The 72,089-nt window shown below is 35.9% G+C and overlaps 6 protein-coding genes across 6 annotated transcripts; all 6 read left to right on the forward strand.

The window, feature by feature from the left end:
• The first annotated feature begins 1,186 nt into the window (after positions 1–1,186).
• Positions 1,187–2,404, forward strand: LOC145219344 (uncharacterized). Its single transcript, XM_080086718.1, has 2 exons — positions 1,187–1,654; positions 2,129–2,404. The coding sequence occupies exons 1-2, from the start codon at positions 1,187–1,189 to the stop codon at positions 2,402–2,404; spliced, it is 744 nt and encodes a 247-aa protein (XP_079942844.1).
• Positions 2,405–17,244: 14,840 nt separating this feature from the next.
• LOC145219345 (uncharacterized) lies at positions 17,245–18,993 on the forward strand. Its single transcript, XM_080086719.1, has 6 exons — positions 17,245–17,395; positions 17,568–17,725; positions 17,784–17,872; positions 17,943–18,048; positions 18,114–18,266; positions 18,871–18,993. Exons 1-6 carry the CDS (start codon positions 17,245–17,247, stop codon positions 18,991–18,993), a joined length of 780 nt encoding a protein of 259 aa, XP_079942845.1.
• A 70-nt stretch (positions 18,994–19,063) lies between these two features.
• LOC145219346 (intelectin-1-like) lies at positions 19,064–20,274 on the forward strand. Its single transcript, XM_080086720.1, has 4 exons — positions 19,064–19,163; positions 19,285–19,462; positions 19,925–20,013; positions 20,090–20,274. The coding sequence occupies exons 1-4, from the start codon at positions 19,064–19,066 to the stop codon at positions 20,191–20,193; spliced, it is 471 nt and encodes a 156-aa protein (XP_079942846.1). The 3' UTR covers positions 20,194–20,274.
• Positions 20,275–25,413: 5,139 nt separating this feature from the next.
• Positions 25,414–26,449, forward strand: LOC145219348 (uncharacterized). Its single transcript, XM_080086722.1, has one exon. The coding sequence runs from the start codon at positions 25,418–25,420 to the stop codon at positions 26,447–26,449; it is 1,032 nt and encodes a 343-aa protein (XP_079942848.1). The 5' UTR covers positions 25,414–25,417.
• Positions 26,450–31,593: 5,144 nt separating this feature from the next.
• LOC145219349 (uncharacterized) lies at positions 31,594–46,273 on the forward strand. Its single transcript, XM_080086723.1, has 3 exons — positions 31,594–32,740; positions 36,345–36,862; positions 44,448–46,273. Exons 1-3 carry the CDS (start codon positions 31,968–31,970, stop codon positions 45,305–45,307), a joined length of 2,151 nt encoding a protein of 716 aa, XP_079942849.1. The 5' UTR covers positions 31,594–31,967; the 3' UTR covers positions 45,308–46,273.
• On the forward strand, positions 38,716–40,629 carry LOC145217359 (uncharacterized). Its single transcript, XM_080084617.1, has 2 exons — positions 38,716–39,154; positions 39,490–40,629. Exons 1-2 carry the CDS (start codon positions 39,036–39,038, stop codon positions 40,250–40,252), a joined length of 882 nt encoding a protein of 293 aa, XP_079940743.1. The 5' UTR covers positions 38,716–39,035; the 3' UTR covers positions 40,253–40,629.
• Positions 46,274–72,089: the final 25,816 nt, after the last annotated feature.

Consider the following 72,089-nt stretch of genomic DNA (forward strand, 5'->3'; position numbering starts at 1 on the left):
ATTTTTACCTTCAATTTTAAACTATAATTAGCACTTAAAAAGTCTTAAGTAAACTAACGGAGTAGTTATCATAATCGCAATGACGTAATTTACTTTTACGTAAGATTATGATTGAAATTAAGTGACGTTATGTATGATAGCTTTGGCAGTTAGTTTGAACTTAAAAGGATAACTAGAAACAATAAAGTGAATAGGGATGCAACACAACTTATTTCATGTTAACTTTTCCAATATTGCAAACACTTAGGCTTAATATGTTATGAATAGGCTCACGTCTTGTGTTAAAATGAAAACACTTAAGCGAAAATTGAAATGAATTTGACACTCGCTTATTTGCCAAGATTTTGCCTTTATAACCAGCATTAGCATTTGAGCGTTACCGACTTTTTTGCACCATTACCGAAACTTTGGTCTACACTTGGAATAAGTGGATTTTATTTTCACATTTGAATTTCGTTCATGAAATGGTGTTTGTAAAAGTGTGTGGCCACCATCTCAACAACATTACAAGCTTTCTTTAGTTTGGCTGTTTAGGATATTACGTGCTATACTATATTGTCGACTAAGTCTGACATTTTTTGCATAAACCATTTTAATTTTGCCTTAGTTGCTTTGATCTAGTTTCAGGGTGTTGTAATCGGACACGCTGGAAAAGGAAATTATTTGTTGTACAGATGCCAGAAATTGTTGCACAGCCGCCCGCCACATAGCAAGGCTGATTGATGCCGGCTAGCTAACTCCAGTTGCTAAATATGGTTTGTAGACAGTTATTCGCAAAATTGTGGGTCATGTTTGTAAGGCCAATGCTTGGTTTCAAAAACGTTATGACGCGCCGATCGCCATTTTGTTCAAAACTTAACTTAAGTATTGGAATTCAGCTGCTTTTACTTGTTGTTACATAGTGCTTCGGTCATTACTTCGTGGTAAGTAATATGCAGTATAATTAATCACATTTTATTTATGAAATTGTAGTATAATGTGAACATATCTTGCTTCAAAGTTTCGGTGGTAACAGGTTTGTTTGATTAGATTTATGTCAAACATTTTTAATCCAACGGTTTGTTTGTTCTTTGAAACGTCTAAACATTTGTGTAAATTCTAAAACCTTGTTTCAGCTGCAAACATAGTACTCTCAAGTCAGATAAACATATTTTTTTATGAAACCTTAGCAAGGAATCGGAAAGATATGACATCTCTGGATTTGGGCTTGGAGAAAAGTGATATTTGTGGTCAAAGATTTATAGAAGGTGGAAATGTAAAACGACGTATGCTAAAACACAAAATTGGGAAACTTAATCGGTGTAATGTTTGTGAAAAAACCTATGCCCGAAGTGGAACTTTGAAGACACACATGTTGACCCATACTAAAGAGAAACCTCATCTCTGTATTGTTTGTGATAAAGGGTTTGCTCATATGGGACATTTAAAAACACACATGTTGACACATACTCAAGAAAAACCTTATCGATGTGATGTTTGCGAAAAATGTTTCAGTACCATTTCAAATTTGAAAAAACACATGTTGACCCACACTAAAGAGAAACCTCATCGATGCGATGTTTGTGAAAAAAAGTTTGCTCGTAAGCAATATTTAATAGCACACAAATTGACGCACACCCGACAGAAACCTCATCGATGTGATGTTTGTGAAAAAGTGTTTGCGCGTATAAAAGATTTAAAAACACACATGTTAATTCATACCAAAGAGAAACCTCATCGATGTGTTTTTTGTGACAAATGTTTTAGTACTATTTCCAATTTGAAAAAACACTTCCTGACCCACACTAAAGAGAAACCTCATCAATGTGATACTTGTAATAAAAGATTTACCCGAAGCGAAAGTTTGAAAACCCACATGTTGACCCACATTAAGGAGAAACCTCATCGATGTGACATTTGTGATAAAAGATTTACCCAAAGTGGAAATTTGAAAACCCACATGTTGATTCATACTAAAAAGAAACCCCATCCATGTGATGTTTGTGAAAAAACGTTTGCTCAGGGTGGATATTTAAAAACACACATGATGACTCACACTAAAGAGAAACCTCATCGATGTCATGTTTGTGAAAAGAGCTTCAGTGTCACTTCAAATTTGAAAACCCACATGTTGATTCACACTAAAAAGAAACCACATCGATGTAATACTTGCGATAAAAGATTTACCGCAAGTACCACTTTGAAAAGACACATGTTGACTCACACGAAAGAGAAACCTCATCGATGTGATGTTTGTGAAAAGAGTTTCAGTGTCATTTCAAGTTTGAAAAGACACATGCTGATTCACACTAAACAGAAACCTTATCGCTGTGATGTTTGCGAAAAGAATTTCAGGTTCATTTCAAATTTTAAAAGACACATGTTGACCCACACTAAGCAGAATCTTCATCGATGTGATGTTTGAAAGGTTTGCTTGGGCTTAAAAAATGTTAAAAACAAATTTAATTTTTTTGTATGGATTTGGTTTTCTAAAAGTGTGAAACATGTATTGCGTAGAGTAAAAATAAAAACCGTGACTCTATGCATAGTTATCAATGTTCACCAAACCATTTAAATGTACAGTACTCGAAGTTAGAAATTAGGCGCCAGTAAATGGATTATTTTGATATACATCCTATTGTTTCACGATAGGATTTTTTTACTACATTACAAAAAAAACATTTGGGGTCGGTCCCGCTATGTTTAGCTACATCAACTCGTATAAAATGTTTCATTAAAATCAATATTCACCAAGCATGAGATAATTAAATTTAACCAAAACAAATAAAATATGTGGAAAACAATCAACAATGATTTATTTGCTGTATGACCTAAAATAAGCATAATATCGCTTTCACGGGGAAACGGCCGGGTCAAATTTTGCAGCTCCTGTTCCAGGATTAACTGGATATTCGAACCGGGCTTTAGTTTTTCTTTGTCCCACCTAGCGATATATTTAAATAGTTGGATAGTACAAAGGACATATTCAGCCTAGTTATGTCCATTAAACCTGAGTTATGTTTGGTTTCGATGCAACCCATTCAAGAATAGTATCTGACCAATGACAATATAGTTAATTAAGGAACAGTTCATTGTTTGTTCGTTTTCGTTTTTTTGCCCTTTTTGTACTTGCAAACTTTTTTAACACAGTATACACCAATTCCTTGTAAACTAGTTTAATGGTAATCGCATAATCGTTTTTGTTATCGTTATAACTAAAATTTTGTTTACAAAGGTTCATTAGCGGCCAAAAGTGATACGCAACGCGAGTGTTTTATGTCAGAACAAGCGATTGGCGTCCAAAAATGCGCAATAGATAAAATACCGAAAGTTGTTCGCCAGGAATTCCGTCGCGTACCACCGGTTGAGAACTAGTGCAACAGATGATAAGCTGCGCAGACATACTGTTCTGTAAACTCTCATTAGTGCCGCTGATTAAACATGACGACTCCAATTGGTTATGCTCATTCTTAGAGAGATTTGGAATCTCTTAGAGAGATTTGAACAATAATAATATTTTTTCGTCAAATACGATTTAAATGACAATTTGGATGAAAGATTTTGTAAATTATTAACATACTCCATTGCACGAAAGGACTGTGTTTAATAATATAAAATTATGCAGTGTTTATTTTTGAACGTGATATTTAGGCCAATTTATTTGCAATATAACAAAAAAAATCTTTAATCACTGGAAGGTAAAACCGTTTTTTTCATATGTCTTCTAATTACGTTTTGATTTGCGTTAAACTCAAAACACTAATACTAAAATATGATAATATGTACGTTGATTTTCTTAAGTAGTCGTATCGCCACTTCCAGCAACGAAACTCGTGCAGCGAACTAATAAGATTGTTTGATTTGTCTTTCTGTAAAAGTTGCCGAAAGACAAGTTTTATCGAGCGCAAAAATATAGGTCTGTACAGAATTATGTAATTGTAATTTTGTAGGAAAGAAAACAGCCTTTATTTAGTTTGTCAGACCAAATCAGTGTTCAATGACACATATCTTTCAGAACATTAGTCTGTTTTTTTACCACTGCCATCGAGGTCTAAAAGTATGGAAAAAATACCATAACATTAAGTCTTTGCCACGCTCACTGTCATTCAAAAGAAAGTTTTGCTATTGAAACTCTACGACCCCTCAATAAGTACAACAGGTTCTTGCCCTTGCTCATTTCATGATACATACAATATAGGTTGTTCCCCCATATCAAATTACCCTTGTTTTTACTTTTTCTCAGAGTTTTTTAATATTGTTTTTTTTTTACATTTCTATATCAAACCTATTAAAATTTACATTACCATGAGCTTTAATTTACGTGATTAGATGTATTTAGGCTGATTGGTAAATAAATGTGTTTCGTATTATGAATATACGTTAATTGGATGAATTATCTGCAAATCTGAAATGCTTGTAAATTATTTTCTGTCTTCGCAGGCTTTTTTCGACTGAACAAATCAATAAAGTTGGCTTTGTATGGCGAGATGCCAATCTCGGTATTAATCAACAAGCACTAGACTGCGACGTCGACCGCTTAAGATTGGCAAAAAGCGATTTTATAATCGAAGAACAGTTATCTACATCAGCTTCAGCGAGATATATGGCTTGAATCACGAAAGAATCGCGCAAAATTTGATATCAGTGTACTGAAGCGCTGGACAAGCCATATTGATTTTAGCGGCGCCAGTGTAACATGTCACAACAGTTGGTTTGCTCCAGTGTCAGACCAACATAAATGACGCTTGTAATCGGACAGTCTGGGAAAGGAAATTGTTGCGCAGCTGACTGTCGCATTGTGAACACAGTAAATGCCGTTTAGCCAACTTCAATCGAGATTTAGGCTTTGCAGATAGTTAAGCGTAACAGGGAAACGCCTCGGACTAATTTTGCAGCCCCTACTTCAGGAATAGCTAGATTATTATTAAGGATTTGGCCTATCTTTGTCCTACTTAGCGGTAAATTTAAGTAGTTGCGTAGGGCAAAGATTATGGCCAGTAAAGCTTCGTTATGTTGGGTTTCGATGCAACCCATTCAAGAATACAATCTGACCAATTGGCAATAAAGGTAAATAAGGAACAGTGTGTTGTTGTTGTTTTTTCTCACTTGCATTTTGCACAGTAGACCGTAATTCCCTGCAACTAGTTTAATGGTGATCGCATAATCGTTTTTGTTATCTTTATGACGAAACGATTTACATAATTTTGTTTACACAAGAAGTCATCAGCGCCCGGATTTTTCGCCAGGATAGCAAGGGATACAATTTATGTCAAAATAAGCGATTGGTGTCAAAAATACGCAAAAGATGAAATGCCAAACCAAAAGGTTTTTGCCAGGAATTATGTGGCGTACTACCGGTCGGGAACATTGCAATAGATGATAAGCTGTGCAGACAGTACACATTTTTTCGTGCCACAAGGTTTCATCTGGGCCGCTGGTGACGAGAAACAGACCGTATCGTAGCCATCCAACGGCACTCTTATTTAGCTGGGCTAGCTAAAAAAAACCTCACTTATTCTTTACGATTCCACAATCAGGCATTAACCACATAGTAAACAGGCTCACAATAGCCAAGCAACTGATCGGAAACCAAACATTGCACACTTTTTCCACCTATAAGGTCTCATGTTGAAGAACCGTGATGCTTTTAGGGACTAATTATATAGTATGTACAAATGAAATCCATGTATGACAGGCCCTCAACTACGATGATGAGACGCAGCGGGTTCCTCTCAAACAGATAGACGGCATTTCATTAATGAGTTGGTTTTTAGTAATCTCGGAAATTTTAAGGAATTTTGTTTTTTTGGGTCGAATATATTGTCTGCATCAATATTGTTTGATTTGTGCTTTGTTATATAGACCATCACATTATGAGATTGACCATCACATTTGGAATTGAGATTGACCATCACATTTGGCTATATAGACCATCACATTTTGGGATTGTCTATCAAGCGTTTATTTATATCTGCCATTACATTTAAATCGCAATTTACAACAAAGTTATTATTGTTATGTCTCTTATATTGACAACAAATGTAGCAACAAAGTTCGTGCCAGTAAAAATCGCTGAGGTAGTTCTGCCATATAAGACAAGAACTAAATTGATCTTTTGTGGACCATGTCGGCTCTATGCTGCAAGCGTTAAGAATCGTAATAATGAACTTACTCGCTACTGCAGGCGACCGATACGAGCCAAGAGAAGCAGAAGAATTAACGAGCTTTCAAGTAAACAATAATGCAACACACGCGCACACCAGCCCCCGCACATGTCAGAGCATTCTTCGTATCCAGTTTTCTTAACTTTTTATTCAGTTTTTATTATAAAGGTTAATCGTGATTTTTCAAAGTTTTAGATGACCTTTTTTTCTTTTTGAAGGTGTGGTAGATACACTTTCTAATTCAATGATAACTGCAGAAACGGAAGTACAGTCGTCTTAAAAATTCACGACTAACCTTTAAACAAATAAATAAAAAGATGGCAAATTAATTTTTTAACTGTACTCACTGTCGAACTTGGGAATATAGCAAATGGGTTTAGTTTTGGAGCACAAAATAGACCCGAAACAGACAACACAACACTACAGGCCGGTTCAAATGCTGCGTGTTTGGTGGAGCTGCGAGAGCCGCAGCATCCAGTCGCCTATTTCGTCCGGATTGTAGCTTTTCTAAGTGCGCACAAGTGCAAAACGTCACGGTTCGGCATGAAACTGGAGCTGCAGTTCCACCATAAATAACATATTAATGCCACATTTTTTTACAAAAATGAAAAAAATGTCGACCAAGGCGGAAATTATACTTAAGAAAAAAAAAATAAGTATGATGAAAGTTATCTGTAATGTTCGCAGCACACTAGCACGAGCCGCCCCTGCTTCTATTATATGCATACTTTATAATTTATATGTTCAGCAGAACAGACCGGCGGACAAACGACCGAGGACGTACACCGGTCACATGCTTTTCAATCATAATTTTTGCACATTGGTTTGGCGAAGCTTAAAGTACTGGAAAAATTTACTTTGTCAGCATGACTTTTCGTTCCTAAGCAACTCATTTGTTTCATTCGACATTACCCCAGGTCGGTATTGCATTACGTTTCATGTGTAGTCTATATTCAGTGTCACCGTTTCCACACTATTTCATGCTCCCGGTTTTCTTTTGTTTTGAAACAGTCTGACAATAAGATGGGCTGGTGCGTGAAACGGTTATTTCAAAATAGTTGTGCGATCCATAGCAGCATATATTTTGTGCAAGCTTTTAACCTAAAACAAACTAATAATTGTCGCAACGATCACAAGATAACGGAGCGTCAGTTTATAACTCGTTGATTTTGTTTTCTCTTCTATTGCCTTGAGATAACGAGACTTGATGTGTGTTGCGTAACCAGAATAAAAGTCATGCAACATATAATTCGCTTCTGGATCATGTCGGTTCTATGCAGCAAGTTTTAGGAATCACGACAAAGAAATTACTCGATAGTACAGGCGACCGACACAAACTACGAGAGCAAGAAAGGTACAGGAAGAGAATAACATAGCCCAAGAAGCTTAGCTGCAAAAACATTTCCATTCCAAGATTCAGTGGGCCTTGATGTTGGGGGAACCACGCGCTTCTGCAGACACAAGCGAATCAGTAACAACACAACCAAATCTTGTGATGTCTGTTTTCCGTTCAGTTCACTCCTATTGTTAGACTTCATATGTTTGGCAAGCTGGGACAAACGGACCAACGAATTTGAACGCAACTACTGTTTATAATGCATTTTTGTAGGAATTTGATTCCGCATGCAACTAACAATAAATATCACATATGACAATAAAAAAGTGTGAAAGTTTATCGATGTTTGATGCACAATATGGACCTGGAAACTGATTTTAATCCATCATATCGAACGCAAACGGTTGGCGTTAGCGAAAAGTGTTGGTAGTTAATGCATGATGTACTCATTTTAAACGTATGACTCGGTTAAAATAAAAGCGTCAACACAATATGAACAGCTGTTACCACAATGCACCCGCTACGTATTAAAATTTTCCAAATTGAGTAAGTTTCTATTTCAAGAGTCATTGTGTCTTTTTTTTTTTTCATGTCTATTTCAAAGAGTCATGTGTCTTTTTTTCATGCCAAACCAAATATCGTGACATTTATGCGTAAGCATTACAATGATGGCTTACGTAATGTTTTATTAAAAAACAAATTTTAAAAACGATTAAAATGGCTATGCACTAAGAAAGTACTGCCTTTAGCTGAAAATAATATAACTTGCCGGGCCAAAACGTGGCACGATTATAACAGAAACACGCAGTTACTCATTGATAAAGTGATATGGTATTATTATACGTGTTCCTGCTACGCATTTCCGATGTAAATAAAATCCATTGTTTCAAAATCAAGGGATTTCCAACATACTTCATCAACAGCATATATTATTCTATATAAGAGGAACGTATGTAGAGTGCCGCCTTTAATAAAAATTGTAGGTAAAAAAAGTTGCCGTGTTTGAACGTATTTATTATGTTTGAACGATTGATTAGGGCGTGAATTAGCAGCATGCTGTAGGTTAGAACCTTTTCAACTGAGTGAATGAAGCTTCGTGTTTCAAAAGCCATTGTTGCAAAAAGAAACTACATCAGCGTTCAATGAGTGGGTTAAAGTGTTTTCAGAATAGTTTCGGAAAAACTCTAAAAGGACAATCGTATTCGTAATTTTTTGATCCTTAATGTAACATTAGTAGAAATCACGCAAAACTAAAAAAGTTTTTGTCTACAATCTTTTGTTAAATTATTATGTTATCATAGGTTGTATAGAAAAAAATAGGAAAAACGAGAAAAAGTATTTTAACTACGAGAAATTCAATCTCCATATTTCAGATCGATGCTGCTGTCCAAGAGTAGCCTTTTATAACCACCCTGACAGTATGAAAGAAACTGACACTATTTTGCACCAAAAGTAAATTAACAATAAAATTTGTTTTTTACTATGTTTTTGCAAAACGTACTCCGCTGACCTGTTGACTTTTGTTTACCTAAGCAAAACGTTTCCCATAAACGTTAGACCCGTATTGAGTATGACCGGGTGAGTACATTTTCGCAAATCGTTGGACCTCGGGTTTAATGTGTTCGTACACTCAATATCTTATATCTACTTCAAAAAACAACTTAAAATTATATTGACAACCTTTATACTACTTTGCCTTGCTTTTTAGCTTACGTAGCCAGAAGGGGTTGTTTCTATTTCTGTGTTTTTTATTTGGGCAATATTTGATCGTTCCGATAAAGATGTCGTCTACTTTCATGTCTGTTACCAACCAGTTTTTTTTTCGCCAGAATCATCTCGCACCGAACGCTCAGAGTCCAAAACAGTAAAAACATATTTTTTCTTTTTGTCACAGAAATGCTTGCAAAACTTTTATACAATTGGTATTTTTTTTAAATATTAGTCCTGTGGATTTTTTTAATAATAAGATAATCCTCGTTGCATATTTAACATCGTTTAATCTCGGGCTTGGTGGCCTCCCCTTTTTAACAATGTTTTATGCAGCATACATTTATATTACCAGCCACGATTGTTTTGTGTCGCAGATTAAACAACAAACAAAATGGTTCGTAAATTACTCTTGGTTTTACTGATGTGCGCGGATATTCGATCTATTTCTGTAGCGAGGACCACAAACACAGTGACTAGTATAGACCACCACAACCACACCGATACACAGACCACCACATCCACACCGACTACACAGACCACCACATCCACACCGACACACAGACCACCACAACCACACCAACTACACAGTCCATCACATCCACACCGACTACACAGTCCACCATATCCACACCGACCCACAGACCACACCGACTACTTACATGACTGCACATACGACTACATAGATTACTGCGACCACAACTTACTGACTGCACAGACGATCACAACCACATCGACTCCTACAGCAATCACCTCCACACCAACCGGAACCGATCAACTATTCTCACCAAGCAGCACATCACAAGGTACGCAAATGCTTACCTTAAACCTTGTATTTTTCCAAGAAATTCACTTTAACGTAACCCTTGGCATTGTTTAATGAAATTTAGCGAGTTTTGTTTCGCGAAACATATTTTCGTGAGTAAAAGTATCATCTGTCAGGATTGTTTTTAACATATTATAGTGTTGCGGCTTATGTAGAATATTGTAGATCACACTTGCTTGATACCAAATTGTATAAATTTCTACAGGTAATATGGTCAAGGTGATCATAGCCTCAGCAGCTTGTGGGAGCGTCGTAGTCATAATCGGCATCGTGGTTGCCATTCTGACGTTGGGGAAACGTAAAAGGAGGTAAGCGGCATCTTTTGTTCCAGAACAAAATGCTCGAATTAGTTACAATAAAAACAAATGTGCGATGTAGGACATAACTTGTTTTCCTAATGTATTCGAAAAGACTTAGTATGTCTACATGTGTATATTGTCGACGTGATTAAAACTTAACACATTTTATTCACAGAAACGAATTGTCACTGAAGTTTGAACAAGAAAGTACAGTTGTCAACATAAGTAAGTACATTTGTTTAGAACAAAGTTGCAGTAAAGAAAAAAAGAACAAACAAAGACAGATACGACATTTTTTACAAGCAGCTAAAATATGAGTCCATCCTATTAACAAATCAGGTTGATTTCATTTTACCCAAATTAATCTTTTCGCACATTTCAACTAAACCAATTTTTAAGTAAATTCATTTTAATTTCAAACAGCTGAAGATCGCAAGGACATAAAATCACACAACAATCCACCAATCGTCTTTTACAACTCCGAACAACAACGTCATTAAAACAAACTGGTGACGTCATTTTTGTAACGTCACCCATGAACGAAATGCTTGAAAAGTAATTATTACTTCTGCTCTTAGAATATGCCAAAATACGCATGTTGCATCGCGATATTTCGCATTTCAACGTTCTTTTTTTTTCGCATTTTTACCGTTCAAATACCCACCAACTTACACAACAACCCCGTATAATCAAACACACAACATCAACGTCAAGATAATTACACCAACCCATATTGCTTGAGCAAGAGAGACGTCTTTATTACATAACAATTGATCCCTGATTACTGTTTTACTTTATTCGTTTAAAATTGTTTCAGAAAAAGCTCACTTCGACCAAGTGTTTACTGTGATTAAAAAAAACATGTACAAAGGTGATCATGAAGATTGCAAAAAAAACACCTATGTTTTAATTCTTGAAATTATGAGTTGGGATTTAAACAAGCAAGATATTTTTGCATGGAACAAATTTATCAGCCTTTTTATAAGAAATCAACAAGGTTGCGGTCGTTAGTTTCCCGCTGTGGAAATTAGCAGTCCCAAATCCCAAAGATGTAACTTTGGGTCAAAGGCCTGTTTGTTACATCATCGCCTTTTTTGTGTATTAATAAACGTGTCACAAACATGGAAATGAAACAACATTAAAGCGAAATCACATATGTGCTTATAGAACGTGGTAAAAATTGCATCATGTCATTGAAGCACAATTTCGTGTTTGACTGGAGTGCTAAAAAACGAGGTTAGAGAAACCACTAACTTTTTAACTTAGACGTTAAAGATAAGGTACGGAAAGCTTGTGTAACTTACTCTAATGAATCCGGGAAAACGTGCAGGAGGAGATGAGTACTCACGGTCATTGGTTTGTGTTGGAACTTCTATATATATTCTGCATTTGTTGTTAATTTGATTTCACGCAATGTCGTTGTTAATTTGCGAACACTTAATATCCGATAAGAAAGTTTATCTCTCCAGACACAGTTTCCAGTAGGCTCGCCTGATTCCACCAAGTGGGAAAGTAAATCCCTAAAAAAGTTTAGTAAGGTTTTTCCTACATATAAAAAAAAAAAACGACAAATGATTTTATCAAACTTAAATAAGTTAGTTAAACCGATACCGATTGAAAAATTTCTCGCTTCAAATGGATTAAACAGTTTGTTATTCCTACCTTTATGATTGTTTTTAATTTTGAAATTCCAATTATAACGTAGTTTAAATTAAATGCATAACGCTTGTAAAGTTACTGCCAGGTTGTACGCGAAACCAAATGCATTTAAAGTCATAGGGCATTTTCGAAAAAAATAAACCCTACATGCATGCTAAACAAGTCAAAAAAATTGTGGCCAACTTTCACACCTATTTGTTTAGTAAGTGAAAATTTGTTAATTTTGTTTTGTTTTCACGTTAAACGCTTCACACAAGGTCGAAATTGGCAAACTAAGTCGAAATTTGCGCAATTCTTGAAATTTTAACTACGTGAATGTCATTCCTTGTTTTAGCACAAAATACGAAAACAATAGCATCAGTGGGTAAATTATTTCATCATGTTCCTTCCTGTTTTTCAAGTAAATGCAGATAATATTTCACATGCGTTTAGGCCTGGACGTTTGTAATAATATTTAGAGCTGCGTTTTTGCCACGAGTCCTGTATCACATATTGTATTTGATTCATGTGCAACAGGAAACATCGAAGCATTACTGAAAAATTACTCGAACTTTGAGTTTTCTCAAACCGTTTGCTTCCGCTACTTTTTTGGCACTGTATTATGATGAAAACTACCCGCAGCTACAATATAACCGAGTTAAACACATGTCTACCAACCAAAGATACTTTGCTGGTTCAATTAGTTTATGTTAACGATAGCTTGAACCAAAAATGCAAAACCTAAAAAAAAGCAAATCAATAAAAACTTTCGCAAAGTGTAGGCGGGCGTCTGCGGTGGGATTCGAACCCATAACAGAAATTGGGGACCCGCGATTTACAAATTGAGTTGCGTAGGCTCAGTGGTGAACTCGTCGAAAGTTGAATCACAAGCACCGTTATCTGCCTGGTATGCAGCACGTGTCAGCTTCGTACTGGGGTATCGCCAGAATGACCAGTATCAGTTCAAGATGAATATAAGTCCTTTGAAATACAACGTTTCTAGCAGAATTTGGGAAAGTACGGTCACCGAAAGAGATTTCTCGTCCACGCACAGCATGGTCAGCTATTTGACCTGGCCTGAGGGCCAATTACATAATGTCTTTGTACAGACAGGTAGGAAACCGATGAAGGTTTGTTGTAATCAACCATGTAGGTTTGACGCAACACCGTCCTATTATCGGTTGCGGGCAGGAAAATGTAAAGCACCAATGACGTTTTATTACATTTTCATTACATAGTAATTCCACAGCCTAAATTTTTACATATATATTGTAACGATTATGATTTATGTGTTAAAGTTTTGGAATCGAGATTACGGGAGGTTGTCGCCCGTTTGTCTCGTGGTGTGGTTAGATTGTTGTGTGTGTTTTGTATTCGTAATTATCGTTTTTAATCGTTGGATTCTATTTAAATAAGACTGATTTGGTAACCTACAAAAACGGTGGAACGTTGCAGTGGTGGCAGCGGAACGTTGCAGTGGTGGCAGCGGAACGTTGCAGTGGTGGTACCTTGATGCATAAAAGTAAAGAAAAATCGATTTAGTTCGAGGAAAATCACTTGCATCTACTTCAATTTCGGATAGAACTCCCCTTGACACCCCAGAACGTCGTGACGAGATGGTAAATGAAGCAAAAACTTGAAACGAGAACCTGAACCAGCTGAGCCATGTTCAGCGAAAATATCTTCGGAATGTATAAACACACCGGTACAATTTGATGGGAAACATGATTTTGCAGCGTGGTTAATGAGTTTTGAGAATTTTGCTGACCTTCTTAAAATCCCCATGCAACAGCGTTCGCTGTCTTTAACATCTTTTGGTGTGCCCGAGATTGGTTTGGTCATAAAGAAAATGAACCTTACTACAGAACAAAAACAAGATTTTGAGGACTTTTGAAATCGCCCGAATACAAGACTTGCACCCGAAATCGAGAGCAGCACTACCATGTGCAGGTATATGGAGAGAAAACAAAAAGTGGGAAAATCGATTGAAATTTACTTGGGTGAATTGGGAGAGATTGCTCGTCTTGCCTATGATGAGAGTACTGCGGGAAGTGTCATGCAAATACGTGACCGTGCTGCATACATTGCTTTCTTAAGTGGTCTACAGTACAGAAATCTTGCTTTTTACATTTTCAATGTGTGCCAAAATCTGACGCCAGAGGAAATGGTAGGGGCTGCCAACAAATATCGTCGTGGTTCTGAACTTTGCTTCAAAGTGGAATGGGTAGAGGGTCCATGCAGTACACGGAGTAAATCAGGAAAACAAACCTTCCATAGGCGATTGGTTGTAAAAACTTGAAGCGGTGCACACCCAGGAGACAATGAAGGAGATTGTGTAAAAGCTACAATGTCTCTCTGAAGTTCCACCTCCCCGAAGAGTTCCGTACAACCGCAATATTACGTGTTATGGGTGTGGCAAACCTGGCCACATACGGCGCAATTGTCCTTTAAACAGAAATGGGTTGGAAGATCGCGAGAGGAGAAGTTAATGATATAATATTCTATACAGGTAACAAGTAAACACGAAATGATCACTCATTTTTTTACAAAATTTAGTATGAAACTGTTGGATGGTATAAACTGACCACAAGCAGTAAAATATTTTAAATTAAATTTAAATACAACGCGCATGAACTTTTTTTACTAGGCGTGCCATGAATAATCAGCACACGTTTCTTAAGTGAGACGCGTGCCAAGGTTGTCGACCTCTGTGGAATTTCTACAGGAAATAAGCTTGCAAGGATACAAACGATTGCAGAGAAAAAGTGTGAAGTGTAATTTTGACTTAAAGTGACGTTTTTATTTGCTAAACCATATAATTGTTTTCAGTTGTTTTAACAAGTGAGCAAAGTAAATGTATATCTTTATGCAAACATTGGCAGCAAATTGTAGTGGTAAAAATGAGCTTCAACTTGAACTATTTAAACTTTAAAAGAAGCTTGCAGTGATTGTATTTGTCAGATAACTAAGCTTATTCGATTCACTCTTTCAGCACTTGGTAATTTTCAAAGTTTACATGGTATAGATTTTGTCGTAAAACTACGGTAGCGTGATATGAGTCACAAATTGAACTTTCTTTTGAAGTCACCTTTGTTCAAACGGGCCGAGATTATTTTCACTAAAACTAATTCCTGCAATATTAACCTTTGTGTAGATTGGTCTTAGTGATAAAAAGTTTGAGCGAAGAAATGAACCGGCGCGCAATAGTATTTATCAAAATGGTATCTTTCCTGCTTTTGTCTTTTTTCAAATATTTGTTGGACTGCAAAAACCCGTTAAGGGCTTCTTTATGCTTGCCGTGTTGAACAGCAACTAAGAAGGTTTTTGTGTGATTGACTTTTGCGTGTACTTTCAACACCATTGGGGTTTAGATATTAAGTTTAATGCCAGTTGAGTTCATATTTATACACAGGAACAAAAAAGATAAGGAACTTATTCCTGAAAAAACAATTCGAACCAGCGTCATGTTTGCAGTTGTTCAAACAATTTCGCATAACATGCGTCACTTTCTGTTTCGACATGCGGAAGTTGGCAGATGTTGTTGGCTGGTCCGGTGCTTGTGCGATGAGTCAATGCATCTTTGCACGGTTGCATAGCAAAACGTGATGTAACTGATTGTGTGGACAAATCATATCTTTTGAAGTTTGCTTCGTATTATTTAGTTCTTGGATTTTACATTAAATTTGGAAGTGCTTTGAACCTGAGTTGTAGTGGTTTTAATACTGGCGTTTGTGGTCAAGTGTGACAGCTTACTTGGCTGTATATTGCAAGTGCTTTAAAAAACAATCATAAGGACAAACAATATTTTCCCATCGAGTGTAAAAATGTAACTAAACCAACCATTTTGGTCGTCAAATGAAAAACGTTTGAAATTTTGTAAACATGATTTCTTGTAACAGTTTTGAGATTTGGCTCAAAGATGAATAGTATTAATGTGAGGGATGATGCTAGCACTTATGAAACAATTGAGTTTAAAAGAAGGCATCCTCGACAAGCTACAACTAGTACAAATAAACGAGGTAAAATTCTTTTTTAACTTGTAATATATATTTTATTTTCATATTGTGTGAATCGTTACTACAAACCTTTAACATTGAGGTTTAACTCGTAGCATGGATGGATTGTATTTCGTGTCATAACAAATTTAATATTTTGCAACATAACATGTGTTTTAAAAATTTTGCCTTTGAGCAACAACAACAAAACACAATAGGTTTTTGTACGTAATCTTACGTTGAAGCAAAAATATCCCATCGAATATTAAGAGTGTCACGTTACATGCTTTTCAGAAAACGCGTATGAAGGCAACCCTGCAATGAGACCAGTTGAAATCGTACAAGATTATGGTAAGTTGTATTAACTATCATGCAACCAAACTAACTGAGTTTATTCGTGTCCACACAAGTGATTTAAACAAATAAAGATTTCAGGCCTGCGACAAGGCTGCATGTACGTTTAAGCTCTGTGTATATCATGTAGAAAATGTTACGCTACCATCGAGTGACAAATGTCCAGAAAAATTGTCAAAAATGCAGAGATTGATCCATGTTATTATTCTCTTGGTGTGTGCGGTTGTAATTCTGGCTGCTTTGGGTTTACTTTTGGGGATATTCAACTTTACAATACATCAGGTGTGTAATGTTTGTTATGTTGTTATGTCAAGACTTTTCCATAAAGTCTAATTGTGTTTTGCGTCATTTACTTTAGAAATTAACAACATCATCGCTTGGTACTTTCCCCAATCCTGCCCGCTCATGTGTTCAACTGAGAGACGCTGGGTTTAAAGATGGAATCTACTTCATACAATCGTCAAAGGCTTCATTTGAGGTATTTTGCGAATTGGTGTGCGGACATATGAATTACTCATTTTTATTAATAAATTGCTTTTTTTACAAAAACTGACTTGAACAGCAATGTTTGTGAACTCAAATTTGTTTTCTTCTTAGGCTTACTGTGACATGAAATCTGCTGGTGGTGGATGGATTCTTGCAGCAACTATTAACGACAATTTCAATATAACAGAAACTTACAATGATTTGTGGTTTCTCACGACCTCAAACAAAGACAAAACTGATTTGAGTAAGCTACGTTTCTGCTCAAATTTCGAAAAAAGGCATGTGTCATTTCATTGCAGATTACCAAAATTGGATGAACACAAACACATTCGGGACATTTGATACTTGCACAAAAATGGATTTTAAAAGTCGAGTTTATTATGAGTATGAGGCGAGTATCTTGTGGTGACGATACTGTGTTGATAACATACAAATGATAAATATTTAGGGAAAAGACATAATGTTACGTCATGTTCCAAACAAAGCGCCACTAGAAGACAGCAGAGAGCACAGTTTTCTGCAGTATCAAACTGAAAATGGATTTATGCCAATATATGGAGGAAATTTGCATAAAATTTTCAATCAGCATTATCCACTACAAGCAGCAAATAGTAAAGCATTTTTTTGCTCTTTATTGGATTATTATTATGCATCCGCCGAAGGCAGAACTGTTTAATGTCACCTGTACCAATTAAGTAGATACAGAGGTGTAACGTTTTCTGTTGAATTCTTTTGCAGAAAACCAATCAATAATATATTTGTTCTGTTTGTTTGCACTTTAAGCTTTTTATCCCGATGTAAATTCGACGTTGGATCGACTCGAAGCAAAATCCACAGAAATCACAAACCTAATTACTGATTACTACTTTTACAATTATGATGGTTCCAGTAATAGAAGGTTAAATGACAGTAAATTGTTTGGTGACAGGTATGGAATGGAGGTAAGTTATAGAAATGTCATTTATTTGCACAATTATAATTATAAAATTGTTGATACAGATTTACACCAGAACAAGTCGTGACTGTCCTCCGTACGGGTATAGACCTAATTGTCGAAGTGTCTATTTGCATTACGGAGTGGATTATAGGTTGGTAAAAGATATGGTGATTCTTTGTTTTGTTGATTCTTTAGTTTTGCATTACTTTTGAACAATTAAGATGTAATCTTGGCAATATGATGCGATCAAGTCGCAAAACGCATCCATTCTTTGCCTTGTTTTCTGTGGGAAACTTTGATCATTGCTTCGACTACTTCTATATGGGGGTAAATATATAAGTCGATAACAAATTTTCCTGTCAAAATTCTTTTCTGAATGCTTCAATTTTAAGGCTCGTGGTTATCGACCAAACAATGATTCAAAAGTTCTTTACAGTGGAAACCACACTCTCGGCAATTTCTTTTTACATTACGAAGCGCAGTGTAGAAATGGTTCATCATATGCCAGCTTGTGTGATGTTTTGTTTTATGTCATTAATACTGAGGTACGTTGCTTTTATCGTAGAAAGGTGACTTTCTACCTTTTTATCCGGTGGAAATTTTTAGCAATCGAATATAACTGACGACCCACTTAAAAAAAAATACACGTAACATAATCTTTTGCACCGTCACGCAACAGCGAATTTATTTTTGAATGGATTGAAAATACCTTTGATTTGCTGAAAGATTTTTATATTTTATTGTTCATCAAAAGCCTAGGCGACCAACAGTAAAATGCCAAAATGCACACAAGGGGATCGCAATCTACTGGTCAAAAATCTCGGTTTAATTTTTTATATCTATTATTTCATGTACAGAAACAATAAATAGTATACACTACATTTTTATATGTCGAAAATTATTTTGATATTATTTCAAGATTGTAATCCATTTAGTTTGTAATCATTACAACAATTATGATTATTTTGCAATGTACGAGTTCAGCAATGATCACTTTGCATTTTCCGCTCTGCAAAGTAGAAAACAGTACAAACTATTTTACCCTTTGATGTTTCAAAGGGTTAAATAACTTTACTTTTAGTTCTCACAAAAATAAACGAAGCACTGACAGTAAATTAAAAACAAGTCTTTTTTCTTTTTATCACACAGAATTCTGGAAAGCCTGCCATACAGTTGAACAACAGTACGTATTCAACATATTATTATTTTGGATTGAGAATTCGGGAAGCTGTATCAAACACACTTTTTGGTTATACAATGATTTCAAGGTAGATTAATGCTCACTGCTGAATGTGCTGTTATTGTGTTTTAACAATCGTAATACTTGACTTTTCTTAAAACGATGTTACTTTGTAGAAAATATGATTTCTTGATACCTGAAACAGAGATCAATGCAGTTACCTTCAAAATATTGCAAATTACTTCCGAAACTGACAACTTTTGTAAGTAAATGATTTTATTTAACTGTCTGCTATATGGGATTTTTCCACAGCAAATTAACATTTCATTACAGTAACTTCATGCTTTGGAAGTTGCAACACTTTGTGCCATTTGTTGTTTCAGGTCAGGATTGTTTTTATGATGATGACGTACTTTCAGTACCAGTTCAATTTTCCATCGGAAACAATTCAGTGGTAAACTCGATGCTGCCACCAAGCGTAAAACCTCTACCGACCGGTTTTGTTCAGTTTCGTGCTTATGGAAGAACTGGGAACGTCTACGCAATGTGTCCTGCAGTTAAGTAAGGAAGACTGATATTCATAACAGTAGTTAGAATGTTAAAGTCACAGTCGTGCATTTAACTGTTGGTCTAGTACAGTTGTCATCAAACGTTTTTCGCAGCGGGTCGACTATGTTTGCTTTTTCAAACTTAATCTGCTAGGCGATCATTCTGGGCCGCCATATGATGATCTTTCTACAATCTCATTTGAAATCTGGCTATGTGACTGTTAAAAAGTGTGCTCTACCAATCAATGCTAATATGTTACGTCACCAATACCAAAGAATGTTCTTCACACACAAACAATATCTTAAAATGTTGTCAATTATTTAATCAATTTCCTTTAGATCATTACTTTATGTCGTTGCAGTAAACCATTGAAGAGAGAAAATTAACTTCTTAATGTTACCTAGTTATCAAGAATTTGGTGAACAAAATAATACGATCGGGGGTCGGATATAAGCTAACTTGCAATTTTTGTAGATTGAACGATTGGCGAAGCGAATTTGTTTGTATTGGAGGAATGAAGAATCCAGATTTTCCTTACTTGGATGACTGTAATGATTTTACAAGTAAATTATCTATTTCTTGTATTTGACGTTATTGGAATACAAAATGTTTTTTTTTTATTGTTTTTGTTTAATGTAGATTGGAACGGATTGCCTGGAACCATGTTAAACGAAACGACACCAGTTGATTATGCTCATTCTCAGAGAGACTTAGATTCTACAATTATGATATTTTATAGATAAATTTGATTTGAGTCGATGCACTGTCTAAAGTTGTATCACTTTATTATTTCGTTAAATCTGCACTAATAAAATCGAGACATACAATTAATCTCTATTTTATTATTAATCTCTTAATTTGTACATTTTTAATGACTTCTGAAGTTTGATTATGTTTCATATGGATATTATTGTATGCATTATTATTCTTTGTGGTATACACATAGACTATCCAACGTCTTCTAATTATCTATCGTTACATTTGAGTTGCTTCAATCGTATATCGCTACAAACATAATATTGTTATGTTGTAATGTAATGCCTCATGCAACAACAAATTTCGTGCCAGTAAAAAACGCTGAGGTAGTTTTGCCAGGACCCCGTTCACATGTTAGGTTGTATGGCAGGCAAAATATGTCACGAGATTAATCGCTCTGTGTTCTTCCACAGTCACTTCAGTGTGTAGTAATATGTGCCCAATCAAACTGTTCAAACTATCATTCTGTAAAATTCGCAAAAAAACTTGCATATACAGCTTCAGCAAATGTCAGTCTATACAGCAACAAGGAATTATTATTTTATGAAATATGAATCTATCACCATGCGATTGGTGACAAAAAAGTTTTACTGCCAGGGCAATTTAATGTTTGTGTGCAATAAAATACATTTATCAACAACATGTAATAATGAAAGAATACAATCTAAACCCTATTAGCAGCGTAACAGAAACTGGTTTCATTTATCAACAACAGTAATATGTTGTAAGATTGTAAATTGACCTGTGTAATATGAAAACTAAAATGCTATTCTTCAAAGATGTCACACTGTCAAAAATTCCTTATCCGTTTGTTATATTGTTCTTGAAAAATAATGTCTAGTTGGAACTGAAATCAACCTACAGTAGCAGTTTTCACGTGATACACCTGCAGCAGACTTGACAGTCTGATAGTAAACGGTTCGGGGTTTACTCTGGAAAGTTTCGTCACCAATTGCATGTGATACTGGCAGCTTGTATTTTATTGTTTTACTATTCCATCGCTTTCATAACAGTGTTGTATTCGCTTACAGAAACTGAAGATGCCAAAACTTTTTGGTGAAATATATATTCCATAAAAATATTGTATACAACGGTTGATTCTGTTTGGCCTAGGATTTTATACACTGGGTTTTGGATTATATTGTTCTTCTGTTAAATCTCATTGGAATCTACGTACAGTTTACAATACTGCAACGGACAAATGAGCCACAGAATTTTGTAACGATAATCTGACTTTCAATTCCTGTGCGCCAGGGGTCTCCAACACGCGACCCGCATGCCATGGCCCGCGAGGTTATTTGAACTTTGCAGTTTCAAACACAAATATTAATATATAAACACTTTTTGTGTGTTTTACTCGCCTAAAATTCATGAAACAATCAACCACGCTGTCAATTCACAATAAAAATTACCGGTTCATTGATTCGCATTATTACACAATGCCTCATTATGATGAAATAGGTGAATAATGTCTGATTATAATCAAAGCGCAACTCTTAGAAACCGTTCAGTTTATAGAGCGCTCACGTGTTCTAGCTTTGCTGCAATATTTAGTTATATAGTTTTGCTTTTACGGATTTACGGTACAAACATAATAGAAAATTATCGCATCCTTACCCAGACGCAATGTCTCAAAAACGAAAAAGCTCAGAGAACTGAATTTTTCAAGAAAAGTGGAAAGAGATGCATTTTGTTTGTGACTGCAATGGCAAGGTTCAGTGTCTGATATGTTGTGCGATTACTGCTGTTCGAAAAGAATACAACATCCGACGACATTACGAATCATTATACAGAGAAAAATATTATGCATACACCGGAAAATGCGAGAAGAATTAAGGTTTATTAAATAGGCAGAGAAAATTTTTCCCGGATATTACCAAAGCAAGTGAAGCCTCTGTAAAAGCAAGTTTCGCCATAAGTGAAATGATTGCACAATCTTCACGTCCTTACGTAGAAGGAGATTTTATCAAACAGTGTATGTTAAAAGCCTGTGAAATACTATGTCCGGAAAAGTCTAAGCGTTTTGAAGACATCAGTTTTTCAGTTAACACCGTTGCCCGGCGCGTAACAGAATTGGCAGATGATTCGTACCAACAACTCATTTCAGTTGGAAAAAAAAACTTTGAAGGTTTTTCGCTGGCACTGGACGAGAGTACAGACATAACAAATAATGCTATGTGTGCTGTGTTTATTCGCGGAGTTGATAGGAATTCAATTATTGCAGAAGAATTATTAGATTGAATTGCAATAAAAGACACAACTCCTGGCCCGGATTTATTTCGTGAATTGGAAAGGTGTCTGAACGCGCCAATTTGGATTGGCAAAAGCTCGTATCAGTTGTCACAGACGGGGCACCTGCCATGCGATCTGAAAGAATAGGTTTGGTTGGGCTTCTCCGAAACAAGATACTGGAAAGGGTGTGTCGATTCACACATCATTCATCAAGAGGCCCTGTGTGGTAAAGCGTTAGAAATGCACGATGTTATGGGGTTAGTTGTGAAAACTGTGAATTTTATCCGATCACGGGGCCTTAATCATAGGCAGTTCAAATCATTCCTAGAAACCATGGAAAGTGAGTATGGTGAAATACTTTACCCTACAGATGTACGCTGGCTCAGTCGCGGAAATGTGCTGAAACGTTTTTTTTCGCCTTGAGGGATGAGATTGGTCTGTTCATGGCTTTGAAAGAAGCTGACATACCGGAGCTAGCTGAACCAAAATTTATTTCAGACCTAGCATTTCTATGTGATTTAACATCACATTTGAACAACTTGAATACATTTTACAAGGTCGTTCAAAGGTGGTCACAATCATGTTTGATGCCATAAAATCGTTTAAGTGCAAATTGTTGTTTTGGGCATATCAGTTAAAGGTCGGGAACTTCGTCCATTTTCCAACTCTGCCATCTCTTAATAACGTTTAGAATAGCGCCATGAAGCAATATGCAGATAAAAACATGACACTGCATGGGGAATTTGACCGTCGATTTCAAGACTTTTTGGCGTTGGAAAAAGAATTCACGCTCTTTTCTACTCCAATGTCTGTGAATGTTCAGACGAATTTCAGATGGAGTTGGTATATCTGCAGTGAGACACCTTGTTAAAAGAAAAGTACTCTGAAGTGAATTTTCCCGATTTTTAAAAGTACGTGCCAGAAGAAAGATTTCCGAAGTTACTCTCGCACTCACGCCGTATTCTTGCGATGTTTGGCAGCACGTATGTTTGCGAGCAGTTTTTTTTTCCACAATGAAAATAAATAAATCAGCCCTCCGCACACGATTGACAGATGAACATTTGCATGCCGTTTTAAGAATAGCGAATCAACGAAAAATAAGACCCAACATTGACTCTCTCGTCGCTGCAAAACATCGTCAAACATCCAGGGCAACCAAATGAATTTGCTTTTCATTTTGTGTATTGTTCCAGTTTATATTTCATTAAATACAACGAAGTTGCGTTGTTATTTTGGGTGCTATTTTACTTAGGTAATAAGTACGTTAATGCTGTGACCCGCGGCTCCTTGTTTATTTGAAAAGTGACTCAGGACAGGTTTTGAGTTGGAGACCCCTGCTGTACGCATAATTATAATTATTTAATGAATTGCCAATATATTTCATTTAATAAATGTTGATTAATTGTGCTTTGTTGTTGGTTAAATGATTTACAAAAATTAAACATTGGTGTTTTAATGAAAAATACTAAGACATATTGGCCATCATACACTATATACAAGCTTTAATTTACGTGATTTGAGGGCTTTTTGGATTGATTGGTAAAGAAATAAGTTTCGTATTGCGAATATTATGAACATTAGCAGAATAAACTGTCTGGCAATATCGAACTCTTGTAAATAATTTCCAGTCTTCTTGCGTTTTTAGGACTTAACAAATGTAGACTGTTGCTTTCTAAAGCCGAAAGCCAAACTCGGTAATAAACCAATAAGCACTAACCTGCAACGTCGACCGCTTATGGTGTGAGTGACTTTGACACGTGTGTTCGAATTGTATTTGCTTGTTTGTCACATTGGCTACAACGAAAAAATTTGCTTCAGGTTAAAGTCACACGAATATCGCGCATAAATTAATACACGTATAAGTTGTTAGTAAAGCACATGAGAAAGCATTTTGATTTTACCAGCGCCAGTGGACTGTGTCCGTTTAGTGATTTTATAAATGACGCTTGTAATCGTACACGCTGGAAAAGGAAATTGTTGCACAGCTGACTGCCGCATTGCGAAGTCAGTTGAAGTCGGTTAGCTCAACAGACCAGTCGAGAATTAGACTATAGTTAATCGCATGAGCGTTTGGCATGTTTAAAAAGCTTATGTTTGGTTCTGTGAACGTTGTTATGTGCCAACGAGTTTGTTTTGCCTGAGCAGAATAGTCAACCAAACTTTTGATTGTATATTGGGATGCAACATAATTTATTTTATGTTAACGTTTAGACTTCGCAGTATTTTGAAAACTTTGGTCTACACACGGATGAAGGTTTTTCGGCAGGTGTTAACATAAAAACGCTTTCAGCCTGAACGTTTACTAAATTTGTTGTGGATGTGACAGTGGCTTATTTTGTCAAGATCACGTTTTGTTAACGTCGGTGACCCACCATCTCAACAACGTTGCAAGCTTTCTTTAGTTTTGGCTGATTAAAAATTGCAAACTTCATTTAGTGAATAGTTGAGACTGGCGTATTATTGAGTTCTAATCAAACCATTTGGATTTTGCCTCGGTTGGTTTGGCACAGTTTCGGCCCAGTATAAATGAGTGTAATCGGACACGCTGGAAAAGGAAATTGTTGCACTGCTGACTGCCACATTGCGAAGCAAGTTGATACAGGTTAGCTTATAACTTCACTTGAGAATTATGCTTTGAACATAGTTAATCGCAATAATGTTTGTTGTGTTTATTCGAATCTCATTACACCAGAGTAGTATTGTGCAGTATATTTTACTTTAGCACACATGTTGTTGGAAATTTGTAGTATGACGTGAATATAGGTTTGCTTCTACGTTCCGGTACGTAGTAAGTTTGTTCAATTAAATTTATATCAAACAATTTTAAACATAATATTCCTTTGTTTTAAACTTAGGAACAGTACTTAAAGCATCTACAACAATAGTAAAATTACTAACATCTTGCTTCAGGTCATAACATAATACTCATGATTCAAATAAAACATTTTGTTATAATACCTGGACAACTAATTTGACGAGATGGAATCTCAGGATTTTAACTTCGAGCAAAATGATGTTTTTGATCAGAGGTTTATTGAACGTGAAAATGTAAAACGACATAAGCTGAAACCCAGCATTGAAAAACTTTATCGATGTGATGTTTGTGAAAAAACTTTTGTCCACAGTGGTAATTTGAAAAGACATATGTTAACTCACACTGGGGAAATACCGCATCGATGTAATGTTTGTGAAAAAACTTTTTTTCAAAGCCGAAATTTAAAAAGACATATGTTGACTCACACTGAAGAGAAACCACATCGATGTGATGTTTGTAAAAAAAGGTTTGCTTGTGGTGGAGATTTGAAAACACATATGTTGACCCATACTAAAGAGAAAACACCTCGGTGTGATGTTTCTGAAATAGGTTTCACTGCTAGTAGTGTTTTGAAAACACACATGTTGATTCACACTGAAGAAAAACCTCATCGATGTGATGTTTGTGAAAAAAGATTCAGTCATAGTTCAAATTTGAAAAGACACATGTTAACTCATACTAAAAGGAAGCCACATCGGTGTGTTATTTGTGACAAGAGATTTAATGACATTTCTAATTTGAAAACACACATGCTAATCCACACTAAAGAGAAACCTCATCGATGTGATGTTTGTGAAAAAAGATTCAATCATAGTTCAAATTTGAAAAGACACATGTTAACTCATACTAAAAGGAAGCCACATCGGTGTGTTATTTGTGACAAGAGATTTAATGACATTTCTAATTTGAAAACACACATGCTAATCCACACTAAAGAGAAACCTCATCGATGTGATGTTTGTGAAAAAAGATTCAATCATAGTTCAAATTTGAAAAGACACATGTTAACTCATACTAAAGAGAAGCCACATCGATGCGATGTTTGTGATAAAACATTTACCCGGTATGGAAATTTGAAAAGACACATGTTGATTCACATTAAAAACAAGCCACATCGATGCGATGTTTGTGATAAAACATTTACCCGGCATGGAAATTTGAAAAGACACATGTTGATTCACACTGTAAAGCAGTGATTCGCAAACCATGTGCCGCGAAAGTAAAAAAATAAAAAAAGATGTAAAAATGTAAGAAAAAAAAAAAAAAAAAAAAACAGTGAGCAGATGAAAACAGCTGATTGGGACAACAAAAAGGATTTATTTAGTTTATTAGCATACTCATTATGAAACATCGTGGTCCGTTATTTTTCAACAGATTAGCTAATTCAGTAGAAAACTTTGTATTTAAAGTTCTTCTTAACTTTAAACAGAACAAAGTAAAATTGGAAAAGCGTGTTTTTAAACTAGTCGGATCTAAGTGTGAATTATCGTGTGTTTCTGAAGATGTATGGTCAAAACAGTAAATTTTAAATAATGTTTTTTGTAATTAACCAACTAGAAAAACAAAGAAGAACGCAACATTGTGAACTAATGTTTAGAAGAATATGACACAATGAGCTCCAAAGTTGGCACTGTGCAAGCTTTTGGTGAGATGTTTTCCTTGAACAAAATATTTAAACTTTTTGTTTTACACATTAGCCTGATATTGATGCGCTGCATCACTTAGGCTAAATTGTCAAAAAGTACCCACATCGAATCAAACTTTCTGTTTGTTTCCTGTTTTACTATAGATCGTGCAGTCTGGTTGAAGGTTGAAATTACGTTTATTTGGCAGAAATTGTTACCCAATCAAGTGACAAACAATCAGAAGAATCTTTGAAAAATCAAAACGTGTGGCATGTGAATATTATCTTGATGTGTGTTTTTGTAATCACGGCTGTTTTGGGACTAGTTTTTGGAATACTATATTTTACAAAGGACCAGGTGGTTAATATTTGTTAAGAAAAAAAAAACGTCAACTTATTTTTAATTTATTGTTTCAGAGTTTAAGTGAAGAAATTTATCAGAGTGAGTTTACACAGAAGAGTGACCGAAAAACTTCTCCATCAGTACCAGACATGGGGCCATTCGTATTCGTCATTCGTATTGGCACCTTCGTGCTGTATTCGAATGATTTTGGCTTTCGTTCGATAGTCCATGAATACAATTCGAATAGTTGAAGTTAACTTTTGAACCAACAATTCATGAATACAAAAACTTGAGTAAATTTATTCGAATACAATTCGAATTGTTGTAGGTTTTTGCCAACCTAAGGATTGGCAAATTAGAATACACGATATTTTTTACGAATACAATTCGAATTGTTGTCGGCCTTCGGCAAGGTAACAATTCGTAAAATCGAATACATGACTACATTTGTACGACTACCATTCGAATTGTTGTCAGCCTGTGGCTAAGTAACAATTCGCAAAATCGAATACATGACTACATTTTTCCTTTGGCAACGTAAGATACGTAAAATCGAATATATGACTACATTTTTACGAATACAATTCGAATTGTCGATTACCTCCAGACTAGAAGTAGTCGAGAATATTTTGCTACATTTTTGCCAAATAGATTCGAATACAATTCAAATTGGCAGTGAATGTGACCTGATTTGACAAGTTTTTGTTTATGTTACGAAACAATGACATATAGAAGTTAATTGTGACGTTACATCAATGGAATTGTGTTACAAAGCTTGCAACATTGGGTTGTTCTCAGCACATGACAGGTGTAGCGTGTTCATGAAGCAAACATTTCATGTAAATTTGGTGAAATTTTTATAACGGAGACTTAAATCAGTCAAGCTAATGTGGCAAAAAAGCTCGTTGGTTTACATTTTTACCAATGAAATTGCAATTCATAAACCCTTGTTACTTTTTGATCGAATACCTTTTAAGTTTCGGGGCATTTCTTTTGTTTTCCGCAACTTATTTCTTTTATTTTCCGCAACAAATTGAATGTTATTCGAATTGTTTGCTTCTTACAACAACTGAACAATTCGTGAATACAAATAACTAGAACTATTAATTCGAATACAATTCGAATTGCTACGTCTCAAAAAGTACGAAGTATTCATGAATACGAATACACGCTTGGGGTTTATTCGAATAGTATTTGAATTACACGTTGTTGTTTTTTGGTCAACTATTCATGAATACTAATACTTGACACGCTTTATTCGAATACAATTCGAATTGCTGCCACCTTAACATTACGAAACAATTCGTGAATACGAATACCTGACTCGCATTATTCGAATACAATTCGAATTGCCGAACTTTAAAAAGTGCTTAGAATTCATGAATGTGAATACATGCCTTGGTTTATTTGAATAGTATTCGAATTACTTGTCGTTGTAGTTTGGTCAACAATTCATGAATACAAATACTTGATTCGTTTTATTCGAATACCATTCGAATTGCTGTCACTCAAAAATTGTATTCATGAATTCGAATACAGTCATGCAGGTATTCGTAAAGTATTCGAATACAGAACGCGTGTATTCGACCCCATGTCTGATCAGTACTATTGCTTAAAATTACTTGTTTTGAAACACTGACTCAGGCAAATTGCGGATTCAACAACATTGGTACAAAAGAGCTCACAAATAAATTAACATCTTATCTATACTTGCTAATATTTAGATGTCTCAGACAACTCAAATGTTTTACCAAAACATTATGCACCATTTGTATCAAAGAATGCTTACTCAGTTGCAGTTTAGGCAATATGCTTTAATACAGCTTTGACTTACTTACACATCTGTTTGTTTCGCGTGTCTATGCTAGCGCAAAGCAAGTAATAAGTAACAAATTGCCAACTAGAAAAGTATTTACTCGTTCGTTACATTGACTACAGCGAGATATATTGCTTCAGATGAAAGTTGCATGTGTTCCCGCATTACAAAAGCAGATAAATATTGAGCACTTGACAAACCTTGGCAACGTTGCCAGCGCTAATGAAAATCTGTCTTGGAGTTAGTTTGACCAATTTCATACCAATATGAATGACGCTTGTAATCGGACACAAAAATTGTTGCACAGCTGACTGTATTATTCCAAACCAAGATGGTGCCAGCAGATGTATATATTTTGATTTGCAGATTGTTGATTGCATTAATGTTTATACTGTTTGCAAGCCGGTGCATTGTTTAGAAAGCATTATAATGCCCCCAAGAAACTGTATGTTAAGCCTTAACGGTTAAGGTTTGCAAAATTGTTTAAATATAGTGAAATTTGAGTGTTGGGATTGAATATGAAAAAGTTGTTTTACATGTTATGTTAACCTAATGCGTCATACTTCGGTCTTTGTTACATCGGGGAAAGTAATGTGTAGTGTGAATAAACTGTTGCTGCCAGGAATATCAACAAATTTTCAGCTCTTCCAGCAGTTTTGATTGTAATATGCCGACGTTTCGATGTCTCATACGAGACAGCCCTTCATCACGGTAATGACATAGATTGAGAACACAAAGTTGCCATATAGCAACAAGGGGGTTGAAACACACACAAACGCGGTGGTTTAAAAGCACAGTACACCAATGGTCGAGTGATAACACATAGCTTAATGGTGCGAAAGCGACCGATAAGTTATCGGCATTAGAACGTACGGTTTAACGTTCATCGTGTTGGTGTGAAAACGTTTGTTCCGCGACTCTAGCAAACCTCGCTTGTGGAAGTCGGTTTCCCTCGCTAACACCTTAGCAGCAGAAAAGTTAATGGTGTGATTATGGACACTAGCATGTAAGGCTAGTGCCGATTTGTGTGCATCTTTCATGGTCACATCCCTTTCATGTTCTTTTCGGCGCGTATTCAAAGACCTTCCCGTCTCGCCAAAGTAAATCTCATTGCACTATCCACCAGACATGAGGTCGAATACACGCGTCCTGTATTCGAATACTTTACGAATACCTGCATGGCCCTATTCGAATGCAGGAATACTTTAGTAATTTTTGAGTAACAGCAATTCGAATGATATTTGAATAAAACAAGTCAAGTGTTTGTTTGACATGTAATTCGAATACTATTCGCATAAATCCAAGCATGTATTCGTATTCATGAATACTTACGCACTTTTTAAAATGTATCAATTCGAGTTGTATTCGAATAGTGCCAGTCAAGTATTTGTATTCACGAATTGTTTCGTAATGTTTAAGTGGCAGCAATTCGAATAAAGCATGTCAAGTATTTGTATTGTCGAATAGTTGACCAAAAAAACACAACGTGTATTTCGAATAAACTCCAAGTGTGTATTCGTATTCATGAATACTTATGTACCTTTTAAAATGTATCAATTCGAATTAACAGTTTAGTTATTTGTGTTCACGAATTGTTTATTTGTTGTCAAAAACAAACAATTCGAATGTACCGATTCGGGTATCTGTAGTTGCTGTTAGAACTTAGAAGGTATCGAACAAAAAGGAGCATTTGGGTTTATTCATTGCTAACTTATCGGTAAAAATGTAAACCAACGAGTTTTGTTTTGCCACATTAGCTTGAATGATTTAAATCTCCGTTATGTAAATTTCCCCAAATTTACTGATATGTTTGCCTCACCTGTCATGTGTTGAGAACAAAGCTAATCTTGCCATCTTTGTAACACAATTGCATGTATGTAACGTCACAATCTAAGCTTTATGTGTCATTGTTTCGCAACATAAACAAAAACTTGTCTAATCAGGTCACATTCACTGCCAAATCGAATTGAATTTGAATATATTTGGCAAAAATATGTTGCAACATATTCTCACCTACTCCCAGTCTGGAGGTAATCGGCAATTTGAAATGTATTCATAAAAATGTAGGCGACGCATTACATCCGTTAACTTAAGAATGTATGGCCAAGTGACAAAAGAACGCTGTTTGGACTAAATCTTTTTCCGTGCAACTTTGGTTTTTCGGTTAATCATAATTCAGTTCGGGTGGCCGTTTAACCGCAGGGTGCCCTTCGTAATTCCATTTTACTATCCATAACTACACCATCAAACTTTCTGCTGCCAAGGTGTTAGCGAGGGAAACTGATTATCGCAATCGAGGTTTCCTGGAGTCCTGGAACATACATTCTCACACCAACAACGGACGGTCTAATGCCGATAACTTATCGGTCGCTTTTGCACCATTGAGCTATGTGTTATCACTCGACCATTGGTGCACTGTGCTTTTTAACCACCGCGTTTGTGTGTGTTTCAACCTCTTTTTGCTATATGACAACTTTGTGTTCTCAATCTATGTCATTGCCCAAGAATATTTTATTCCTGGATACAGAAATTTCAAAACCCTTGGAAGGTACACTTTTGTTAAGCGTGCATCACAAACCAACTAGTATTACAAGGTACCTACAGTTCAAAATTAACATAAAAACTGATGTTCCAATGCCGATTAGCTATCAGTCGCATTTGCAGCACTTAACTACGGTTTTTATCAACGTATTATCGTCGTTTTCGCGCCAGTGTCTTTTTCGTGTTCACTCTCTTGAAAAACCACTGGTTGGCTAGCCGACATTACCCTAAAGTAGACGCCCAGTATAAGGCGTCAAAACGTCAAATCACTTGTTTACATTTTTTTACAGGAAAGCAAAGCCTATCTTGTTTCAGATCATAACATATATATCGTAAAACAGCTTATCCATTTTTTTGTTTATATTACCTGAATAACTAATTTGAAGAAATATGTCATTAACGGATTTGGGCGTGGATCAAGCTGATATTTGTGATCAAAGATTTTTGGAAGGTGGAAATAGAAAACGACATATGCTGATCAACAGCATTGAGAAACTTCAGCGATGTGATGTTTGTGAAAAAATTTTTGCCCAGAGTTCGATTTTAAAAAGACACATGTTGACTCACACCAAAGAAAAACCTTATCAGTGTACTGTTTGTAGAAAGACATTTGGTCGGCTTGCAATATTGAAACAACACATGGTGACACACACCAATAAGAAACCTCATCGATGTGACGTTTGTGAAAAAAGGTTTGCTCGTAAAGATGTTTTGAAAAAACACATGTTGGTTCACATAGATGAGAAGCCTTATCGATGTGATCTTTGTGATACACGATTTACACAGAGTGGAAATTTGAAAAGACACTTGTTGACTCACACTAACGAAAAACCTTATCGATGTGATGTTTGTGAAAAGAGATTCAGGAATAATTCAAATTTGAAAACACACATGTTGACCCACACTAAAGAGAAACCTTATCGATGTGATGTTTGTGGAAAAGGGTTTGCTCGTAGTGGAGATTTGAAACAACACATGTTGATTCACACTAATGAGAGACCATATCGATGTGATACTTGTGGTAAAAAAATCACTCAACGTGGAAATTTGAAAACACACATGTTGATTCACACTAAAAAGAAACCTCATCGATGCGATGTTTGTTACAAAACATTTACCCACTCTGGAAATTTGAAAAGACACATGTTGACTCACCAGAAAATGTAACTTTACCGGTGTGATGTTCATTAAAATGTTTACTTGGGCTATAACATTGCCTGTTTGTACGGATTTTGTTTCCTAACAGTTTGAAGAAACATGTATCTCACAGAGCAACAATAATAAAGGTGACCCTATGTACAGTTAACGTTGTTCACCAAACCATTCAAATCTTGCATAAATTATGTGGGAAATTTGGCAGCTGTCAATGGAATATTCGATCGCTTTAAATTAGGAATGCCTTTACAATATTACAAAAAAAATTCTCGTTTGGTGCTGTTTTGTATTTTCAGTGGTGGTATTTCAAAATGACTTTTTACTGGGATTGAACAACAATAAACACGTTGTACATAATGTACATTACTTTCAAAATTTGTAACACGTTGGATCAGCAGGCCGCAATCTTTAAAATTATATATATATATATACTCTTATATGACATATACGCTTACATGACATGATTAAGTAATTATTAAAATATTATAGGCGTTGAGTGTTTAACAGTTTAAACCAATTAACTCTAGTTTGACATTGGGTAAAAGAAAATTCTGGGATGAACAGTGAGAAGCTTTTAGGACATAGTCTTCAATGAAGTAAGTTCTTGTCGCTTCATACGCCTTCGGTTTATGGCAATTTAAAGAATCGGTATGAGGTGTTGACTACTTTCTGTTCAATTCTGAGCGTTTTTGTTGGTTTTGATGGTACCTGCCCAAGCTCGTAAAAAAACATTAAAATAATAAAATTATTATGTGAAATTAGTAATGGTCTGGACTATAGTACTGTAACGTAGTCAGACACGTACATAAATATTGAACAACATAACCTTTTACAAATGGTTATCACTAGTAACTGCTTGGGTTTGTATAATTAAGGACTGAAAGATATAAGTGTGTGCAATAAAAAAAAACTGTTTAAACATGATGCTAAAATTTTTTCCTCATGTTCGTTTTCGCAACAATATAAGTTTGATTAAATTAATATCTGATCGACAAAACGCATTGACACTATGCTTGGTGGTCTATCCTTACCTTGTTACCCCTTTATTTTGCACTGCGATTGTCGGCGAGCACCTTAGTTTTCTAAATGAAATGCTCGACGTCATTTTTAGCTCACATAACCGTTTATGGCTATACATCATCAAATCTGTATTGTTATATAATTTTAAACCAAAATAGCTTTACATTAATCTAAATTAAATAAATAATATTTTGTTAGTAAACATGATTTTGTATGTTGGTAATCATACAAAATTATACTGGATGTTAATGATCAGATTGGTGGAATGTTTATCATACATTCATGCTTCTATAGCAAATAGTCCCCAGTGCTGAGTAACATGCTGGAACACTGGCCGATTACACGCAGTTTACCTAATTGTCAAACACAACATGTAATTTAACCATAACAGTGTCACAAATAATTACATTTAAGGAAAATAGAGCATCATCATTTACTTTTGCCATCGAACCATGAACCACAGGTTCAAGCTACTTGACGCAGAAAAAGCACGGCCTGCGAACTCTCGCTTATTTTTGCGCGTTTTAAGCGACCGAAATCTGTTAAGCGCCAAAAAAGGCAGGAAAAATAAAGCAAACAATCGTTTTGTAGGTCTGAGTGCAACGCTTGTGCCCTTGAGGTCCCTTGCTTCATACTTCGGGCTTAATTACATCGGGGAAAGTAATGTGTAGTAGTAATCAATTGTTGCTCCCAGGCATAATGTATCAACAAATTTTTAAAAGCAGTGATGGTCGAGTGATAACACATAGCTCAACGGTGTAAAAGCCACCGATAAGTTATCGGCACTAGATCGTCCGTTATAACGTTCATCGTGTTGGTGCGAAAGTTTATGTTCCACGACTCCAGGAAACCTCACTTGTGAAAAACGGTTTCCCTCGCTCACACCTTGGCAGCAGGAAAGTTAGCGGTGTGATTATGGACAGTAGCATGTTTTGCTAATGCCGATTTTGCTACTCAAACTTTTCCGGGTCGCGTACCACCTGACAACTTTTTGTATGGCTTCGTACCACCTAAAGTCCTAAACCCTGTTTGAATGGATAGACCAAGAAATAGGCCCATTTTCTAAACCTGGCTCGCTTATTTAGCAGTTTAAAAGAATGTCCAAAACACAACTTTGGCCCAAACCAGGGCTGATCGATTGGGTCAGTTTAGTTGCAATTTTAGATTGGAATTAAATTAGGTATCGCAGAAAGTACTCGCGTACCACTTGAAAAGTGCGTACCACTAGTGGTACGCGTACCACAGTTTGAGAACCACTGCTTTAGGCGCTCGTTCAGTGATCTGTCCGGCACTTTGGTATACAAAGGCTTTGGTTTAATGCGTGGTGGGACATCAACTGTACGTACATGGATGGGCTGCTGTGTAAATTCGTTTTCGAAGCAAATTTTCGAAACAAATTTGCCAAAAAAATCTGCCAAACAAAAATTTGTTTCCCTAAACTCGAAACGAATTTTTGCTCAGAAAATTTTGCTTTCGCTCGATGTCGATAAAGAGCTCAAAAATGGGAAATTTTGTGAAAATAATTTTTGAAACAAATTTGTTTCCACTTCGTAGAAAATTTGTTACTTACCAAGTCTTCTGGCAAATTGTCGGCATATTACAATAAAAACTGCTGGAAGAGCTAAAAATGTGTAAAACAATTGTGTATATCCCAACAACTTATTTCAGTGAATATAGTGTTGCTACCAGCACCAGGCATATTGCAAACACATTTCTTTGAACATCCGGCTTCACCAAGATAATGTCAGCTATCCAATGCAGTCTTTAGTAGTGATGTACCGAATGGGCTAAATTTTGATTCGGCCGAAACCGAATATTCGGCGGTTTTGCCGAATAAATTCGGCCGAATCAACCGAATCATTAATGAGGTCACGCGAAGTCGTACGCTACGCGTTTGACGTGAAAAAATGTTTATCTATCAGGCAGCCAGTGCAAAATAGTTGTGTTTCGTCCTTAAAGACACGTTTAACGCTTTAAATTTGTGTTCGTAAAAGATTCGGTTTCGGCCGAATCGCAACAAATTATTGGGCCGAAACCGAATCTTCGCAAAAATGATCGAATTCGGCAAACCGAATATTCGGTACACATCTATTCTTTAGCACCCCGAGTGTAAACACCAGAAAGACGTTGGCGCAAAAACGTAGACAAAAAAACCTTTGTTCACCAGTTCCAAGCGACCTTTGTTCACCAGTTCCAAGCGAGCTAATTGACTTTGAAACATCCGTTTTTATGTTAATCTACGATTTTGACCCACGTTTTTATCTTAGTTTTCGGGCCAGTGTCTTCCTCATGTTCACTTCCGGGGTGTTATAACAGCGACTGTGTTGGGTAGCTGACATTACCCTGATGTAGACAGCGCGTGTATGACGTTGAAACGTCGGATGACTTGTTTACATTTGTCAGATGAACAAAAATATCTATCTTGTTTCAGCTAATAACACATAAGTCGTGAAACAGGATAAACATTTTTTATTTATAAAACCTGAATAACTGATTTGAAGGGAGATGACATCAACAGATTTCGGCGTGGATCAAGCTGATATTTGTGATCAAAAGTTTTTGAAAGGTGGAAAAGTAAAACGACATCTGCTGAAACACAACATTAAGAAATTTAAGCTATGTGATGTTTGTAAAAAAAACTTTTACCCACAGTGGAACTTTGAAAAGACACATGTTGATTCACACTAAAGAGAGACCATATCGATGTGATATTTGTGAAAAGGGGTTTTCTCAGATGGGAGTGTTAAAATCACACATGTTGACTCACACTAAAGAGAAACCTCATCGATGTAATGTTTGTGATAAAAGATTTACCAAAAGTGGAAAATTAAAAACCTACATGTTGATTCACACTAAAGAGAGACCATATCGATGTGATACTTGTGATAAAAAATTTACCCAACGTGGAAGTTTGAAAACACACATGTTGACTCACACCAAAGAGAAACCTCATCGATGTGATGTTTGTGAAAAAGGGTTTGCTCGTATGGGATGTTTAAAAAGACACATGTTGACCCACACTAAAGAGAAACCTCATCGATGTGATGTTTGTGGAAAGAGTTTCAGTGACATTTCAATTTTGAAAAGACACATGTTGACTCACAACAAAAGCTAACTTTACTTATGTGAAGGTTAGCTGAAATTGCTTTTTTTGTATGGACTTTGTTTCCAAACAGTTTTAAAAAAACATGTACGACACAAGTAACAATAAAAACGTTGATTCTATGTACATTTAACGTTGTTCACCAAACCATTCAAATCTACTGTAGTTTAAGTTCGGCGCCTGTCGATGGGATATTCGACTCCTTTACATTAGTAATTTCTTCAAACTATTACAAAAAAAACATTTTGATCTAATAACGCTATGTTTTACTTATAAACTCGGCCAATAACGACGAAATATTACCTTGTTTATTTTTACCGACACAAATAAAACTCGGGTTTGTTTACACATGGGGGTAAGCTTCAGCATTGTGTATGTTTTCTTTTAATATTGATTTGAATTTCAATTGGGCAAAAAAGTGATATTTTACTTGTATTGAAGAACAATAAACACGTTGATGTACGTTGCCCTTGGTTGAAAATTTGTAACACGTTGAGTCAGCAGGTCGCAGTCATTTAAAGTATTATATATATATGTTAAATTTAATATCGTTTGATAATGATTCAGTGGTTATGAAAATATTGAAAGTGTTGAGCATTTAATAGTTTAACCAAATCAACTCAATAAAATTTTTAACCAAATCAAGTTATTTACTGAACTTGGTAAACTTTTTAAACAGACAAACCTGTGAAGTACTGTAAATATGTTCCACTCTACTTAAAAACATTAAGATCAAACAGAAACACATTAGTAACTAAAAGTTTTGTAATGAGCAGTGAGAAACTTTTGGGACATATTCCTTTGTTTTGTCCAATGAACAATTGCTTACTCCGTTGCAGTTTGCAATAGGCAACAATTTTTTGTTATATGCCAACGTTTCTATGTCCCATACGAGACACCTTCATCAGGGTAATGACATAAATTGAGAACATAAAGTTATTATAAAGCAATAAGTGTGGTAAAACACACACATAACGCACCAATGGTCGAGTAATAACACATAACTCAATGGTGCAAAAGCGACGGTTAATTTATCGGCATTAGAACGACGGTTTGAGCGTTCATCATGTTGGTGTGAAAATGTATGTTTCACGAATTTACGAAACCTCGCTTGTGAAATTCGGATTCCCTCGCTAACACCTTGGCAGTAGAAACGTTAATGGTGTGATTATGCACAGTAGCATGTTGTACTAAGGCCACATCCCCTTTATGTTCTATTCGGCGCGTGTTTAAAGACCTCGCCGCTAAATCTCATTGCACTCTCCACAGGATATTGCGTACACCACGCCCCTTGCACTCTCCACAGGATATTGCGTACACCACGCCTTTGCGCTGCGACAGCATCTGACGTAGGGTGGACTGGTTTAATCCCTACCTAGAGCCCCAAATCGGTCAACATGCGACGGATTACATCCGTTAACTTAGGAATGTATGGCAAAGTGACAAATGCACGCTCTTTGGACTGAATCTTTTTCCGTGCAACGTTGGTTTTTCGGTCACTGATAATCCAGTTCGGGTAGCCGTTTAACCGCAGGGCCTCGTGTACCCTTTGTAATTCAGTTTTACAGTCCACAATTACACCATTAACTTTTCTGCTGCTAAAGTGTTTGATTTTCACAAGCGAGGTTTCCTGGAGTCGTGGAACATACATTCTCACACCAACACGATAAACGTTAAAACGGACGTTTTAATGGCGATAACTTATCGGTTGCTTTTGCACCATTGAGCAAGGTGTTCACACGACCATTGATGCGCACTGCGTTTTTTTTCACCACCACGCATTTTGTGTTTGTTTTACCGCCCCTGTTGGTATATGACAACTTTTAGTTGATAATTAATTTATGTCATTGCCCTGATGAAGGTGTCTCGTATGGGTCATCGGAACGACGGCATACTATTTTAAAAACTATTGAAGGAGCTAAAAAAATAATGTGTAGTATGTTTCACCTTAGCACGCATGTTGTTGGAAATTTTTATTATGATGAAAATATGGTTATGCTTCTACGTTCCGGAACGTAACAAATTTGATAAACTAAATTTGTGTCAAAGATTTCAACGAATTCCATTTTGCTACGTCTTTTTGGTGTTTCTTCAGGCGCCGGTTCAATGATCTGTCCGGCACTTTGATATACAAAGGCTTTGGTTTACCGGGTGATGGATCATCAACTGTAGGTACCTGGATGTGCTGGTTTGTTTACAGACAAAAACAAGAATATTTTATTCCTGGATACAGAAATTCGACACCCCTTGATGGTACATTTTGTTTGGGCGTGCATCACAAACCAACCAGTATTACAAGGTACCTGTAGTTCGAAATAAATATAAAAACATAATGCCGATTAGCTATCAGTCGCATTTGCAGCACTTAACTACGATTTTTATCAATGTATTATCGTCATATTCACGGCAGTGTCTTTTTCGTGTTCACTCTCTTGCTGTTACAAGAACCCCTGGTTTGCTAGCTGACGTTTACCCTAAGGTAGACGCCCAGTATAAGACGTCGAAACGTCGAATGACCAGTTAACATTTTTTTAGAGGAAAGAAAAAGCCAATATTGTTTCAGCTCATAACATATTAATCGTAAATCAGCATAACTATTTTTTACTTATCATACACTGAAAAACTAATTTAAAGAGAGATGACATCAACGGATTTGGACTTGGATCAAAGTGATATTTGTAATCAAAGGTTTTTGGAAGAGGGAAATAGAAAACGACATATGATGAAACACAGCATTGAGAAACTTAAGCGATGTGATGTTTGTGAAAAAACTTTTATTCAGGGTTGGATTTTGAAAAGACACATGTTGACTCACACCAAAGAAAAGCCTCATCAGTGTACTGTTTGTGAAAAGACATTTGGTCGGCTTGGAATATGGAAAGAACACATGGTGACACACACCAATGAGAAACCTCATCGATGTGACGTTTGTGAAAAAAGGTTTGCTCGTGTAGGACGCTTAAAAAGGCACTTGTTGACTCACACCAAAGAGAAACCTTATCGATGTGATGTTTGTGAGAAACGGTTTGCTCGTATGGGAATTTTAACAACACACATGTTGATTCACACTAAAGAGAAACCGTATCGATGTTTTGTTTGTGAAAAACGGTTTGCTTGTGGTAGTCATTTGAAAACACACCTGTTGATTCACACTAAAGAGAAATCACATCGATGTAATGTTTGTGAGAAACGGTTTGCTCAAGGTATAGATTTCAAAAGACATATGTTGACTCACACTAAAGAAAAACCTCATCAATGTGATGTTTGTGAGAAACGGTTTGCTCGTTGGAGTGCTTTGAAAAGACACATATTGATTCACACTAAAGAGAAACCTCATCGATGTGATGTTTGCGAAATAAGATTTAATGTCATTTCAAGTTTAAAAAGCACTTATTGAATCACAATAAACAGTAACTTTGCCGATCTGATGTTCATAAAAATATTTGCTTTGGCTGAAAAACCACCTATTTGTACAGCTTTGGTGTCCTAACAATGTAAAAAAATCATGTACCACACAGAGTCCCAATGTAAACGCTGATGTTTTTCACATACATGATCATCTGTTTGAAAGCAATTTAAATATTTAATTTCATTCTTGCTACTATCAGGCTTACCAAACTTTGAGCTAGTTGAAAACTGCAATTTGAGTAGTTTTATCTTACTTGCTTTAATAAGAGTTCATCGGTAAACCATATGACATGTTTTGTGGTGTTTTCTATCGACCGGTGAAATGTTGTATGGTTAAAACAAAAATAAATTTACTGCATGCCGTGATTTGTGTTTTCATGCAACTCATGCAAACACACAACGTGATCAATCTACAGTGTATTAATTTTGAAAACATACTACTTGATTACATCAGGAATCGAAATCATGAACCATACTTTTATAATTTGAGACGTTTGGCCCAGTACGGCACCACAATCAAAACTTTGTAGGTTTGTGCGCGTTTTACGTATAGTGTAACCGCATCCACTATTTCCTGGCTGAATACAAGCAAAGTGCATCATTTGCAAAAAAGAGCTCACAAATAAATTAAAATCTCATCTACACTTGCTAATATCCAGATGCCTGAGATAACTTCAATGTATCACAAAAAACGTATGTACTTTTTTAATCAAACAATGTTCACTCACTTGTTTAAAAAAAAAAAAACTTCACTTACTTTCCTCACTTATTTTGCAATAAGCCACAACAGGCAAACTTGAAAGGTGTTTACTTGTTTGTTACATTGGCTACAGCGAGACATATTGCTTCATATTCAAGTTGCAGGTGTTTTGCGTATTACACATGCAGATCTACATTAAATTACTGGACAAACTTTGGGATTTTCCCAGCGCTATTGGAGGTCTGTCCTACCAGTTGGTTTTGCCAGTTTCGAAACAATAGAAATGACAACGCGCCAAAGAGTTCTTTTCGGCTAAGCAAATGAGATGAAGTTAATATTATTATAAAATAACTTCGTCTCTTAATTCAAAGCTCTAATTAGTACATAAAACGTCATTGGTGAACTTGCGTAAAAGCTTATTATAATAACGTCATACACATTAACGTTTATACTTGAAATTAAGTGACGTTACATATGCTAGCTTTGACAGGTACTTCAGACTTGACGGGATAACTAGAAACGCTACAGTGTAGTGGGATGCAAAAAAACTAATTTTATGTTAACGTTCGCAGCATTACGAACATTTCGATTTACACGCGGAATTAATGGATTTAACGGCACGTGTTAACATAAAAACACTTTCCGCCTAAGACGAAACGAAAACCGCAAACGAAATTGACATGAATGTGATATATTTTTATTTTCCAAATAATGTTTTGTGATAGTTTATAATCGTATCAACAGCGTTGTAAGCTTTTTTTTGGTTTTAGCTGATAGCAAGTTGCATACTTTATTTTTAACTAATTTGTCGTTCACGTGGTGTAATGCTAAACAAAATACTAGTTGTTTTATTAAGAACTTGTATTTTTGCCAACGTTTCGCTCACCAGAACGGTCACTGTAGATAAATGAGTGTGTAAAATCACGCCGCGTAGTTGAAACCTAAATTGGAATTCAAAGCACAGGCTAAGTATACGCTGCTAAACGTTGATTGATTGACTGCATGCCCTGAGTCAAACTAGTCAATAGCTTACTGTAACACAAACTCGTACAAACGCCGGAGATCGCACCTACACAACTAATTTCTGTCTACATTATTTTGTGTACGCGCAACAACTGGTCATAGTAAGCCAGATTAAAACGTCAGCTAAGAATTTTCACTTGCAGATATAAGGCCGATGCCAGGTTTAGAAAACATTATAATGCGCCGCAAAGGTCTCTTATATCTGCGAATTTGTTCAAACAAAGTATAATTGAATCCCTGTCGTGGGATTCCATCGCATGTTAGATTTTTCTGGTCTGCTCCTTGTGCAAATTTAAGCGAGATTGGCAGATATTGCAATTAATGTGTAACAGTATTTCGTTTGATTATGTTTCTTGATGGTAATATTTCCTAAAATTCAATTGTTTCAAAGTTTGCCCTAATTTCTATGTGGAAAATTTCTGAATTTCTTTTCCTTTATGCTGAACAATGTCGCATAATCAGTGTTATAAAATATGTTATAGCTTCAAGCAGTTTTTCTTTGCGTTGTAAATATACTTAAGATTCGTGGTTCCGCTCGTAAGAACATATCCTAGAAGCCACACTTTTCAACACTTAAATTTTAAATAAACACTAACAACCCTTAAGTTTTCTGCATTAATAAAAGGCAAATGAACCCCGGCTGAGGATTCTCTGGTACTCCGATTTGTATACTTCTCTTCAGCAGTTTGGTGATGACGAGTAAATGACTTTTTCGTAACACACCAAACAAAAACGTTTGAAAATTAATTTTGCATCATATAAAAACGAATAAATATAATCAAGTAGTTAACTTTTGGAGAAAACAACGTGTAAACTACTTGTTGGCTTGCATCACGCAATATGAGGTATTAACTAACACTTTGTGCAATTTTGTTTCCCTGATCAGAAAAACGCTTCGTTCCACTGTTGTGTACAACCACATGCAAAGTATTCACACGCGTCACTATAGCTGAATGAGTGTGTAACATCACGGATAGTTGACACCTAAATTGTCATTCAAAAAGCAGTCAAAGCATACGCTGCCAAACGTTCTATTGAAAAAACGCTACATGCACCATTCGTCCCTGACTGCATGCCCTGAGTCAAACTACTTAATTGCTTCCTGTAATACAAAAAACGTGCAAACGTCGTAGATCGCAGCTGCACAACCGATTACTGTATGCGAAGCAACTAGAAACAGTAGCACAGTTGAGGGATTTTCAGTAGCGAGGTGAAGCAAGAGGAAAGATTAACTGGTTTGTTAGGACGATTCTTTATTGTTTGTAGTACACAGGTTTAATATTTGCCCAGCGGTTTGCTGAGGTTAATTTGAGTGTGTAATATAACTGCAGTTGTAAATAAACGAAAGTTAGTATTACCTGTAATATTTTCCACAAAAGGTAATAAAATTGGCGCAAAAGTGCTTTCACCTGTGTGTTAGTACCTGACCAATTGAATTGATTTTTCACATATCTTAACTTACAGGTTAAACCGTTTTGACTAATCAGTTACCGGTCCCCAGGCCCAGTTTATGATCATTGTAAATGGCGCTTGTAATTGGACATGCTGGAAAAGGAATTTGTTGCACAGCTGACTGCCGCACTGCGCAGCCACTCGATCAGCTCAACACGTATGAGACGCAATGCGGTTAAGTTAAGTAAAGTTAAGTTAACATTCCAGTAAGCACGCGCATAGTTATTACTTCATTCTTCCGCAAACGACATTTGTGACCGAAAGCGTGTGAATTGAGATTCCAGTGAACACGATATTACCTACTGCACAACAAAAAGGATAATTTGGAATGTATAGAGTGTAATTAGCAGTCTGTTACGTTTTGGTGTTGGCATTGCAAACAAATAGTCAGGAAGTTTTAAACAGCAACTTGTTTGTCAGTTGATATTAAGTATTACGTCAGCGTTTTGTGTCACATTAGATCCAACAAACAAGTATGTCGCAGTAAGTAAAAAAATAAAAAAATGGTATATTAAAATAAGAAAGACTATGTTGCGTGTGTTCGAAAAAATTGGTTCTTTGTCACGTTAGCTACACCGAGTTGCTTTTGGTTAAAGTTACACGGATATAGCGCATAATTGAATACACTGTTTTAGCACTGCACAAAGCATTTTGATTTTATCAGCGCCAGTGGACTATCTGATTAGCAGTTTGGACCATTATAAATGACGCATGCTATCGGACACGCTGGAAAAGGAGATTGTTGCACAGCTGACTGCAGCATTGCGAAGCAAGTTAATGCCAGTTATCGCCAACACTGAACACTTCCACAAAAGTTTCGTTTCTTTATTTCTATGGCATACAATTTATTTTATGTGCACATTCACACTTTGCAGCATTTTGAGCACTTTGGTCTACACACTAAAGCAGTGGTGGTAAGTTTGTTCAACTAAATTTATGCAAAACAATTTTGAACATAATGTTCCATGGTTTGAAACGGATGAATAACAAAGCTAACATCTTGTTTCAGGTCATAACATAGTATTCGAAAGTCAGATAAAACTTTTCTTTTTAATATCTGAACACTATATTGACGAGATGACATCACAGGTTTTCGACTTTGAGTTAAGTGATGTTTTTGATCAGAGGTTTATGGAACGTGGAAATGTGAAACGACATATGCTGACACCCACTATTAAAAAACATTATCGATGTGATGTTTGTGAAAAAACTTTTGTCCAAAGTGGAAATTTGAAAGTACATACGTTGACTCACATCAAAGAAAAACCTCATCGATGTGATGTTTGTGAAAAAGGATTTGCTCGTGGTGGAGATTTGAAAACACACATGTTGATTCACACTAAAGAGAAACCACATCGATGTGTTTTTTGTCAAAAGAGTTTCAGTATCAATTCAAATTTGAAAAGGCACATGTTGACGCACACTAAAAACAAACCCAATCGATGTGATGTTTGTGAAAAAAGATTTGCTGACAGTGGAAGTTTAAACAGACACATGTTGACCCACACTCAAACAAAATCTCATCAATGTGAAGTTTGTCAAAAGAAATTCAGTATCAATTCAAATTTGAAAAGACACATGTTGACGCACACTATGGATAAACCCCATCGATGTGATCATTGTGACAAACGATTTTCCCAAAGCGGAAATTTGAAAACCCACATGTTAATTCACACTAACGAGAAACCTCTTCGATGTAATGTTTGTGAAAAAAGGTTTTCTCGAAGTGGATATTTCAAAACACACATGTTAATCCACACTGGAGAGAAACCACATCGATGTGATACTTGTGATAAACGATTTACCCAAAGCGGACATTTGAAAACCCACATGTTGCTTCATACAAAACAAAAACCATCAATATTTTAGTTGCGGAAAAAGATTTAATGTCATTTCAAGTTTGAAAAGACACTTGTTGAGTCACAATTAGTGATGCACCGAACCCGCCTAAAAAGGTTCGGGTCGAAACCGAATATTTGGCCACGAGGCCGAATAATTTTGGTCGAATGAGGCCGAACCTAAAATCCTGTTTTTATGGATGTTTTCAACTGAATCTTGTGTCGTTGATGCGAGTGAAGTGAATTATGTGACAAATCAAAATCACTTACACCATCTGGAAGCTTTACTAAACTTGCAATATTTTGCAGACAAAGTGGCCCGTATTTAATGGTAGAGCTACTAACACTGAGCTTCACCTTTGGCTCGACCTGGGAACTTCTGGTAGGTGGCGCAAAAGAGCATAGGCGTTTATGGTGCTGTTATAGCAATTTGGGTTTCCGGTAAGAATAATTGCTGAGTCAGCACCATAAACGCCTATGCTCTTTTGCGCCACCTACCAGAAGTTCCCAGGTCGGGCCAAAGGTGAAGCTCAGTGTTAGTAGCTCTACCGTATTTAATAGATACAACAATTAGTTAATTTATGACGTTTTGTTTTGGTGAAAATGCTAGTTTGGGCATTAATTCCATGCAATCAAAAAGTTCGGTTTCAGCCAAATTTTTAAAAAATTCGGGCCGAAACCGAACTTCGGTGCATCACTAGTCACAATAAACAGTAAATTTACCGATTTGATCTTCGCAAAAATATTTGCTTCGACTAAAAAACCACCTATTTTTACAGCTTTGGTGGCCTAACAATGTAAAAAGTCACATATCATACAGAGTCACAAAGTAAACGCAGATGATTTGAATATGTATGTGAAATCATATCGTTTATAACGGCAGCATGCTAATACCACCGTTTTGTTTTTCTTTTTTTCCACAAGAAAGCACAGCCGCGTACATGCAAGTTAGTACTTAACCGTGTTTGTGAAACATTAAACATACTATTAAATATTTAAAATAGGTTTTGAATTCTTATATACTTTTCGCTAATTGCTGTATTCTCTTTAATTACGATTCCTATTTTAATAAGACTTCTTTTTTGTGGCTTATAACCAAATAAAGCAACAATGTATTCAACGGATTACATAAGTGGTGTTTTCTGAAATTTATCTGCAAGGAATCTTGAAGCAGCAGTTTAAACTATAAACTTAGTGAGGCTCATAGCGCAAACCTATTGCGTTGTTAATTCGTGAGAGTAGCATTAGCAGTACCTTGAAGAACCCACGCGATCGCGAACTACACTTTGTGAACTCTCTCTTTTTACATGCAGGATAATTTTTTTCACAACAATTATATTATTCTATATTTTAATTTCCTTCTTGCAAATATCAGGATGTCTAAATATGAGCTATTTGCAAACGAAAACCTATCTTAATTGTTTTAATAAGAGCCCATCGGTAAAACAAATGATTATGTTTTTGTAGTGTTTTCTGTTGTTCGTAGTTTGTCGAACCTGTTACTTGCTTCAACGCAATAAATTTGCACTATGCCGTTACCTTTGGTTTGCATTTATATTAATATGATTCATGTAGCGACACTTTGCCACATGAACATGCTTGGTAAACGGCTGATTGTTTAGCTAAATATAATTCATGTTTAAGTGTGCCGTGATCGCTTGATTGCAAAGTTGTTACAACTATAACGTAGTCAAACACTTGAAGAAATACGGAACAGCATCACCATCTACAAATCTTTAGTAATTCCACTTGAGTTTTCAAAATGTTGACTAAACGATGCAAGGTGGGGCAAATATTCCAACATTATTCATCACACAATGTAGAAAAAATATAGTCATGTTCATTCGTCAAAAAATATAAGTTTGACGAAATCAATATCTGACCGAAAAGACCCGATTACACTATGCTAGGTGGTCTAACCTTACCTTGCGACCCTTACCAAGAAAACAGTTGTGGTTTTTATTGAGGGGCGTAAAATATAGCTCTTTAATAAGAATTGAAGTGATGACAGTTATTCCGTAGCTTTTTTTGTTCGTTTAACGAACAATTCGTAAAAATTGCTGAATAAATTTCACCACCGAGACTTCGGCAACAAAACATGAAATTTTTAGCCGGTTTAATCTAAAGAAAAAGTATTATTTCTATGTTTTTCGTATGTTTGAAGCTATTAAACGGAACGAAAATTATATGGTTGGGGTTGATGTTGTTTTCGCCGGGACATTCCAGTTTCAAACCAGTCAGGGCCGGATTATTCCGCCTACCGAATCTCTAAACCGGTTTAAATCTATTTAGTCTATTTAGTTTTTTGGGGTCGAATATTGAAATCAGGTAGTGGTGAACAACTTTTTACATTCTGTAATACTTTTGGTTTGTTTATTGGCTGCTAAGTTACAGAATAAATTGTGAATTTCAATGATCGCATTCCTTAGTGGTGCCAATTTGATTTAATGTTCGCACACCACACATATGTTGTTGTGAAATGAAACTTAAAAAGTCAAGTTTTACTCGGGGCAGGAAAGGTGGTCGAGTTGCAGCGCTCAGAAGAGGAAAATCATGTGCTGCTGCATGTTATACTCGGCAGTCATCATCAACATTTTCAGCATAAAAAAAGCAGTTAAAATTCATACGGAGTTGCCTATTTCAGTTTTGAACCTGAATATTCATGGGCCATTAAATTGATATTCAGGGAACAAGCTGCACCCCCTGTCTTGTGGGACCTGACGATCTGCGCAACACTATGAACACAAAACTTCGTTTCTCGCGCCCCTGAACCGATTGTTGTTGAACCCGCCATACACACAACTGTTGGTTTGGCTTATCGGTATTGCACAGCCAGGTATTTCTGTATCTCCTGTTTATCACGTCGTGCCCACTATTTTGTACTAAATTACTGCTTGGGTCACGTGTTCGCTGACGAATGGTTTTTTAAAACGTCACAAAAAAAATATTGGTTTAATCCGAGCTTGTAATAATGATGCGATCAACGTATGAAATATGCATCAGAAAAAAGTTGAGAAAAAACATTTCTTGCAGAGGCCCCTCCCCGCCTCAACATGTGACGACCGGCCGGTAAAACAAATTATCATGTCGTCTCCATTGATAAAAATATTGACAAAAAAGGCAGGAACACAAAAATGTTACGCCAATGCACATAAAAATGTCTTATAAATTAACAGGAGTAATAACTTAATGTTTACATTTAAATTAGGTTGTACAGATAAACACTACAAGCGGATAGTTAAGACGGTATAGAGCACTAGGTAGGGCGGCGTCCCTTGCTTTATAGGTCAGCAGGGACGCAGGAAACATTTGATAAAATAATACAATAGCTACAGAATAAAGGAAACATTTCAACACAATATGCACAGATATACAATGCAGAAAGGCTGCGCAAAACATGAGAATATCCATTATATATGGGCGACATAATTCGTTGAAAACAATTTAAGAAACTTAAAAGTAAAGAAGCCACTAGATGGTGTGCGAGATATGTGGCAAATTTAGAGTTTTATGACGAAAAACGATGTTTATGAAAGTTAAAACTTGTTTTTTTAACGTGTCCCGGAGTTTGATTTAGATTGAAAAGTTAGAAACACGTCTCATGGTTTTGGTTTCAGACAAGTAAGTTGGGTTTAAAGTTTTACCTCAACACAAAATTTGACATTAGCAGTAAAACTTTTAAACGAAACAACGAAAACGTATTGCTACGTGGAAATTAGAGGGACAACCCCTAGTGACGTCACTAAAAGATAACATGGCGAACGACAGCAAAAGTTAAAATAAAAACACAATCGGTTACAACATTAAACGACACTGGATTTTGCAGAACACAAATCATAAGGTTGTCACACACTAGAATAATAACTTATGTTTTACCACCAGTGTTTACGTTTATTTTCATCTGAAAAGGCGGCTATGGGTTATTTGCGCGACAAAACATTTCAAGATTGTTAAGTCCAATTAATTCTCATAACACGAGAATAGAAACAATTATTTTCAGGTTAAAATCTCTAGGATTTCTTAATAATTTCATAACGTTATAATCACAATAAGTGGTCAGCATAGACGCCGAACTTTATGCCAGGGTATTCAACCGATGTGAGTTGAAACTGAATTTGTGACGTCAGAAAACTTACGTCACAAAAGTAAATAAGAAAACTGATGAGGCATAAAATTCGTCATAATGAGAAACAAAAAATAATCTTTACAGCATAAAAGCAGCTGCCATAAACGTCACTCATATAAAGCAATAAAAAGACGATGTAAATGTGGAAGGATTTATTGGTAGAAAGGCAACAACACTAAATTTATGTATAAATGTAGGTTTAAATTTATGTATTTGCAATTAAAAATTGTTTATTCATGCATTGTTTATTATAAAAAAACTTTTCGGTATTATGATGTCGTTTGTGAAGAACAACTTAATTTTTTTTTTTACACTTCGATGTTTTCATCAAGCCAATCGTCAGGATTAGTCACGGACCAAGACGGTGGACAATAATGATTTATTCCATCGGGCGTTCAGGCAATGCCAACGCCATCATTAGTGATGAAATAATGTCACATTGAACCACTGTCTAGTCAAGTATTTATTCTAAGAATTGTTCCACGGATTAAGTTTGTATCAGATTGTTATGGAAGCAAGTGTTCAGGTTTTACTTCGGATTTAAAACACAACTTTTCCTCGCGACTTTGATCTGATCTTCCCTGCTTCTGTGAAGCGATGGAACCGAACATCCAACTTATTGATGTTGTGGACCGATCCTGCCAATGACTCAGCACTTTCATCTGTCAGCCAGTTCCAAGATAGATTAAGAACTTCTAAAACAAAAATAAGTTAAACGCAAGTCACAAGATGTAATTGAAAATCAAGTATGTTGTAATAACTGACAAGATTATGACGTCATACTACAAATTATTTTCGACAAAAACACGGTCACACGTGATGTGAAGTGTAAAAAAATATATATCTGAGGAAAACCTAGAGAAACTAATTAACGCTATATACGATAAAATTAACAAGCAAACAACTACTGATGTGTAGATTTGCTCGGGTTGTTTGTAATCACATGAAAATCACCAAATAGCATTAGGTTGCCTCAATTAGACCCGTTGATCTATAAAGTACCATTTTTCAAATTATCTTTTATAATGAACAAAATTGGTGTCAATAACTAATAAAATGACACACCACTATATTATTTCAACAATCACAAGTAAGCTAAGTGTGCATTGTTGATCTCACAAAGTTGTGTTTTTATATAAACTAAAGTCACAACATCTTTGGTCATTTTTTGTTCAACAAAATTTCTTACATTAAGTAATACCGATAAACAATTACGCGTCAGGTGCGAAAGGTCAACTTGTTATTGCGGAATCACTTGTTGAAAAGAACTGCCACAAAACTAATCACTTTATACTTTACCGATGCAATGGAATTTGGGTTTGTTGCTGTAGCGCAGAAGTGCTTAACCTGCGGCCGCGGAGACGAATTTATGCCACCGTAAAAAATTGCACTAAAATATATGTACTGGTGGCCGTAAATTGATTAAAACTCGTTTCCTGGACATTAGGTTTTTTAAAAACAACAACAATCTAAATGGATATTGTGAGAATAAATAAATATAAACATTACCAAGTAGCAGGATTTTTTGTACGCTTATTATGTGCAAACAATTGAATAAGTAGACAACAAACAACATAAAATATAGCAGAATTTTTTGTTGGCTTATTATGTGCAAACAATTGAATAATCAGACAACAAACAACGTTACAATACAGATACAGATCTGACGTCATAAGCCAGTTATGACTGATATCCAAATTGTTCAACTTTACTTTAGAAATGAAGTAGAAAATCAAATTTGACTTTCAGCAACCAGTAGATATGATATGATAAGATAATTCCTGTTTCTTTGCATCAGTAATACATAAACGAAAACATGAAGCCACTTGGCGACCGTTTGCAAAATAGGAACCTGTGATGCAGGCGTCATAGCGAAAAGATTGTGCACCCCTGCTGTAGCGTTTATACCGAGAACTTTCCTACTTAAAAGTGACACATTTTGTGATGAGTTAACTTTGTTGTGTGGAGTGACGTGTACTGCACTTAACTAACACTTGGGACTTGATGTTGATTATTTAGTTTAAATTATGCTGAGGAACAGATAAAACTGTTTTGTGCCAAATTAAACTTATATCAATTAACAGAATATGAGGCCGATACACACATCCGGTTTTGCCATTAAGGTAAAGTTGCATTCAAACTTTGTCTTGTTGCGTCACTTATTGCCCATTATTACATACAACACTGGCTGTTAGCCAGTAACGCAAATAGCAGTTGGTAACCAATGTGTCTTCTGCATATCATTATTAGTGTAAAACTAGTGACGTACCGAACGTACGGTTTGTCGAACTAATTCAGCCGAAGCGGATAACTTTACAAAGATCCGGCTTTGGTCGAATGATGTGTTGCGTTTCGGCCCATCTCGAGTTTTTTACAATCACAATTTTAAAGCGTAAAACGTGTCGTTTGTGCCCAATTACCAAACAATCTTCCAAAATAATAGCAACTATTATTAAAACCTATGCGTACTGCGAGTTCTATACTTTATGGTGGATTATAACGTAGAGGTTTACAAATCCTTGAACATTCTACGTGGTGCAGCTACAGACAAAATCGGGTAATCCAATACTGGTCAATCGCACAAAGTTTTATTGCAAATAGAACTTCAATCCCGAACCGTAGCTTATCATTAACGAGAGATGCTCGGTGCTCGACCAAACGAGCAATTTAAATGATAAGCTGCAGACAGTGCACAGTGTTTTGACCTATAAGGTCACATCAGTGCAGCTGGTGACGAGAGATCGGCCGCATTGGCTAATGTAGCCATTTAACGGCACTCCGGTTTGCTGGGAGTAACAGGGTAAACCCATGCCTCACCTAGTCTGTGCGATGCCACAACTGGGCATAAACCACAGAGGAAACTGGCTCATAATGGCCAAGCAACTGCTTGGGAACCAAAGTGAAATGGCTACACTAGCCAATGCGGCCGATCTCTCGTCACCAGCTGCACTGATGAGACTTTATAGGTCGAAACAGTGTGCACTGTCTGCAGCTAATCAATTCATACTATGTTAGTTTGATTATACTTGGTCTTTGCAATTTTTTTTCGACACAAACATTGTTTCCTAACTTATTAAAAAACTTTAATTTACACAACAGATAATTCAACAAACTTTTACCGGCTTTGTTAGCTTTTTCACTCCATCACAGAGTTTCTCGACACCTTCACGTCCGATTCCACATTCATACAATATAAGTTGTTCCATGTTGCGAAGGCAAGGAGCGAGTGAAGCTGCTCCCGTATTGGCGATCTTGTTGTAGGAGAGGTCGAGTCCCTTCAGCTGATTTGAATGCAATAAACATTATCGCATTTATCGTAGTGACGAAAGTAAGTAAATAAAATCAGACAACACAACTCTGGATAACTTAAATTTTTCATGTGTTTAACACATTATTTGTGTTCCACTTTAAGTTTGACATTTCCTCAATAAAAGATAATACATGAAATGTATGCTGTAGAATGTTCACACTATCGTTGTTAAAAGAAATAACAAACCAACCCAGGCTTTGCTAGCTTTACGTAAGAATCTATTCAGGTTAGTTGCGTAGTTTAAATTCCGTGTTTAAACGCCCTGGCCTTGTTTCTACGATCGAATATTACACCGAACCTTGTGCGTGTGCGATGTGGTGTTGTAGCAACACACGAGCAAAGCAAGTATGCGCTAAATAAATTAAAAAGCTTTGACAAAGTTGTTTGTTAGAATAAAATGTGTAAGGGACAGTATCGCCTTCAACAGAATTTTTGTATTATGCTTTTGGACATTTCGGACGGTTTGATTCAGCAATTATAATCTTAAGTTGAAAATAGTGCCATAATTGTAGTAAGGTTGAGCAGAAAACAGTGTGTTATGTGTTACATCGAAATTTTATGTAAATACACATATTTTAAACGCTGTGTTTCAAGGTCAGGATCAAAAGGCTATGAAAGATTAATCTCAAGCGTTTGAAGAAAAATTTTCTAACTTTCAAAGTTAAAATAAAACCTGTGAAGCCCAATAGGTAGACCGCTAGTGCTTCTGTTATAACTTTAATGTTAAAATCACTTGGTTACCATTTGCATATTGTTTGTGTCGTATTATTGCTGGATTTAAATAGAACCTGCCATCAGATTTGTTTCTTTCTATGCTTGTAATTTACTTGACATCGCTTATTTCGTTGGTCCATGAAGATCAAAAATAGAATGATTTCCAACGCGCGACAAACACGAAAGGCACAATTAGGATGCTTTGGCAGACGCGGGTCTGTAGAGTCGCTACACAGCTTCCCACAGAAGCGGGTTAAACACAAATATAACGATACTTACATTTCCCACAGCACAAACAGCCACACGGTTTACACGCTTTGTCAGCTTTTTCACTGTAATCGATGTTGCTACAATATTTTACTAATCGATATTTTGGTGGCATTAAATAACCGCAGTATGAGTAAAATTGTTCAACTCAATAAGTTTTAAGTTTGTTTTCTGTTTCACATTCATATGTTCCCGGACTCTACATTATCTTATTATTATTATCCAAGGAATTCTATTCTTTTTTAGGGACAATTACAACAATTACTAAAGAAAACTGGTTTTAAATTTAGTATCTTTTAGTTATTTTAGATTACTAAACATGCTTACATGCACAAAGTCATTCGTGTAAATTAGAGTAATTTACCCTGTTCTTTCAACAACAAAAATAAAACGCAAATCCCGCGAGCTTAACCAAAACTTTCCTTGTAAAGGGGGTAGGTAAGATTCAAAACACACCATGAAAACTTCAACAAACGCATTTCTTACCCAGTTTATGGATTTATGTGTCATAATGCGTAAAAGCTTAATAAGAAGTTAATAGCTTGCAAACTGCAGGAGTCGATTAAATTGAACTGAATAACACCGGTACAAACATATCTGTAAATAACGTTTAGATGCTTATAAAAATGGAACAATATTTTCAAATAAAATGAGGTTTAAATAACCAGGTTGCAACGTTTGTCATTATATAAAATCTTGTATATCACTTAGATCAAAATTTAACAACTTTTACCGGCTTTGTTAGCTTTTTCACTCCATCGCAGAGTTTCTCGACGCCTTCACTTCCGATCTTACATTCATACAGTATAAGTTGTTCCATGTTGTGAAGGCAAGGAGCCAGTGAAGCTGCTCCCGTGTTGCCGATCTTGTTGTAGGAGAGGACGAGTGTCTTCAGCTGATTTTAATGCAACAAATGTTACCACTTATATCGTAGCGACAAATTTAAGTAAATAAAATAAACAACACAACATAACTTCGGATTATGCATTGATGTAAACGTTTGCTTTCGATTAAACGCTTTGTATTATTGCAAGCGGACACTTATTTATTTTCCATTTTAAAGTTAACATTTTATTAACAAAATATTTGACAACTTGACACTACGGAATTGCAGCATAAACTTCCATTGAGAGAGTATACGGTGGTTGCAAGTTAGTTACAAAGTTTAGTTGTGGTCAAATTTGAATAAAAAGTTGTCGTTTTTTTCGTTATGACATCACCCGTGCTAAAACAATTTATCTGTTTTTAATATTTACTTACGATACCACATGCTAGTGGTGGATGTTGTGAAAAAAAATGACTATTCGATAATCGATAATTCGCCGGCAATAAACAAAGTCAGTATGTGGCATTGTTCAACCAAACCCGTGATGCATTCTTTCTGGGTATTATGTCGTAACAACGCGTCAGATGCGAAGATCAGGATGTAATTGTAATTACTGGAGCGCTTGTTGGACCAAGACATAACACGAATCTGATCGACACAAATATTATTGGTACAAAGAAACTTTTTGGTGTTGAAAAAGTTTGGTCTAGACCGGATTTCGGAATTGCAGTTTCGGGTTTGGTCCAAATTCAGGTCAGATTACAATTCTGGCCTGAACCATAGTTCTTACAATAACTCATAAATAAGCCGATTCTTACCATAAATAGGTCGATTGCAGTGTTTAAATGGCGTGTTAACGCACTGGCCTTGTTTCCAACAATAACTTTTACATCAGACTTTGTACGTGTATCAAGCGACTTGGTGTTAAACTGTTAAACAGTTAGAGAAACACTGGGCCGCGACAAAGTTTATTGTTTGTCAAAAAAAATTGAGGTAGCCTATATGAGCGACCATCGCCTTGTAAGGACTTTTAGTTTGGTTTGCATTTCGTTTTTGTTGATAAGAGAGTTTGTTAGACAAACCAGTTAGTTCGATTTGAAACGGCAAATATAACATTATGTTGGAAATAGGGCCTAAATTGCTATAAGAGGTCGAGTTTCTTCAGCTGATTTTGATGCAACAAATATTATCACATTTATTGTAGTGACAATACTGGTAAGTAAAATTAGACAACATAACTTCGAATTAAGCCTTGTTATACATGCTACGACTTTTTAACACATAAAGTCCACTCCACTTCAAATTTGGCATTTCGTTAATAAAATATACTACATGAAAAGTAAGCTGTAGAATGTTCACATAATCTTTGTTAAAATAATTACCAAACCAACCCAGTCTTGTTAGCTTTATGTAAGAAATTTATTTAGGTTAATTGCGTTGTTTAAATCCCGAAATAACGCCCTGGCCTTGTTTCCACCAATTACTTTGCATCTAACCTTGTACGTGTGTCGGGCGACCTGGTGTGATAGCAACACACGAGTAAAACAAGTATGCGCTGCACGTTTGTTTCACTATGCGTTGTTGTTTGTCATACTAAATACAAAATAAGCTGTGACAAAGTTGTTTGTTAGAAAGAAAATGTGTGTATAAGGGACAGTATAGCTTTCAATGCTAAAAGCAATTGGTGACCATTTGCATATTGTTTGTGTCGTATTATTGCTGGATTCAATTAAAACTTGTCATCAGATTTGTTTATTTACATTGCTTATTTCGTTGACGCATATTGTTGTAATATTTTCATTTTGTAAACCCGCTGAAATCGTTGCTTTTACGAAAATACACGCAAGGTTCGCTGTTTATTTGGTAAAGATCAAAAAGACAAAGATTCCCAACGCGCGACAAACACGAAAGGCACAATTAGGACGCTTCGACAGTCGCGGGTCTGTAGAGTCGCTACACAGCTTCCCACAAAAGCGGGTTAAACACAAGTATAACGATACCTATATTTCTCACAGCACAGACATCCCCATGGTTTACATGCTTTGTCAGCTTTTTCACTGTAATCGATGTTGCTACAATATTTCACTAATCGATATTTTGGTGGCATTAAACAACCGCAGTATGAGTTGCATTGTTCAAATCAATATGTTTTTTAATTTGTTTTCTGTTTTGCATCGATTTGCTCCCCGGACTCTACATTATCTTCCTATGTTATTATCCAAAGAATATTAGTTTTTTTTTTTCTGGACAATTACAACATTTAGTAAATAAACTGTTTTAAAATTTAGTATCTCTCAGTTACTTTTAATATTATCAAGCATGTTTACATGCACAAATTTATTCGTGTAAATTGCGGTTATTTGCTCTGTTCTTTTTTTTTAAGAAAAAACGCAAATCCCGCGAATTTTGCTTAAAATTTCCCTGGTAAATGTGTTGGTAGGATTCAATACTCAGTAGAAAAATCTCAACAAACGCATTTCTCTCCCAGTTCATAGCTTTATGTGGCACAATGTTTTAAAAATATCATTATAAGTTAAAAGCTTGCAAACTGCAAGAGTCGATTGAATTGAGTTGACTAACACCGTGCACATACTATGTGACGTAATTGCAAAACGTACGTCACTATACCGACCTAAAGTGCAACAACGAAACGTGAAGAAGAAAAAATAATAAAAACTTGGGACATGAAGTTGATTTAGTTCAAAAACAGGTCAAACTGCTTTGTGTCGAAAAAATTGTGAGTCAATCAACGAACAAAAACAAATGTGCATGAGCGCTTTGGTGAATTAGATAAAGTTGATTGAAATATTGTTCTGTTGCGTCACTTATCCTCCATTATTGTATACAAATGTGATTGTCAGCCTATAACGCAAATAGCAGTTTGTACTCATGTGCCTCTTGCATATTATTGTTCATTTCAATAAAAACCCCTTGCTATGTACTTTATACCAGTGCTCTTCAACCGGGTATACTGTATACCCAAGTGTATACCACATTAAAACTAGTGTATACGACTGAAGAAAGGTATACGAAGGGAATACAGCTGAGGTCAGTGTTACTAAACATCGCTATTTTTATGAAATGCAGGAAGACATAGCATGCTGGTGACCTATGTGAGACTGACCTGCTTGCTGTAAATATTATTGCGTCAGGTTGGGATTGTTGCGTCAATAATGTGAATTATGAAGCAAATAAGCACATCCCTGGAGTCTGTTAAGGTTGAACAATGTACTTTCTGACATTTTACTTTTAAAGGCCCTGGAGTAAAGGATTGTGAATACAAAAAATTGAGAACAAGTCAACACCACACCACATGTCCACATCGCTGAAAGATTGCAGCAACAAGCCAGCCATTAAATCAACTTCTTAGGTTTACACACTTTTGTATGCCAAATTTCCTGGTCGTAGCACAGGGTGTGCACAACCTTTCCGCTGTGACTGCCGCATCGTAAATCCTTATTAATAGTGCCTGATGGCCAATTATTTTCTAGCTTGTTACGTAGAACAGTCTAGGGATCAGACTTTACTGTTTATAACGTCACCATCTAAATTGTGACGCTAATGATGCCTGTTTTCGCATTGTTTACCCATAATATGCTTACAAAAAGTCTCAAACATGCGGCTTCTGGGCTTCTGGGCCAAATATTTTAGTTTACATGTTCACGGCCACAGGTTGTCTACTACTGGCCTTTTGTATGACAATAATTCACGCGACCAGGCAAGTAGCCTACCTATTGGTAGACTGTTACTTTCTATGCACAATTATAAATTGCTATGTGTAGGGTATACAAAGTTGCTTAAAAATTGTAAAAGGTATACAACGGGAAAAAAGGTTGAAGAGCACAGCTTTATACCTTTTATGCTATATTTTTGTCAAACACTGATTATTTCGTTGGCGCATATTGTGATAACCCTTTTAGTGTCACATCTCCGTAACTGATACACGTAGGCGTTTTAGGGTGCAGTTGTTCGTTACTTAACATCCACTGTTACGTAATTCGATAAAGATTTCTTTCTGTAAAGATTACTGTTACGTATGAAACGATCTATTATTCTATAAAGATTTCTTCCACAGTTCGTCATCGATGTGTCGTTATAATATTATTACCAGGTTTAGTTGATGGAAAAAGCTAATTATATTTCAGATTTATTATGTTTTTATATTTACCGAAATTACGCTACAGTTGATTCGGTGCCAAATGCTGCTTCTTTCGTTCGTGCTTGCACAAAGCGATTTGCGTTTCTGTTCACATTAATTTACACCACAACAAATTTTAATGACAACCTATTTGCTGGGTCTCATTTTATTGTGACGACAGATTTAAATTCTGTCACAACAAAGGAATATTTGCGTGACAATCATCACCTTTAGTATTTCAAAATGTTTCGCACCCAAATGTAACATTTTTTTCAGATTAGATGAGGTTCAAATAAGCCCATTGCAACGTTTGTCATCATATAAAATCTTGTATATCAATTAGATCGAAATTCAACAATCTCTACCGGCTTTGTTAGCTTTTCCACTCCATCGCAGAGTTTCTCGACACCTTCACTTCCAATCTTGCATTGCCTCAGTATAAGTTGTTCCATGTTGTGAAGGCAAGGAGCCAATGAAGCTGCTCCCGTGTTGCCGATCTTGCTGTCGGAGAGGTCGAGTCTCTTCAGCTGATTTTAATACAAAAAATGTTATCACGTTTATCGTAGTGACAAATGCTAGTAATCAAAAATAGATAACATAACACAACAAAACTTCGGATTACGCCTTGTTATAAATGTTACTACTCTTTCACACATAATTTCTGAACCACTATAATTTTGGCATTTCATCAATAAAAGATAATACATGAAAAGTAAGCTGTAGAATGTTCACACAATCTTTGTCAAAAGAATTATCAAACCAACCCAGGCTTTGCTAGCTTTATGTAAAAAATTCATTTAGTTCAATTACGATGTTTAAATTCCATGTCAACGTGCTGACCTTATTTCTACGATAAAATTTTATGTCGTGTGTTATGAAAACAGAGTGTTATGAGTTGCATCGAAATTTTATGTAAATGCATGCGTTTTGAACGCTGCGTTTCAAGGACAGGGTCAAAAAAGATTATAAAAGATTATCTCATGCGTTTGAAGAAACTTGTCTCACTTTCAAAGTTAAAATGTAACTTGTAAAGTTCTGAGCGCTAGCGTTCTGTTCAGGGGCGGCTCGTGCTAGGGTGCTGCGGAGCTGCAGCACCCCCTAGATATTTTCACCTAATATTCCTGCCACAACAATACAGATAACTTTCATGATACTTATTTTTTATTCCTAAGTATAATTTTTATAAGTATAATTTCCGCCTTGATCGGCATTTTTTTCATTTAAAAAAATAAAATTATGGCATTAATATGTTATCTATGGTGAAACTGCAGCTCCAGTTTCATGACGAATCGTGACGTTTTGCACTTGTGCGCATGCGCACTTGGACAAGCTACATGCCGGGCGAAATAGGCGACTGGGTGCTGCGGCTCGCGCAGCTCCACCAATCACGCAGCGTGTGAACCGGCCGCTGTAGTTGTGTTGTCTGTTCCGGGTTTATTGTGCTCCAAAGCCAAACCCGTGTACTATATTCTAAGTTCGATGCCATGTTTTGATTTATTTGTTTGAATTTGAAGGTTAGTCGTGAATTTTTAAGATGACTGTAAGTGGGCTTCAGTTTTTGCAGTTATCATTGAATTAGAAAGTGTATATACTACCTTGAAAAAGAAAAAGGCCATCTAACACTTTGAAAAGTCACGATTAACCTTTATAATAAAAACCTGAAAAAAACTTAGGAAAAATGGGATAAAACATCTTCTATTCCAAAAATGTCATGCAGGAATAAGCAACCACAAGAACTACTCACACTGTGAAGTTAAATGCTTCACTGAAATTCAGGCAATATTAAATGCAGAACAAACATTGCACAAGCAACAGGAATTTTGAAATACCTTAGTGATGACAATTTCAAGTTTTGGTTTCTTATCACACCATGTGGACAGTATTTGCAGCCAAGTGCAATCTTGTGTATTGATATAATAGACATGTTATGTTTCTTTAAACAGTAGCTGCTAAATTGCTTTACAGGAAATGTTTCTTAAGAATGAACATTCTCCAGGGGAGATAGTAGTGACCACCAAACATATCCTGTTGTTAGAAAAGTTACTGAAACTTTTAAAGAAAAAGCCAGTTAGCCAGCAATTTCCATGAGTCTCTCAAAGGCAAAACGGTTCTTGAAAAGGATGCAAACTTTCCTAAGGAACACCATTATTTCCAAAAAGACTTGCACTTGCAGTGATAGCACTAAATAGAAAAAAAAAACAGTTTCTTGGTTGTCATTTGGAAATCAAGGAAGAAGTTATCAATTATTTTGCTTAAACTATAGCTTTATGATTCATTTTGGTTGTAAAATAGAAGCACAAGGTTTAATAATATGTTTTAAATTTAAGTGAGAGTGTTGTAATTTTCAAAGCTTGCAGAGTTTTGTACTTAAAAAAAGGAATTATAAGCTATTTGCCACCAAATAAAGAAGCAAGTTTAGCAGTTAAGAAACTTACAAACAATTAATAGTTGTACACAAAAGTTAAGTAAAGATGTTGAATAAAATAAACAAGTTCTGACACAAATGTAATGTGGTCGTTAAATTTATCAGTTAGGATACAAATTAAAAGCTTTATGGCTAGTTTTTGTGTGTCAATTATAATCTGTGATGTCTTATAGAATATGTTGAAAATGCTGACTGTGGCTATAAGTTACCTGATACATGACCACATTAATGACTGAATAGCAAGTGTGTTACTTAGTAGTCATTGTTACAACCAGTTTTACTTTAATGTTGACCAACTGAAATACGATCTTTTTCGACTCATTTAATAATATTTTTTCCATGTACTGTTTTTCCATGTTGTGTTTCACCGTGTTTACAACCGCTTCGTTTCGAGTCTGTGTCACGTGTGTTTTTGTGCCACTTTTTTCCTGCATGTTATTAAGTTTGGTCCGTCGCTGTGCAAGTAAACAAAATTCCCCAATGATACCGTCTGCGGTTTACACTCGTGTACATTATTGCGTAACAAACATTACGTCACAATGGAGTTGCCGATTATGATTTGTATTACCGGTACTTGTTTTTGTACACAAAACAATGGCTAGAAAACTAGAAATGTTGCTTTTCTCTATATTGGCAACTAATATTTGTTCAATAAAGGCTAAAATTTGAAGCAGCACCCCCACAAATTTTAGGCACGAGCCGCCACTGGTCACTCAAATGTTTCAACTTGCAATATACTAAAGCGTCGCGAGTGGTTTTCAAGTGTACCTTGAAGAATATTTATTTCAGAATCTTCTTGCATATGTTCGAAATGCCCTGCACACATCAAGAACTTTACTTTATATTTCTTACCAAAAGCAATTTCATAAATATTTGGAAACACAACGCAGACCAAGACCTAGACAACATTGCAGTTAGGAATCAAATCGAAAAATACACAAGTTATTTCACTAATGAAGCGTGTTACTCGTATCTACAAACAAATTGTTGACAACAAAATACAAAATGGCGTTTACACTCGGTTTCGTTCAAACACATAATTTAGGTTTCTGTTTAAGCTAACTATTGTTGGCTGATAATGTGGTTATGCCATGAGTCGTAGCAGCCACGGGTCGTAGCAACCAGAGTTTGCATGATTACATAGTAAAACGTGATGTGAGAAAGTGTAAGACAAAATATCTACTAAACCAAACTAAATAACGTAGCTAACGATGAAATCCAGTAATTGTTTTTACGTTCAGCAGATTCTGGCAAGATTTAAACATGAATCATGATTATGTGAATAATGATGCTGGTGCTTACAAAAATACTGAATTACATCGAGGCGAAATCCGACAAGCAGCAACTCACAACGGGAAACAAGGTGCATTGTTTTCCAACGCAATCTATATTTTACACGAGGGCTCAGAGCCCAGGTGTGTCACAGCTGAATTTTGGGACAAAATCTGAATCAATTGATTTGTACTTGTTTTCTAACTAGCACAAACTATGCATCAAAATATACATTTATAAACAACCGTCGTTAAGTATTTTTTGCATAAACATTAGTGTGTTAACAAATTCACTATAAAAATGTAATGAATGATAAATTAATGAAAAATTTGTTGATGAAAGTATTTTACACAAACCTTATTTTTCAGATGAACATGTTCCAATGAAATCTACAGTTGAAACTGTTCATGATTATGGTAAGTAAGTTTTCAAAACGTGTCAAATCGCGTGTTTTCTGGTGGAGCGTTAAAAAAAAGTTTGAAAAAATTACATCAACACATTGCTTATGCAAAACTGTTCATTTTACTCTATTGTTGACATAGTTATAGTAATATATGTTACGCATTTACTTCTTGTCTAGTTTTTTTGGCAACACTGTTTTTTACTGGTGTTTTCGGAGAAACTTTAAACGCTACCTTTTATTCCCGGAAATTTAGTTTCAATGGTAAACGAAAGGACAAGGTTGGCATCTCTTTATCGCTGCAAACTCATATCTAAACAAGTGAACGCTAAAATTAGTTCGCAGGTACTGGCTAAACGCAGAGGGTTTTGTCTACAAAAGGCAAGTTACAGGCGCTCTCTGTCGTTTATTGCACTGCACAGATAAATTAAAAAAGCAAATTTGACCCATAACCATTTTGCAACGCTACTAAAAAATAATACTGTAAATTTTTGTCAGGATGTCACCTGGCGTGCCCTGAGTAATCATGGCACCTGCTATCCGTGTAACGCGTGCCAAGGATTGTCGACACCTGTACACCTGTATTAAACGCATTTGCTTGGACTGGCAGCAGTATGTGGTTGATGGACAAACAAGGTGTAGTTTATTAAAAAGGTAAGTTTGTAGTATAAATACCAGTCGCTTCTGTTTATCCTTATTTACTTTTAAAACACTGGTTTAATCAACTTACTTATGCGCAAGTATTGAGAAAGCAGATGCACTTACTTAACTGGTCAAACCTAAAGCAGTAGTTAAATAAACCACGTATGTCTTCTGTTCCTCTCTGTTTTAATTTTTGGTGATTTGGTTATAGTGGTGATCTATCAGGTTTAGAATACTTTTAGCATATTTTCTTGGTCATAGATATTTCTACCTGCGTACCGCAATACACTGACGCGTCGCGAGTAATTTTCAAGTGTGCCTTGAAGAAATATTTGTTTCACAATCTTCTTGCATATGTTCGAAATGCCCTGCACACATCAAGAACTTTACTTTATATTTCTTATTTTGTTTTTATGATAAGTGTAAAACACAACACCGCCCAAAACCCACATTGCAGACAGGAACTAAATGGCGAAAATGCAAAATACACAAATAATGTATTTATAATTGCATGACGTATTCATAAACGTGAATGTTTGCAACAAAATACAAAATAGCGTTTATAGTCGGTTTCGTTCAAACACACAATGTAAGTTTCTTTTCAAATGACTAATGTTGGCAGATATTGTTGACTGATATGTAGCGTGCCATGAGTCAATGCAACCAATCACGGGTTTGTACGATTACATAGTAAAACGCCAATGCAAGACCAAATATACGCTGAACTAAACAAATTAAACCACGTACTTAACGATGCAATCCTGTGAATGTTTTTACGTTCAGCAGATTTTAGTAAGATTTAAACATGAATCATGATTATGAGAATAATGATGCTGGTGCATACAAAAATGTTGGATTAAATCGAGGCAACATTCGACAAGCTGCAATGGTCTATTATTTCACTACACAATTTACAAAATGGGATTGTTTGCGCACAATTGTATCTGTGATGTATAAACTGAATTTTGAATCATTATCTTACGAAGCAATCCTGCAAAACCAAATAACATGTATTCTGTATGTCGTTGTGCCAATCAACTTTCGCAAGGAGTAAATTTACGTTTAGTGCCTAATTCAAGCATTTGTTTTGCTGACATAAGCATTTGGCGTAAACAAATGTGTACATATTGGACCGCGATTCTCCCCGTTAGCTATGACCAAAATTTTCTAAGACATGTTGCGTTTGCATCACTGACAGACTTTTGGTCATGTTTCCCCTTGCTTACTGGACCTTTGACAAAACTGATTGAGTAGCCCTGCCATATAGTGTGTGCAGAATTTTACTGATTTTTATTATTATGCTTAAACAGGCTCACTATTTTGCACTATAACAACGTAACAAAGGATAAATTAATAAAACCTTTATTTATTAATGTATTTTACTCTGTTGAAACTGTTCATGATTATGGTAAGCCAGTTTTTAAAGCGTTTTCCTAAAAAAACAGTTTAGGTAGAAGGTTTAATTTTCACTACAGTTTTAAGCTTGCTAACCTTTTCCCTTTTTCCTGATGAACTAAGTTTTATGATCATTGTTTATACTACGCAGAACCTGTTGCAATTTCACCGAGTATTCAACCTCAAGAGAAGTCTTCAAAAACTGTAATCATCGTCTTAGTTTCTGTGATCGTACTCCTTGTTGTTTTGTTGTTAGTTGTTGCACTAGTCTTTTTTCTTTACGCGAGTTAATTGCTGATTCTTGATTCTGTTCTTTATCTACATTGCATTTATGCTGCTCGATTTGTATGATTTAGATAATTTATCATGTTTTTCCTAATCGTTTATGGTTACATTGATTCGCTTAAATCTTAATTTACTTAACAGTAATAGAACAATAATGTTGTGTTGTAATAGCTTGTTACATTATTGATTAATTCAGTTGTAAATACATCAACAGTGTTCGTGTTAACAGACAAATGCTGTGGTATTTCTGCCGCGCTCCTGTTACATGGTAGATTGTAATACACGGAAGAGGCGTGGTTTTTAGTGGACTTAATAAGTTTTACATAGAAATGATCAGTTTTGATCGACATTTTGGTGTTTGTTTGTTGGAGTTATCTGTTTGGTACTAGCCGAAAACGACCAAAAAACCCTTGGTACACAAAATCCTTTATTAACTAATCCAGTTGTTCAGTAAAGTGTAACAAAAAATTTAACTCGATGGCCTCAAATCCGTTTACCGTTGTCCTTACTCATATCCATTGCAACATATACTGTTCATGGGACCAGCTACCAATCCTTTGAAACAATGGGTTTGATTCAATGAACAATACCATACCATGTTATCAATGTGCCGAATAAAAAAGTATTTATCGTATGCAGGCCTGGATTTGTAACGTATCAGATACGGTTTGTGTTAATAATTTTTTGAGTTAAAACGTTCCAGTTGCAGATTGAATTAAACTTTAATGATACATTTTCGTATAATTTCGATTTTACCTAAGCAATTGAAAACTATATCAAACTGATATCAAAGCTTTCGATATTCGTTTGAGTTTAGAGCAGGGTAATCATTAAAAATTATCAATATTCGTCTAAAGACCTCATTTTCAACATTGCATCGGTTAAACTATCTTTAAACTCGAACCCTGCGTTGCTGTCGAACGCCATATTTAATTGCGCTACATATGTGTGACGTAATAATAGAATGGAAAGGCTGGATTGGCGCCGATCGTTGACAAATTACTTGTTGCTGCCATCCTCAGTAATCTGTGTATGGAAAGCGAATTCATTGTTTATATTAAAGGCAAGCAATTAAAACCCTCAATCCATTTTAAATTTTACTTGGCCACTAGAGTGACCACTACACACTTTCAATTACATTGTATGGAATTATGTTGCCACAAGACACACAGACAGATAGACGGTAACCTGTGAAGTTTCTCATGATGATTAATATTGTTGCAGGTTGTGGTAATAACAAACATTTCTGATATGTTCATAAACAATGAAGTACTTACGAATCTGTAGGTAACAAGCAAGCACAACAACAACGAACGATAAAACCAAGTGTTTGAAAGAAACAATGTTTACAGTACTTTTTTTGATAAGGATCTTTTGATGAACAAACCATCAGCGAAAGTCATTACATTCAACAAAATATTTACTAAAGTTCAGCCTATGCTAAAATGTTTGAATAAATCACCGCACGGTAGTTTATCTTTGGTAAACTATAAACTTTTGCTTAAAATTTCGTAAAATGTGTGCTTGTTTCATTTTCCAGATTATCATACTTGCACAAGATCAAATTTCAAAAGCCCAGCTTATTTTGAATACTAAATAAATATTTTTTTGAAGATGTAGATTTTAAAACTAGACAATATTGTAGGGAAAAATCATTATGTTACGTCATGCTCCCAAACGAACATTACTGGAGGCCAGCAGAGAGTAGCGTTTTCTGCAATATCAAATTGTAAACGAATTCATGGAAAACTGTGGTGCAAATATGCATGAAATTTTTTAATCAGTATTGAATCACAGTACGCCAGGCCCATTGAAGGCGTCATACCGAATTAGCCGGTCACCAAGTATTATCAATAAAACCAACAAATAGTACGATAATACTTTTTATGCTGTCGTTTTTCTTTCAGAGGTAAAAAAGTCAATCATTAATAATAATAAATTCGTACAAGACTCAAATACTAGCCTGCATTGAGATTAAACGTTTTCAGTGCGATTAATAAAAGGTTGAGCACAGTCAGTTTCACGAAGTCAGGCATAATCTCAATTTCCATTCAACTTTTTTTGGGTTTTATCCGGATGTAATTTCGAGGTTGGTTTGGCTTGCTACAACATCTACAGAAACTATAAATTCAATTTCTTATTTCTGTTATTACCAATATTGTACCAATATGGAAAACCTGATGTGCTGCATGATAGTAATTGTTTGATGTCAAATATGTGATAGAGTTAAGTTATTTCAATTGCCAAGTTCGTGTTGAGATTTTAATGAAAAATTGGTGGTGCAATGAAAAATTGGTGGTTTATACCAACACATGACAAGATTATTATCCAGACGCATTTGCAGAAATCTGTACATATCTCTACATACATTACGATTGGATTATAGGTTTGTAAATAATAAGTAAAACGAAAACAGTTTTTTGTTCAAACTAATATGCCTTAAGTGTCTTGGTGTTACTACCTGATTGGATTTATGCCCATATTGTCACGACCATTTATGTTTAATGCTTCACAGTACACACTATTTCATAGCAGCTATCAAAACAGGTCGTATGCTCCGGTGATTATTAAATACCTGTTGCCGAGCGCAATGATTTCCGCACATACGTCTCATGTTAAGCAATGCTGATAGATGCTACGTTAGCACGCGAATATTATACAATAATACACAACTTAGCGCTTCTCATAGATAGATTATTTTTCTGTTAAAAAAAAACACCAATCACCTTTCTAGGGACCATCTTATTGGTTTTATTAATCTATTATTAATATTATCTAAATTCTGTTGATAGTTATAGGTGTAGGACATTATATAAGTATGGAATACAATTAAACCAATTTTGCTTCCGTTGCCAAGTTTGTTTATCGTTTCATTAAACTTCTTACACATTTTTTGTCCTAAATTTTTGCCCAGCGCTAGTACATATTCATATATGTTTGATTTTAATCATATTTCAGACATTTCAAACATACGCCTAATTTGTAGGGATGGGCCAAAACTGCAAACGTTCTGTTTGGTTGAGCATCGACATCTCGTTTTTTTTTTTTCACGGGGTTCGAACCCAGGACTCTCTCGGAGACAAATCCCGATCAGTTTTTTTTTATGTCTGTATATAGGTCAGGCGCGCCACTCGGCCAAGTTCCTGTCCCCGAGCATCTCATGTTAATGCTCGGTTCTCGGCCGAACACGCTTGGTGCATTGTGACGTCACAGACGTTAACATTTCCACGCTAGTTTTATAGCTTTACATGTCGCTTATGTCAGCAGTGGTGCATTAAACTCTACAGAGACCAGAAGAATGTGTTTTAGCGCGTATAAAAAACGGTCACTTTTGTTCTTGATTAAGCTTTTGAAATCTAGTTTCGTATGCTAGCAGAGAAAAACATGCAAGTTTAACAGTCGGGTTAGTTTGTGCGACTGCTCGGCCGAGCACCGAGCATCAAAAACATCGATGCTCGGTACCGATTACGCGGGTTCTGGCTCGCCTCGCCCCATCCCTGCTAATTTGTATGGATCATGCCGTTTTTTAGTAACAAAGCACTTACCAACATTGAGTTGAGTTTATTTCTCCGGGCAAAATCGTAGCAGCACAATTGCGCTAAAAAATCCACCAAGTTAAAAAGCGCGACAATGTTGAGGATAGATGGTAGACACGCTGCAGCTACACAGTTTGCTTCTCGTCTGAAACACTTAATTAGATTTTTTTATTGGGTGGTAAAATGGGTGGAAAATTCGGTTTGATAAAGTTAGCAATGTTACCCCAAACATTTACACCGAATTAAGAGGTTGTCGAAAAAATAGTTCCCATCTGTGCCCTCTTTGCCTATCGTGGTTAATCATACCTGTAATGTGGCCACCTTCATTTATCAATTGTGAACAGGCCCAGTTAATATAGGTGCAATATTTTTAAGATGAGTAAATAAGGCAACGCCCTATTATGCAATGCAATAGAGCTATAATTAGCAACAGCAGGCGTCTTGATATGAAATCAAATCGAAACAAATCTGTTCACCTTCAATTAGCTCTATAGAACGGTTGTGACGTAATAGAGGAACAGTGACGCTTTTCGAACGCTTTGTCGATTTTCCATCTTTTCTTGCGGAAGCTGACATGTCTGCACATCTACGTAGGCGCGATTAGCTCAAATTCCTTCTAAATAACAACAAAGGATCTATTCTGAGCGTTTGTTGGCCTATGCATTAAACGTTATTAACAACGTTGGGTTTAGTATGACTTGTTACCAATTGCGATAGGACGTGGTAATTTTGCAGGCGAAATTATAACAGGAAAACTGTGCATTCAAAGCTTAATTGCCATTTTTTTATGTCTAATATTGTAATTTTATACGATAACTGAACAAAGCTCGTTGAAAAAAAAACGCTTTGGGCTTGTAAGTCGTGCATGTAACAAACGCTATGTTGGTTGACTGAACGAAGCACTTTGATATTACGCAGTAGAGTATGGTATAAGCGCTATTCTTGCTTGCCTTAAGCTTTTTAGTTAAACAGCGTAGAGCATACGCCCTTTTTACGTACTAAGCTGTTGTTGACTGCACAAAGCTCGTTATAGAACCCGTTTTAGGCGTGCTAAGTGATGAATGAAACAAGCGATATTGTTGACAGCACAAAGCTCGTTAGGAAACCCGTGCAAAGTCGTGATAAATAGCATACATTGGTGCACAGAGTTTATGATGACAAAATGTTTTATTAAGGTAAAGTTGTGCAGGTATACGTGTTAGCTTTACACAAATTACATCTGATTATAACATCATTGTCCTTCTAGTTAAGTTTCGTATTTGAAAAAGATAAAATGAAACGTGTGTTAAAAAGAGCAAAATGAGAAAGTTGATATTTCAGCTTTTCCTTGCTTGGTGTTTTCTGGAAACTAAAGGTAAGTGTATTTACTATTTGTTTGTGCACTACGTATAACTACATGTTTATTATTTTTAATCCAATTGCCAGTGATGGGGAGACTCGAGTCAGTGACTCGACTCGAGTCACCTTTTTAAAAGACTCGACTTGACTCGAGTCTCAGTTGTGAAAAGACTCGACTTGGACTCGTCTTAGTAGAGACTCGACTCGGACTCGGACTCGTTATTTCACCAACGAAAACGGAAATTTCTCATAATTAATAACTTGTTCAGTTGGCTTTAACCAAACAACAGTAGCAATTTACTGTGCGATGCGATGTTATTTCTGCTTAATTTTAAAGTAACGAAGTCGCTGCTACATTTTGCTAAACTTTCTTACGCTGGCATTAAGCGTTGTACTTATTGCTTGGGTTTTAAGGTAATCGAATGCAGTACATGCCAAGGCCAAGTTTTCGCTTTTAAGCGCTTATATTCCTGAACAAGCGCTCCAGCGCATGCGGCAAAATATGAATTTTCGGTTTTCAAAAACTCCTTTAAACAGGTTGACGTTCTTTTCCACACTGTTTAATAAGTGTGAATTAACAAGTTTTATTTAAGTTGACCCTACTCTAAGAAAGGGACGTTAATGGGATTTGTTCATTGTCATAAAGCGGTGTTGGTTTTAAGTTAAATAAGGCGCGATGAACTATTTAAATAGACAAGGGTTGCCATACGTCAGGATTTTCCCTGACATGTCAGGGAATTCAGTGTTTAAATCTGCGTCAGGGAGAAATGTCAAAATGTACTTCAAAGTCGGGAATTTAAGAAAATTAAGATTTATTTTTTGGAATTAATGTACCAACGGAGAAAGTTACTGGAAGTTAGCTACAACCGCGTCTAGGCTATACCATGAAACGTAAAGAGGTGAACTGGCGGCACGCAGTGTGTGCGCGCGTAGCAATACATGTTTTTTACTAGTAGTTTAACAATATGCGTTAAATACACAAATAAAAATTCGTGTCTCAACAAAACACAGCATTCGATGCTACGTGGGAAATTTTATTTGCTCAAACTGTGTACCTAATATGCAAGGAACTATCCAACAACTAAAAGTTTGTGCAACTGGATACGTTGAAGTCAAAGTGAAAGTGGAAATCGACCGTCTCCATTGCTAAACAAAAAAGCTTTATTGCAAAACAACTAACAAAAACGCAATTGTTCGCGCACAATTGTAGTGTTTTTGTCTTGTCTGTGATGTCAGATTTAAAACATTGTTATACGAAATTTTGCCTAACTATAGCTAAAACTTGCAATCAACTTTGGTTTTTCTGAAATACACATTTATACTTCCGTTAACACGTTTAAACTTAAAATTTGAGAAAAACTGTGTTCACGCAACCGAGATAAATTTTGTCAGGGATTGTGTATCATCAAAATATGGCAAGCCTAAACTAGACTAACTATCTAAACTTTTTTCCTTTTGTGACTTGCATTGAAACATTTTTGTGACTTGCATTGACTCGAACTGCTAATGACTTGACTCGACTTGAGACTCGAACCGCTAATGACTCGACTCGACCTGAGACTCGAACCCCTTTTGACTCGACTTGACTTGGGACTCGAACCCCCACTGACTTGACTTGAGACTCGACCGATAGGACTCGTTACCCAACCCTGCCAATTGCAGTTTTATACAAAAGATGATGAACTGCTGTATTGTTAACTGTTTTGCCGTTTCCAGTTTCCCGAGTGTTTTGATTGTCCGTGTAAATGTGAAGTCTGTTACAGACAGGCTAGTTTTACCGTTTAAGTAAAGTACAGTTTGATTATTAAATTGAGTGTTATAGGGCTACTTTGTTTAACATTTTTTGTCACAGGACATTTTACAGTTTTTTTTTGTTTGATTTTCAGGGTACAAGATAACTTACTGCACAAATCACACTTCAGTTCCAAGCATCTATGGACCCAGTGACTCTTGCACAGGAGGAGATTGTACTGATCTAACCAGTAAGTTTTGTATGGTTACATCATTTTACTTACAGCACTGTAACATTTTTTGTCTACAGGTAGTAACGATGGTCATTTTGCAATCGAAAACCACTTTCAACCGGCAACGAAAAGTAAGAACAAAATAGGATTGTTGTTCGCTCTGCGCCACAAAGAC

The sequence above is a fragment of the Phallusia mammillata genome, chromosome 3 (genome assembly GCF_965637545.1).
Source record: "Phallusia mammillata chromosome 3, kaPhaMamm4.hap1.1, whole genome shotgun sequence".
NCBI classification, from domain to species: Eukaryota; Metazoa; Chordata; class Ascidiacea; order Phlebobranchia; family Ascidiidae; genus Phallusia; species Phallusia mammillata.

Excerpts from the sequence above, each read along its gene's own strand:
- LOC145219344 (XM_080086718.1), top strand. The coding sequence starts at position 1,187 with ATGACATCTCTGGATTTGGGCTTGGAGAAAAGTGATATTTGTGGTCAA. Across the intron at positions 1,655-2,128 it reads GATGTGATGTTTGTGAAAAA|AAACCACATCGATGTAATAC; the intron begins GTGTTTGCGCGT and ends CACACTAAAAAG.
- LOC145219345 (XM_080086719.1), top strand. The coding sequence starts at position 17,245 with ATGTTACGTCATGTTCCAAACAAAGCGCCACTAGAAGACAGCAGAGAG. Across the intron at positions 17,396-17,567 it reads TCCACTACAAGCAGCAAATA|CTTTTTATCCCGATGTAAAT; the intron begins GTAAAGCATTTT and ends TTGCACTTTAAG. Across the intron at positions 17,726-17,783 it reads GTGACAGGTATGGAATGGAG|ATTTACACCAGAACAAGTCG; the intron begins GTAAGTTATAGA and ends TTGTTGATACAG.
- LOC145219346 (XM_080086720.1), top strand. The coding sequence starts at position 19,064 with ATGTTACTTTGTAGAAAATATGATTTCTTGATACCTGAAACAGAGATC. Across the intron at positions 19,463-19,924 it reads GCAATGTGTCCTGCAGTTAA|ATTGAACGATTGGCGAAGCG; the intron begins GTAAGGAAGACT and ends CAATTTTTGTAG. Across the intron at positions 20,014-20,089 it reads TGACTGTAATGATTTTACAA|ATTGGAACGGATTGCCTGGA; the intron begins GTAAATTATCTA and ends TGTTTAATGTAG.
- LOC145219348 (XM_080086722.1), top strand. The coding sequence starts at position 25,418 with ATGGAATCTCAGGATTTTAACTTCGAGCAAAATGATGTTTTTGATCAG.
- LOC145219349 (XM_080086723.1), top strand. The coding sequence starts at position 31,968 with ATGTCATTAACGGATTTGGGCGTGGATCAAGCTGATATTTGTGATCAA. Across the intron at positions 32,741-36,344 it reads ATGTTGACTCACCAGAAAAT|AAACACAACATTAAGAAATT; the intron begins GTAACTTTACCG and ends CGACATCTGCTG. Across the intron at positions 36,863-44,447 it reads CATGTTGACTCACAACAAAA|GTCATAACATAGTATTCGAA; the intron begins GCTAACTTTACT and ends ATCTTGTTTCAG.
- LOC145217359 (XM_080084617.1), top strand. The coding sequence starts at position 39,036 with ATGTGCTGGTTTGTTTACAGACAAAAACAAGAATATTTTATTCCTGGA. Across the intron at positions 39,155-39,489 it reads AAACCAACCAGTATTACAAG|AGAGATGACATCAACGGATT; the intron begins GTACCTGTAGTT and ends ACTAATTTAAAG.